The sequence below is a fragment of the Nelumbo nucifera genome, chromosome 1 (assembly GCF_055504915.1).
Source record: "Nelumbo nucifera cultivar China Antique chromosome 1, China Antique-T2T, whole genome shotgun sequence".
NCBI lineage: Eukaryota > Viridiplantae > Streptophyta > Magnoliopsida > Proteales > Nelumbonaceae > Nelumbo > Nelumbo nucifera.
The window spans coordinates 49,998,968-50,071,056 of NC_142649.1; the positions used below are offsets into that span (position 1 = coordinate 49,998,968).

A 72,089-nucleotide genomic window follows, 5' to 3' on the forward strand; every position below is an offset into this window, starting at 1 on the left:
CGGCACTAGAATCACCCGCCTGCAAGAAAAGAAGTGTTAGAAACAATAAGGAAGCAAAAGTTGGTGGATTCCTAATAAATGGACACCACAGAAAACTCTCTTAAAATATTTGCACTAGTTACTTTTACCTTAAACTTGCGGGCACGTCTTGGAAAAACAACTAATTTAGCCTTGTAAGTCTTCAGCCTCTGAACATTAGCTTGTAGACCCTCCAAGGAACGGTTCTTGCGGCGGTGATCAACTGCAATACCAATGGTTGGGGCAAGCTTCTTTGGAATCCCTGCCGCCTGGAAAGTACAAGAAGAGACTAAAAAGATTCAGGAAAAAGGAAAACACAATCAAGAAAGAAATATAAGAAACACAAAGAAGCAACAATCAACACAGCATACACCAAGGTCTACTTCAGACATTTTGCATTCCTTAAGATATTTCAGCAGCATTCATACATTTGATGATTATAAATTTCCTGATACTTCCTAGTACATCCAAGAAGTAAATAATATGTTTGTTTTTTGTCTAGGCAAAAAAAATAAAACTAATTTTTTTCAGTTAATCAAACAAAAGATTCCATTCACCTCCATCCGATAATGTTGAATAAGTTATTATAAACAAACAAACAAATATTGAAATTAGTAATGAGAAAAATAATTTTACCTTAAGCTCTTCAAGAGAAAATCCCCTGCCAGCTCTAACCTTCATATTGTACTTCAGAGTTTGACCATGAACAATAGGACGAAGTGGTCCAGCTGTAGGTCGTGGGAAAATCTTCACAGCCTTTTTCTGCCTAGCTGAAAAGTTTGTCACAGAGCATCCATGTTAATAACCAAAGCTTGGTGTCCAAAGCCTCAGTAGGTATAGAAAAGCATTATGGTACCTAAAAGATCCAAAATGGAATAAGAGAAAGTATACAAGGATGGTTTGGTCATATGAAGAGAAGACCATCTATGACACAAGTGAGAAATGATATATCACAATTTGAAGGGTACGGAAGAGCTAGGCTTATAGTTTGGAAAGAGTACAAATGCATATGAAATAATACAAAATATAAAGTTTTGCACTCTACATATTTGCATTTGTACTCCTTCCAAATTGAGCCCCATAGGGACAGGCCAAAAAGGACATGAATTGAACAACGGCTAATGGCACTGACCATAGAAGAATGACAAAACAGTATCCATACAGCCGATCACATCACCACATATAGTTAGGACAAGGCTTAACTAAGTTAAGTTGAGATAAATGACCCAAGCATGAAGTGAAACACATTGATTGAATAAATAAAATCTTACCAATTCGTCTTCTTGTCTTGCGTGCTGGTTGGTTAAACCATGTTTTGACATAATTCTGCCAATGCTTTTTGAAGTGCCCATTGGGCACAACATTGTTATGCTTAACCATGAATTACCTGAAGAACGACAGTGGCATAAGACTTACATTACTGGTAACAAATCCCTACAGTACTATTCCAAGCATAACTTATTGAATAAAAACATGCAGAATCAAAACAAAAACGTAAAACAAGTCTTAAGAAGTTAATTATTTAAAGAAAAAACAAACAGAATTGGATGGATCCAAATATCAAGCATATGGAAGGCATATCGCCACATACTTGGCTAAATGGTTGCCATGGTTCGTATTATCAATAAGGGCGTGTTGCCTTCATATCATGATCCATTATCTAGAATAATTAATAGTAAATGCTGTGTTTTTCTTTTTATTTGGAGACTATTCGTCAAGGAATGCCCAAAATGAAAAAAAAAAAAAATAGGAAAAATTATCAGCCTATATTAGTGTTTTCTTGACATGGAATCTCGTTTTCTTTTACTAAACTAGATTAGTTTGCAAGTTCTGGTCTCCTCATCTGCATAACGCAGAGAAAGCCAACAGAAATGTTTTAAACCCAACACTGAAATCGAAGAATCCTATTAAACCCAACACAAATGGGTCACATAACTCCGTTTGATAAATCGCAGAATCCTCTAAGAATACCATCAATCGGAAGCCAGCATGAAAATGCGCAGAGAAACATAATATGGAAAAAACAAAACCAAAAAATCCAATAATCGCATGGAGAATGACTTCAGCTGAAAATAATAGAAATCTCACCTGAAACTATCACCGGAACAAAACCTTCGTTGGAGATATCACTTGCGTCACAGTTCTATTTGTTAAAGAATGTAAACCTAACCTTAAAAACCCTAATTTTGATGGCTACGATTTCACCTCTGTCCGGAGACTTAAATCAAGCAAAATTACTTAAAAGGACATGAGTTATGTGTTTATAAGTGCGTGTTTGGTTGAGGGATGGATATGTCATAAAGAATCATTTCCTCTATAATGGTGTGTTTGGTTCGCGGACAGGACCAAAACTCTTTTTTTTTATGGAAACCGAAATGTGCTACACAAGCCGGGGGTAGCACATCCCCACGAGTCTGCAAAACAAATGAGAGACAGATTAGAGGGGTCAAGAGAGAGGGAGTCCCCCTGAGTTCTCTAGCGCTAAGTGAGTTAAAAGATTTGCCGCTTGATTTGCCTTCTGGAAGACATGGTGGTAAGAAATACGTAGGTTGAAAGCATCCATGAGCTCCTTGCAGCTGGAAATTATGCTCCTTAAATGCCACGGGGGGAGGTTGACCCCTGAAGTCAAGAAATGACCAGCTCCGAGTCACCTTCGATTATGACGGGGGTATCTTTAAAGTTAAGAGCAAGATTATGTGCTTCCCATGCAGGCCAAGCCTCAACAACATTGATGGTGGTGCAACCCAATTTATAACATTTAATGTCAAGAACATTTCCGAATAAGTCTCTAGCAGTGCTTGCAATAGAAAAGCTTCCACTAACACTGGAGGCATCGAAATTAATTTTAATGGAGCCCGTCTTGGGGCTCTTCCAAATGATTTACTTCCATGATTTGGTAGATTTATCAACTTGCTTAAAATGAGTACTACTCCAGAAGTCATTTAAATGATCAAGAGCCCTCTTAATGACCAAAGAGGGAGGAGTTGAAATATTAGAGAGTTTTCTGGTTTCTGCATTTCCACAAAGCCCAAAGCATAAAGGCATTTTTTTTCAAGATTAAATTCTCATCTTTGCCTTGACTTTCACACAACCCATTCCACCACTCCCAAATATTGATATTTTGATTGATTGGCCCATTAAGAGAAGGGGGGATAAATGTCAAACCTGATGAGAAAAAGTACATACCCTAAAAACAACAAATGGTATTTATGGTAAATCCCTTTCTTTCTAGATTGAGTTTCAAGGGGAGTCTATTCTTCATTAGGAGATATAAAAGAATTCTTATTTTTGTTGGGCATCTGATTTTCCAAATTAACCTATTTTTTTGGTTTTGATTGTTATTAAACTCTGAGTTGTCAAATTTATAGCCAAATAGGCTCACTTCGTAGAAAAGGTACCCTCTGGATTGAGCCTCCAGATCAACTTATCCCTTGCCGAGCTAGAGGGAATGAAAATGGCTTTGATAAGAGACCAAGCTTGATTAGGGACTAAATTATGAATTACTTTTCAACATCTTATCAATAACCTCAACAACTCTTAAGTTAGGGTTCACCCTACTATTAGGATGGAACCCAAACTTTTTGAGGGTTTCCTCTATATACTTCCACTCCAATCTGTCATCAGCTTTTTCCATATCAACTTTACAAGCCAAGATTCCAGATTTTCTTTTTTCTCATTACATGAAATACCTAATGTGCAATAAGAATATTGTCATTGATCTGCCTATTAGGAACAAATGCATACATGGGGGAGATAAGGCTATCTAAACATTATTTTACTCTACATGCCAAAATCTTTGCAATGATCTTATAAACTACATTGCAAAGACTAATTGGAAAGTAGTTATTCACTACTTCCCAATTTTTGCATTTGAGAACAAGGGTGATGAAAGTTTTGTTTAAGATACCACACATCCTTCCAGTATGAAAGAATGACTTCACCACACCACAGATTTCAGACCCCGCAATATGCCAAATTTTTTTAAAGAAAAGGGCATTAAGACCATCAGGTCCCGGGGCCTTTAAATCCTTAATTGAAGAAAGAGTTTCGAATATTTCCTTATTTGTTACCTCTCTTATGAGAAGATTATTTTACTCCTCATTAACACAATTTTCAATATCCATTAGGAAACTATCAATATCAGTCGTACCCTCTGTTTTGGACCTTCTAATGAATTTCTCTTTGAAGAAACTTGCAATGTCATCCTGATCTCTTAACCAAACACCCTCGTCATTTTTCATCAACATTATCCTATTTCTTGATTTTCTAATAGTAGCAGACATATGGAACAATTTGCTATTTTGATCTCCCAAACTTAACCAGTCGATCCAAGATCTTTGGGCCTAATAAGCCTCCTCATGAAATAAAATATTATTTAACTGCTTGTGAAGCGCATTTTCAAGGTTAATAAGAGTTCTTCAAGTTTGCTTAGTAAGGACTGTTTTTTCTTGAAAATATTATCAAAAACATCTCTGTTCCATTGATTGAGCTTTTGTGCTAGATTATTACTCTTCTTAACAAATTGGACAACTCTAGATCCAGTGGCATTGATATTCCATGCTTGAGAAACCGCCCCCTCAAGAGAAGGGTCCATGCACCACCATAGTTTTCAAAGCGTCTAGGCGATTCTGGGCGACACTGGGGTGCCTAGTCGCCTAGGCGATAAAAATTTTATAATATGAAAAACTGATTTTTGGTTAGCTTCCTAATTTTATATACCATTCAGCATGTATGTTAATTGAAAAATAGCAATTCTTTTTATTAAGAACATTAAATTTCCTCTAAAAATGTGGCAAATCATCACATCTAAAAGATTAAAATCTTATACATATATTAATTTCATTATTTTCAAAAATAATACTACTATAATAAGTATTTAACAGAGCAGTTTCATATTGATTAGCAGCTAAAGAAGGTTATTAACTTTATATGATAAATATTCAAGATGGAAAGTAAAATAGAAAAGAAAAAATGAGGATTGAATTTCTATTTTCTTTAATTAGAGAGAGAATAGAAAAAAAGAACTTTATTATTCTATTGTTACTTTCCCTTTTCTTTTCTTTTTTTTTCTTTTCTTTTTTTTTTCTTTCATTCTTTCTTTTTCTCTTCTCAAAATCCTTTGATCTTTTAAATTTCAATAGTAAAACATTAAAACAAAATATAATTGATATATATATAGTATATAATAAAATGTACTAACACATACATTAATAAGATACAACAATATAAATGATATTATAAAAAGTGCCCGCCCTTGTCATTTTTCTCGCCTAGGTGGGCGCCTAGTTGTCTAGAAGGGCGCCTAGTTGCTAAAAGTTAAGGCGTTCGGGCAAGGCGCCCAGCCAAGGGCGCCTAGTTGCCTAGGCGATGCCCTGACAACTATGTGCACCACATGGGCTCAAATATGAAAGGCTTTTTTCTTCTAATGAATTGGCAATCTGTATTAAGTAACAGATTCGGCACCTGTTTGGTTCTATCAGGAATCAGAATCGAATTCCGATTGTTGCTATTTGGTTCAACTAGAAGCTAAGAATAAAATCAGCTAAAATTTCAAATTCTACCCCTCTTAAAAGAACCTCAAAAATATACCGCTTTATTATATATTTTCAACAAATACACACATTAACAATCCGCTAACAAATGTATATATGGAGAAAACATGAAAAAGCCACATAAACAAACAAAAATCTCTTATTAATAAAATTCCATGTAATATCAGAGACAAATCATTTCCTAGTGAGAAGCTGGAACAATACGGTATACAGTGGTCAAAAAGATATAACAGATTAGCATTGAGAAAATCTCTAGGGGTGATGTCAATATGGGTGTGAGCAAAGGATCACAACCGTCTAATCGTGGTATCAGGGAATACTTAAGCAGTGGTGGGGCCATCTGTAGAAAACTGACATGGGTTTCATTTAACTCATCAAAACAGATGGGTCCAATGTGAATTGAGTGGGTCTCCAAAGGTGTAACTTGGAACCAAAGGACTCAAGCCCAATTTGTGAAAAAGCTAGGATTTACTTGGTCACCTAAGTTGTATCGACCAAATGATGAAGGATATTTTATTGTAAAACATCACTATAGTATAGTGATAATATCCATGTATCATGCTCATACATACTTAGAATCTGTTTGGCTTGTTAAAATAGTGATCTAGAATTGGAATCCAATTTCAACCGTTTAGTTGGATAAAATCAGAATCTGATTCCCATTTTCGGTGGAATGACATTCTTCCATGTGAGAGAATGACTATTCTCTCCCCCTCCCTTGAGAATGAGAATTCATTTTAATTTCAATTCCAATTTTGATTTCCATCCAAACCAAACAGACAGGAGGATAAATCATTCCAATTCAGATTCTGATGGATTTTGATTCCAATTCTAACTGCAAATCAAATGAACACTCAAACAAATCCATCAATGGGTAAGTTTGAAACCTCCTCCAGTCATCGGATTGGGCTAGGCTTGATCTGAACCAGAGCGTACCTTGACCAAGTTATACCCATAATGACTTTTCCCCAGTCATGCACTATTGTAATGACTAAAGATGGAAAACGTATGAAGGAATTGGATTTTACCGTGAATTTACCCTCCACCCCCACCCCCAGCAGACAACCACGCTTGACCATTTCCTACACCAAAATTTGCTCCGCACCACATCTTTACTACGTACTAAGACCATCGAATGCCAAAACATGTCTAACTTCTTTTCTTATTGCCCGATTTCTTCCATATTCAAGAGGGTTTAAAGGGCTCTGGAGAGAGAGAGAGATATGAAGATGGCTAACAATAATAAAGCAGCAGCAGTGCTATTGATATTTGCATTGGTGGTAATGTTTGTGTCTGTGAGAGCGGAGATCAAAGCTATAAAACATTGGCTTGTTGGGAATTCGAACGAGGACAACTGGAATCATTGTATGAAGTATGACTGCATGCCCAAATGCATGGACCTTCCTCATGTGACTGAGGAAGCCTGCAAGAAGAGATGTGATTATGCATGCCAAGCTTAACAAGGAAGAGATGGGTAAACAAGGCCTGACTCACCCTTGCGCCATATATACCTTCGAGTCTAGTTCCTTGTAATTTATATGGGTAATTCCATACACCTTCCATCTGCTCCAGAATGATTGTGCTTGGTTTTTTTTTTTTTGGTTGCCCCATGAATAAAATATTGACTTGGTCAAAATTCTCACATTGTTTATATTTGTTAATATGTTTTGTACATTTCAATATTTATTGTTTCAAGCTTGTTTTAATGTGAAATTACCTCAGGCTGTTTTTGTTTGCAGCTTGGATTTTATTTGCATTGATGTAAATGAATAGGAGTGTAAATGGGTTGAGTGTATAATTAATTCTGGTTTACTTTTTCTTTATATTTGACTTAATTTTATTTGTTTAATGTAAGAAGTAAAATGGTGTGGTCCCCTTTATACCAAAAGAATAAGAATGGAGGTGGGGAGATTGGTTATTTATTTGGGAGGAGTAAGGTAGGGGGCTGATGTGATCCCTACTTTATTTAAGAGAGAATTAAGGTAAGATGAAAGTGGTACAAATTTTGTATCAGTTCTTTTCATGCAAAATTTCACTCTCAATAAATGCAAATCTATACTAAATTGTGAATGATGAGGTACTGGCTTCTGGAATTTTTCTTTACTGAAATACTTTTTCTCTTGAATTTAGTTCATCTCTATTGAAAGGGTAGAAAATGTAATTAAAAGAATACCATTGAGTACATTCAATTACCTCTCATTAAGTTTCACATTTAAGTCATTAAATAAATCACATTCTCTTTCATTGAATCCAACATTTATAATTTTGTTTATCATCATTAAATTCTATTAATAAATCCATACGCAATAATTATTAATAGAATGAAATTGTATATTTTTAAAATAAACATAAAAATGAAATCATATTTTTCATCTAGGTGGTGGGTAAGTAATTCAACCATTTGGGTCAAATGGATAATTCCATGATGTCATAAATAAATAATACAAATTTAGAAATATAAAAAATACTTTTGTTTATCATCATTAAATTCCACTAATAAATCCATACACAAGAATTATTAATAGAATGAAATTTTATGTTTTTAAAATAAGCTTAGAAATGAAATCATACTTTCCATCTAGGTCTTGGGTAAGTACTTCAACCATTTTGGGTCAAATGGATAATTTCATAATGTCATAAATAAATAATACAAATTTAGAAATATAAAAAATATAGAAAAAAAATTTTGAAAAAAATTGGACATGTTTCTATTATTATATAGTTGTCATATTAAAAAATAATTATTATAAAATAAACATAATTTTATTAATGATAGACATCAAATATACAACTTAAAACCGATGGAAAATTAAACCATCTTCCTATCTAGGGGGTGGGGTTAGTGGTTCAACCTTTTGGGTCAAATAGGTTAACCCATGATGTATAATTAAAAATTAATTTTTTAAAATAGAATAGTACAAAAAATATGAAACAATTTTGGGCACATCTATAATATTATATACTAACGATATAAACAAAAACAAGTATGATAAATAATAATTATTTTATTAATGGTATAAATGAAATGAAAAATTTAAAACCAGTTTGAAAAAGAAACCATTTCCATATCTAGATGGTAGGTAGGTCAATGATCTAATGTTTCTGGTCAAATGGGTCAATTTATGATGTCATAACTAAGTAATGAATATTAAATGCATACATGCATACATGCATACATGCATACATACATACATACATACATACATACATACATACATACATACATACATACATACATACATACATACATACATACATACATACATACATACATACATACATACATACATACATACATACATATATGTATATATATATATTTAAAATATAAGCTTTGTATAAAGCATTTTGATACAATTATATTATTATATATTCACCATATTAAAAATAAATAAATGTGAAAATAAGAATTACTTTTATCAATGATGAAAATGGAATACATGATTTAAAAGCAGCCGAAAAAGCAAAGTGGTTTCTCCATCCAAGTGGTGGGTTAGTCGTTAAACTATCCATGTGTCAAATGGATGTTATTATTAAATAATAAAATACATAAAATTCTAGAAAATATAGAAATTTGTTGATAATTTTGCGTACATTCTATAATATTATATATTCATCATATACAAAAGTGTGATTAATGAGAATTATTTTCATTAATGATAGAAATGGGATAAAAACTAGGACAAAAAATAAAGAGCATTAATGTCTAACACATGACCCGACTAACCATGTCAAATGGTTCAATAATTTAATTAGCTAGGTTATCATAGGTAAGTGGTTTGGTAGGGATGGAAAGAGATTAGATCAGATTTGAATTAGGGTATATTCAAATTTGATATGATCAAAAGATTCGACAGATCTCATAAATATTGATTTGAATCTGAATTCGATCAAGATGTCGGATATTCAAATCTGATACGATCTAATTTAATTTTTTTAAAAGTAATAAATTAGTAAAAAAAAAGAAAAAGAAAAATTATATATATATATATATACTATATATAAATAATTGATTTGACCACAATATTAGAAACTAATGTTCAAACTTCAAACAATATATTGGAATCGCATTTTCTCTTAGTAAATAAGTAATTTTTATTATCTCATAAATTAAATAATAAAAAATAAAAATATAGAACTTTTATAAAAAAATTTCAACATACATTAATATTATATATTCTTCATATTAAATAAAAATATGTTTGAAAAAATGAGAATTATTGTTAGTAAGAAAGAAATGGATAAAATACAAAGAAAAAAATGAATTAATGTCTTAATCTTAGTCCACTTTCCTGCTTAAATAACAGTTCAACCAGTAAGGTCCTTTGGTTATTGATTATTATTATCATCATCATTTGATACTGCCACGTGCAAAAATAAGAATTTCTTTTATTGATGATGAAAATGTAATATATGATTTAAAATCAACCGAAAAAGAAAAAAAATGGTTTTTCCATTCAAGTGGTGAGTTAGTGGTTCAATTATCAATGTCAAATAGATCAACACATGATGTTATTATTAAATAATAATATATATAAAATTCTAGAAAATATAAAAATTTATAGATAATTTCGAGTATATTCTATAATATTATATATTCATCATATAAAAAAAGTGTGACTAATGAGAATTATTTTCATTAATGATAGAAATAAGATAAAAAATAAAGAGCATTAATGTCTAACACTTGACCTCACTAACCATGTCAAATGGTTCAATGGTTTAATTAGCTAGGTCATTGTAGGCAAGTGGTTTGGTAGGGATGCAAACAAATCAGACCGGATTTGAATCAAGGTATATTCAAATTCGATTCAATCCAAAGATTTGATTGGATCACATAAATATTAATTCAAATCTGAAGCTGATCAAGATGTTGGATATCCGAATTTGATACGATTCGATTTAGTTAAAAAATAATAAATTATTAAAAGGAAAAGAAAATATAATAGTTGGAATAAGGAAAAAACAAAAAATATAAGTATTTTTTCAACTATTTTCATCATCTAAGAAGTTTATACAAAAAATGCAATATAAATAACATATTTACAAATAAATAATAAATAAGATATATATTATATATATGCGATATATATATAAATAATTGATTTGACCACAATATTAACAACCAATATTCAAACAATATATTGGAATTACATTTCGTCTTGGTAAATAAGTAATTTTTATTATCTCATAATTCAAATAATAAAAAATAAAAATATAGAATTTTTATAAATTTTATAGAAAATTTTGAACATGCATTAATGTTATATATTCTTCATATTAAACAAAAATATGTTTGAGAAATAAGAATTATTGTTAGTAAAGATAGAAATGGCTAAAATATAAAGAAAAAAATGAATTAATATCATAATCATAGTCCATTTTCCTGGTTAAATAAGTTAATGGTTCAACTAGTAAAGTCGTTTAGTTACTTGCTATTATCATCATCATTATTTGATATTGTCACGTACAACCTACATATACTTTTACTAATAAAACAAAAAGTATAAATTTTACATAAGATAAGTGCAAATAATAATGACAAATAAATGAATACAAAACCTAACGGAGTGCAAAATGTCTATCTGATTCAGATTTGCATGGTAGAAAAAGGTAGTTGATCTAGAATCACTTTCAATTTTTTTTTTTAACTTTATTTGGACGAGGCAAACAATTGAATTAGATGGTCCAGTGGCCCAATCTCCAAAATGGTACTCAATAAAATGAAGTCAAAATGACCCACCAAACTTCTACCTACCAAATTCATGTCGCTCTTCTCTTTCCATGGAATAAATTTTCATCTACACCGGCAGTCCTTATTTCTAACAACTGTTTATAATTAAAAGAATTAAATGGATGGATGGCTATTACTCTAGGGAAGAAAACAGTTTCGTCTAACGTGCGACTTGGGTTATTTGGGGTGGGTCTGGGATAAATCAGGCTTGGTTCAGGTTCAGTTCACACGAGGCCTCAATCCAAGCCTAACCTATCTTTGGGTTGGGTCAAGCCCGAGTTCCAGTGGCTATTGAGCTTTCTCTTATTATTTAGGAGTATAATTTGAGTGGGTTCCGGATTGGACTTTTGTCAAAATTTGAATAAATCTGACTTTAAAACCTGAACCAAAGCAGTGTGAAATGTTAACTTGGGCTAAATGTTTTCAACCCATTATTGATTTGGCCTGTTGAACTGTTCAAACTGTCACCAGTCTCTCAATTTTAGTTTGGGCCGGGTTCTCCTAAAATTTGGTATTTTATTGAAATTTATTGATTTGGTAAAAAATCATCCAATCCAAGTGGTTGAACCATCAATCCATTTGATCCAGTCACTAAGCCATAAATTATATACTAAAGCTTTCAGAAACCATAACTTTGGATTCGATTGTTCAATTGGAATGATCTTTATATCTATTTGGGATAACATTTTGAGATCCATGTATCGAACCAATAACTTATGACCAGCTGACAGTAAATATCCAACCCTCAATAATTATTTCAAGTAAGGTGACTAAAAAAATTCTGAAAATACTAGCATTTAATTACTGAATTTCCTCTCCCAAGCATATCTATGCATTTGATTGAAGCCATGTTTCTAAATCGTCATTTAAAAAATAATAAGTGACATTGTGATGATTCAACTAGACAATATCATAATTAGTTATCTTTAATTTTTTATCAAAACTTTTTATCATAATTAATTATTCATAGATGTGATGGAGATAAAATCATGTACATGGGGCTACGTTATCTATCATGAATAAACATAAGTGTTTCCTACACATGGATCCGTGTCAAACACATTCCTTATTTGTACGGATCAATAACGTCCTTCAGTTACATTCAAGGATTTAAATATCGATGTGATACATTTGGTACAGGGCGTATCGTATTGGTATCGATATTTAACAATATGAGATACATTGCATAGAAGTGTATCCTGTCAATCGTTCGTATCAAACAGATATAAATGTGTATTGGCCTGTATCACATTGTATCGGCTGATATGTACTGCGTCCATTCATTAATCTTCATAAAAAAATGCGCATGAGGTGAAATAAAATAAATTTTATTAATGTTTTCTATTCACATGCAATTTAAATGAAAAACACATATTTATATTTAACAGCTCTAACTAAAAATTAAAAAAATAATATTTAAAAATAGTACTTCATAAACTAATAGAATAAATAATGTATCAAATCCACATTTATATAAAAAAATATGATTTTTAATATCAAGAAATTTATACAAATAGAATATTAATAATAGAATAATTATTTTAATACTTCAAATTTATAAATTTGCATATGATATAAATCTTAAAATTTATATATAATTTTATTAGTTGTTGACTGATATTTTAAATTAAATTAATAAGTAATAACAACATATTTATTATTTATAAAAAATAAAATTATTATATACAAAATATTGAAGAATATAATATTAAATTGAATTTATCAAACCCACTAATCTACATTTATTTCAAAAAATGGTTTTTATTTTATAAAATTTATATAAATAAAATATTAATAATGGAATAATTATTTTAGTAATTAAAAACATTGAATTTGTATATGATATGCATCTTAGAAATTTTAACAAATTTGATATACTTTAAGTTAAGATTATATTTTTATAAATTATTAATTGATATTTTAACTTGCACTTGAAAATTTAATATTTAGTTGACTTTTTCTTAAGGTTAAAAAATTAAAATAATAAAATAAAAATAATTGATATAATAATTAAAATATAATAGGTGCATATGTTTAGTGTCTTGGACTCTTGATTGATGCACTATAAATATAATTATGCATCCTGTTTCATTAACTGTAATATATTTCTTCATATATATCCTTAATATTTATATTTTTATGTATACTTATATACTATTTTGTGATCATTTTGATATTAAATTTAGTGTTATTAATATATTTATGAAATTTATACGTATTTCCCTAGCATATCCATGCGTTTTCATCTTTTTTGTCCATATCCATGCGTTTCCAAAGTGTATCAGTATCCAAGTTGTTTGATATGATACTCGATATCGATACTTTGATCCTTAGTTATACTTTAAATTCTTCAACCATCTTATTTAATAGAATATGATCTTACAATTTATACTGCAAGCAATACAATTTTCAAGTCTCCTCAATCTTGGTACCTTATTCACATTTCATTGGAGTTGGAGGAGATTTTTTAATTGGGAGAGCCGAGGGGACCCTGTGTGCATTACCATGGTTATAAAAATTGGACCACAAACGGAATTGCCTTGTTAACCAGTTCCCAGGTCAAATGGTCCGATCGTTTAATGCAAACCCAGGTATGGTTTTAGGGTTGAAAACCAGATCCGAACCTATGACTGATTCCCGGTCAACCGGTCTGACATCCAGTGTAGTCTAGTTTCAAAATCATGTGCATTACATACATAGGTGCTATCAATAACGCTATCAGATATATCAAATATGACTAATTAGCTTATAACTTGGCCATAAATAGACGCTTAGAAATATGACAAGGAATGCTACTAACCTAAGCATTAATTTGTTCCTTTTTATTTTGCGAAAGCTAGATTTGACCTGATTTCACCATTGTTGTTATTATCTAAAATGCTTTGAATCAATGTATTATTTATATTATTATATATGAGAGTCACATGTATATGGGGCTGATCATTAATGAAGGTAGAAAGAGTAATTTCTCTTGATCAGCCAAAATATTTGTGTATATATCTCCCAAACAAATTTGTGTTGATAAATAATCTAAATTCGGTACCATGGTGTTTCAAGACCAACATCGATCGGTTGGGTGTAAGCCCAAAGCAAAATGTGGTTTTATGTCTTTTGAACATTAAAATTGAATCACCTATATGGCACTGATGTAGCAGCATCTCAAGGGGGAAATGAGAATGTTATCAAACAATCTCTTACCGTATCAACTGCCCCGATCAACCCCAAATTAACAAGGTTGCTCATTTGCATTTCGATCCACTAGCAAATATTTGAGTCTCAGGGTTTCTTACATAATTAATTAGCTAACTACTACCACATACCACCTTTATATCTATCTCATAGGATAACCTTGTGTCTTCATATCGATCTGTCATGTCCCAAATTAAAAAAAAAAAACAAGTCCCAAAAGGGTCCGTTTAGTTTGCAGTTGGAATCGGGATTGGAATAGGAATTGTTTATTCCCATATTCTGTTGGTTCAAACAGGAATGGGAATGAGAATTGAAATAAGTAAGAATGAGATTTTATTCAGGAGAAGGGAATAGTCATTCCCTCAAATGGAGGAATGCCATTCCAATAGGAATGGGAATGGGTCGGATTTCAATTCTGCCCAATCAATCAGTTGGAATCAGAATAGCCCATTTCAATTTCGATTTTGGACCCTTATTCCTATGAACCAAACGGGGCCTCAGTGTTCAGCCAGAGTTGCTGGTTTGGTGGTTTAATTAGGCTGAAATCGACCGGATATGCAGTTATATTGGCATTAATTTGATCATTAAACATTTGGATCTGAATATGATGTGAAATCCGATATGTAAGACTCATTGGATTTGGATTACGTATTAAAATATATCTATATCTATATATTGAAGAGATGGGAGATCCATCATATGGATGGCTGAACCACGCAAGGTGGCTGGGCAAAATTTCAAAAATTTATTTCTCCCATCCAGGAATCTTATTCCCTGATTTAGAAAAATTGCATTTTTCAAGGTTCGTTCTTGAAACAAACCAGACCAAATTTGAAACCAAGATTAGGGAGAGGGAGGATCAACAAATGGTTCTTCAGTAAAAACCTTAGATTCTTCAGCAAGAACCGAACAGGGTAGTGAGCACAGCTTCAAGATTGTTTCTTTCACCAATAAACAATATCAAGATCCAATCTTGATTACTCCAAGAGGTGGAGATCGAACAGGGTAGGGCGGCAAGAGCAGAGAGAGAGAGAACTGGAAGTAGAAAGTAGTAGAACTATGTGTCCCTTTTGCAATTTGCCCTCCTCTTTATATATAACCCTTAAAGAGTCAATCTCCTAATCTGATTAGGAGTTTCTTGATCCAAATTTTTATTTGGATCTGAACTCTTTAAGTGATAAGGATAATCCCTTATCTTATCTGCAGATCAAGATCAGCTACTCTAATCAAATTAGAAGTTTCCCTTATCCTTATTTGTTGATCCACACCCAGATTCGCCCCCTATTTAATTAATCCAATTAACCCAGTTCGAAATGGGATTTAGGCCCATTAAGCTTTCATGCTCACTTCCTTTTAATGCCGGTTAGCTTGGCTCTCTTTGTATGGCGTGGGACCCTATCAATGGTCTCCACATAAGCCACATGGGTTTAGCCTAATCTCTGTTACAAGGCCTAACCGAATTCACTACTGAATAAAGTGAGCCCCTGAGTCCATCAAGATGGGATGTTAATGGGCCCAACATTTACACTAAATGGTCCTTGGGTCTAGCTATCTTATGAAGGCCCAAGGACTGTGGGCAGATGTGAGATTAGCCCATCAGGTTTATTATCCCTAAATGGTCTTGCACTTAACCTCTCAGCCCTTAATGATCAAATACTGCTCGACAAGAGAGGACCTCTCCCTTGGCTGCAAGGTACAGTGTTGCACTCTCTACTCATATGGATCCCGGGAATTAAAACCTTTTGCAAACATTTTGTGAAACCGTAATATATATGTATATCTCTATATAAATATATTTTGCAAAAACAAATTTCAACAATTTGAAATCAACTGCCGGTAGTTTAGGTTTCCATCAGAGAGAGTGCATTCCCTGATCATTCACTTTGTCCGACAAAGGAGCTGATCCAGTCACTATGATCGCCCACTCAGGTGAATTCTCAAACTGTCCTAATATAGCCCATTGTTATGGTCATTGGGATTTCTCACCTAAACACTCATTTTGGTTGAGTCAAAATTACAAGGCCCTAGAATCTCTCAACCTCCTTATCACTATCTAACTTTTAAATTTAAAATTCAATTTAGGAGGATAAGGATAATAGATAGTGGGGAGTGGTTAAGCAAAATTAGGGTTGTGGTTGATTGTAATATGTTATTATAGAGGAGGTTCCTTGACGGGGGGAACTACCTACAAAATAGGTGGATAGTGTTCCTCTCTTTTAGCATTTTATTCTAAAAGTAGAGAATCCCTATTCATTCTTACTCTTACACCAAACTTTCTTTGAGAAAGGGAGATTGTGAAAAAGGGGGACTTGGCTCTAGCTTTTGTAGTCTAGTACTAGAGCAAGTGCAAATTCCATTAAGAGAGAATAGAAAACTTGCAAAATATTGCAAGACTATTATCCCTCATAGAAAGAGTCCACAAGTAGAAGGAATAATGTACCAAAGTCAAGAAAAGGAGGATCGTTTGAAAAGCTGATCAATCAACTCTTGGTAAACGTCATACCTATCTTGAAATCTAAAGACAAAAGTTCATGACAATGGGCACTACAGGTATGATCATTGTTTAGTTTATTGTTATTATTTGGTGCAAGTTTTGTTGACATTCAATCAACCAATAGGTTGAGCTTCAAGGAGATGTGTCCCACTTCTTTTATGATCCTCTTGAAATTTAGCAATCATGACTTCTACCACCTTTAAGACTAAGGATGGATTCAAACCTAATTGAGCCAAATATTTGGCTATTCAAGCTCAACTCATAGAAATAATAATGGACTTGAGCTTGATGACTCGGTTCAAAAGCTCGTAAGTTCAAGCTTGGATCGGCTCGAGCTTGACTACAAGCCAAGCTTTTTCTAAAAAATAAAAATTATTATTTTTTATTTTACATACAAAAATGTAAGAATTATACAAATCATTTATTACTATACATACAAAAAATAATTATAAAAATTATTTATTATTATAGATAAAAATAAAAATATTATATATAAAATATATTAGTATATATAATAAGAATTTATTTATTTATTATACTAGGATCGATTAGGCTTACGAGCCTCATGAGTTGAGGTTTAGTGGGCTCGAGCTTGGCTTGATTAGAAAATGAGTCTACATATTGGGCTTGAACTCGAACTGAAGCTCGATATAAACCAAGTCGAGCCGAGCTTTTTACAAGCTGAGCTCGAATAGCTCGTGGCCACCCCCACTTAAGGCATTATTAAGACAGTAAAATCTATATCCTTATGAATTTTCTACATATCCTATGGAGTATCCACTTCTTATTGATCTTGAATCTAGTTTCCCGAATTATGGGTTATAAACCCTTACTTTGGTTTTTCTGCCCCAAATGTGTACATGATTTAAGTTGGGTTTCTTTTCAACCCACAAATCTAAAGGTGTCTTAAGAACTTCCTTTGTTGGAACCCTATTTAGTATTTACACTATAGTTTTAAGGGCTTCACCTTACAAATTTTGTGGTAGAGAGGAGTTAGACATCATACTCTTCACCATGTCCATAAGTGTTCTATTTCTCCTTTCTGCCACACCATTCTAATAAGGAGAACCCGACATGTTCTATTGTGTGACAATACCATGCTCTCAAAGAAACAAAGCGAAGGCCCTTGGATTTTGACCAGTTTCTGTGTACCTACCATAATACTCCCCACCTCTATTAAACCTTACGACTTTAATGGTCTTTCCTGTTTATTTCTCCACCTCTACTTTAAATACTTTAAATGCCTCTAGGGCTTCTAATTTTTCATATAGTCGATAAAGATACATATATCTAGAATGATCATTGATTAAAGTGATGAAGTATCTTTGACCACCCAGGCAGGGAGTAGGTAGGGGTCCACAAATGTCTGTATGGATCAAGTCTAAAATTACACTACTTCTTGTGGCCTTCATTCCACTCTTGGTAGTTTGTTTTTCCTTCATACAACTTACACAAGTGGGGAACTTAGTGAAATCTGTAAGTTACAATATCCCATCACTAACTAACCTTTTGAGCCAATCGATTGATATGTGACCCAACCTTTTGTGCCACAAGGTTAGTGAATCTTCTTCATGAAAGCTCCTTTTAATACCCGTATTGCATCTTAAGACCAATTTGGTCTCGCCCAATGAGTAGTCCAACTTATAAAGGTTGTTAACTAAGAAACCATTTTCAACTAATTTATTGGATTTAAAAGCTCAAATTTTGAACCAATAAAAACTAGTTTAAAACCATCTAAAGTTGAAAACTAAAATCAAATTCCTAGAAAACCCTGGGACAAACACAGTGCTGTTTAAAAATAACTCAAAACCATCGGAAAGAAATAATTTAAATGACTCAAAACCTTGGGACAACCTTCACTTCGAGGTGACTCCATTTCCAAGATAGATATACTACTCACTTGGGCTTAGTGAGTAGTATTTGGTTGAAGAATTTTATCATAGGACTCGATGCCTTAGTGCTCGACTATGTGGATAAACCGATAAAGTTGTTTTGTGACAATTCTGTGGCTATGTTGTTTTTGAAGAACAACAAGAGTATTAGTCAAAGTAAATATATTGACTTAAAGTACTTAGTAGTGAGGGACGGAGTGTAAGAACGGAAAATAATCATGGAGCATATAAGACGTAAACTCATGATTGCGGATTCAATGACTAAGGGGTTGCCACCTAATGTGTTTATAGGCCATGCTAAAAACATGGGAGTTGCCAGTTCTTTTACAAACTCAATATGGTGACATGTGTCAATAATTAATTTTTCCATTCTTGTAGTCCTGTAACTATCTACTGCATGTACATTATAATAATAGGAAGGCGCAAGAGCACAACTAGGACTGATGTATATAATCCACTACATTGAGGGTTACAAGTGTAAATGTCATGATGCATGGATGGAAACTCCACTTTTAGGAGAGATTGCCATGATCTAAGTTATATAAGTAATTAGCTAAGTGAATTTTGAGAATCACCATGAGCTCTTATCAAGCTACATCCTTCCATTGTTGACCACACTTGGGCCAAGTGGGAGATTGTTAGAGTTTAGGACTCATAAGGTCATGGCTCATTGTTGTGTTCATTGGGGTTTCTTACCTAAAAACTCTCATTTTGGTTGAGTTAAAACTACAAGGCCCTAGAATCTCTCAACTTTCTTATCATTTGGGAGTGTTTGAGCAAAATAGGGGATGTGGTTGATTCTAATAAGCTATTGTAGAGGAGGTTCCTTGATGGGGGTGAGGGAAATTACCTAGAAAATAGGTGGATAGGGTCCCTCCCTTTTAGCATTTTATTCTAAGAGTAGAGAATCCCTGCTCATTCTTACTCTTACCACCGAACTTTCTTTGAGAAAGAGAGATTATGGAAAAGGGACATTAGGCTCTAGCCTCTCTAGGTACTAGAGCAAGTACAAACTCTATTAAGAGAGAATAGAAAACTTGCAAAATATTGCAAGACTATTAGTCCACATAGAAAAAGTTCACAAATAGGAGTAATTTACCAAAGTCAGAAAAGGAGGACCGTTTGAATAGCTGATCAATCAACTCTTGGGAAACGTTCTACCTAGCTAGAAATCTAAAGACAGATTTATGGTGATGGAATTGTAGGTATGACCATTGTTTAGTTTATTGTTATTATTTGGTGCAAGTTTTGTTAACATTCAGTCAACCAATAATATATACATAAAATAATAATTTTAATCGGACTTAGATTTTTATCGAATTAGATAGGGTTAAATCTACATCCAATCTGATTTTTAATGAGATGCAATTTTTAATATCTGAATTCAGGACAATCGGGTTTGGTGTCCAATTGGGTTTAGGATTTTTGGAGTCACTTGACAGGCATAGGTTTAATGGAAAGATTGGCCCATAAATCTATACTACTATTAAAAGTATGAATTAGATCTAGATTTTGGATTTTTTTAGTAAAAAACACTTAATTATTTATTAAACTTAGTCTCTCATGACAAAAAATATAATTAAAACTACTACTATATTTAAGGTATTAACTCCCATTTTTTAGTAAAATAACTCCGCTTAATTATTTCTTGTCATTAAGTCCTATATTTAAGGTATTAACTCCCATTTCATTTCATTAAATTCTATATTTAAGTCACATTAAATAAATGAGCTTTGTAGACTTTATTGACTGAAACACCCCTACTTATTATGAATTTAGTCACTCTTTAACTGTGGCCAATAAATGTAATTGAAAGTATTATTACTTTCTACTTCATTAAATTCCCTCTCATTAAAGTATTAGATCTCATTCTCTCTCCTTAAAAACTTTATTTGAAGTATTTTTGTTCTCACTAATAAACTTTACAAATTAAATCTATATCTAATAATTTTAATAATGTAAAACCTATTGATGTAACCGTTTTTGGTCACGTACCATTTTTAGTGATGTATAAATTTTTTGGCTAAGTACCTCGTTGTTTGACCCGGTGGTGATGTGCCTTGGTGATGAGCTACTTGGTGACGAACTGTCTGGTGGTGCTCCCTGGTGACGAACTGCCTTGGTGATGAGCTACTTGGTGGCGAACTCCCTGGGGGAGAACTGCTTGGTGACGAACTGCTTGGTGGCGAACTGCCCGGTGGCGAGCTCCCTGGTGGAGAGCTACTTGGTGACGAACTGCCTGGTGGTGCTCCCTGGTGGTGAACTGCTTGGGGGCGAACTGCCTAGTGGCGAACTCCTTGGTGGCGAACTCCCTGGTGGTGAACTCCTTGGTGGCGAACTGCCTGATGGCGAACTGCCTGGTGGCGAGCTGCCTGGTGGCGAACTGCCTGGTGGCGAACTGCCTGGTGGTGAATTGCCTGGGGGCGAACTACTTCGGGGCGAACTGCCTGGTGGCGAACTCCCTGGTGGCGAACTGCCTGGGGGCGAACTGCCTGGGGGCGAACTGCCTGGTGGCGAACTCCCTGGTGGCGAACTGCCTGGGGGCGAACTGCCTGGTGGCGAACTGCCTGGTGGCGAACTGCCTGGTGACGAAATGTCTGGTGGCGAACTACCTGGTGGTGAACTCCCTGGTGGCGAACTGCCTGGGGGACTCGTCACTTGACTTGCTCCTAGGCGGCCTGCAACTCAGAGGATGGTGGAGCTCCCTGGTGCAGCGCAACCCGACTACCCTCCGCATGAGGTGATTTTCTCTCCTTTGTAGGCGGCGGGAGCTGAGGGACCTGCGAGAATTGAATCAGAGGACCCGGGGGTATTTTCTCGGCGGGGACCCTCCGATGCCTAAGTTAGCATTCTGATTACAGAGGGCTTGGAGAGAAATGAGAGAGCTAAAGAGCGGGGTTTACCATCATTTTTCCTCCCCTTTGGCTTTGGGGGTCAGAGTCATTATATAGTGGTGCCCTCGCGGGTTAGGTGGGTGAAAAGCCTTCAAACGGTAAGACGTCATATCCCGTCATAACCGGGGTACGGTGATGAACTCCTCGAGGTTGTCAGGCTGGCGCTTGTGTCAGGCGGCCAGGTCGGCGCCTGGGCCAGGTTGTCAGGTCGGCGCCTGTGTCAGTCGGCGGGTCGATGTCCGGGCCAGGTTGCCAGGCCGGCGCCTGTGTCTGTCGGCAGGTCGGTGTCCGAGCCAGGTTGCCAGGTCGGCGCCTGTGTCCGGGCTAGGTTGTTAGGTCGACGCCTGTGTCAGTCGGCGGGTCGGTGTCCGGGCCAGGTTGCCAGGCTGGCGCCTGTGTTTGTCGATGGGTCGGTGTCCGGGCCAAGTTGCCAGGTCAGCACCTGTGTCTGGGCCAGGTTGTCAGGTCGGCGCCTGTGTCTGGGCCAGGTTGCCAGGTCGGTGCCTGTGTCCGGGCCAGGTTGCCAAGTCGGCGCCTGTGGCAGGCTGATCCGGCCAGGTCGCGCAGGTCGCGCGTAGGCCGCGCCAGGTCGCGCACAGGCCGCGCGGGCCGCGCCAGGCCGCGTGCAGGCCGCTCGTAGGCCTAATGCAGGTCGCTCCAGGCCAGCCAGACCGATGCCCGGGGGGGACACCAACTTGGTAAGTTGTTGCCTAGGTGTTTGCCTAGTTGTCACGAGGTGCCACGTGTCGCAATTTCATTGGAGGGCCAAATCTGCCTTCATCAACTATGTTCAAAACCGACTTGAAAATTAATTAAATAAACCACCCTTTTGTTTGAGTGGCAAGTAAATAGTTGAGCCATCTGTGTCAAATGGGTCAACCAATGTCCTCAAAGTTAAATAATAAAAATTTAAAAATAAATATAACATTACAAAAATTATAAAAGTTGTGAAAAATTTTAGTCACATCCTCTAATACTATCTATTTATCATATCAAACAACAATAAGCATGTTAAATAAAAGTGCTTTTATTTAATGGAAATGAAATACAATATTTAAAACTGACCAAAAATCGAAACCGTTTTCCTATTTAAGTGGTGGGTCAGTGGTTTAACCTTTTAGGTCAGATGGATTAACCCATGATATAAAAAATAAATAATAAAAATTTAAAAAATATATAAAGAGACACAACAATTATTAAAAACATAGAAATTTTGTAAAAAACATTCGGTGCATCGTGTGCATTCGACCAGAAGTTGGCTAGGGCCTGGGCTTTGATGGTGGGTTGAGGTGCATAGTCAATGTCAAACTTGCTCAACTCCACGCTCCACTTGATCAGGTTCCCTAATGTCTCCAGCCTCTGCAGCACTTGCTTCAATGGCTAGTCAGTTAGTATCCAGACGTAATGTGCTTGAAAATAGGGCCAGAGCTTTCTTGCCAAGGTGACAAGGGCCAGGGTGACTTTTTCAATGTTCAAGTACCGCATCTTAAAATCCATGAGGACCTTGTTGGTGTAGTAGATTGGCCTTTGGGTTTTGCCCTCCTCCTTTACTAGAACCGAACTGATCACTTCGTCTAGTAGGGGTGTACATAGAGCGAATTCAAATCGAATCAGACTTGCTTGAATTTGAAACCGATTAAATATATAGATATTCAAATTCGATTCGATATCCGATGGTTTTTTGAAACAATACACCTTATTCGAATTCATCGAGAAATTCGAATATTCGATTTCGATTTGAATTCGAAAAAAAAATCTCTCCAACTTCACCAAAGGAGGAAGGAGAAGAAACTTGATTAGAAGATTATCGTTCTCTATTCATCCAACTTCCAAAAAACAAAGAAAAAACAGATTAAAAAAATGAACCATAACCATCTATTTAGTGTTGCTACGTTGATATGCCCTACAACAAACGTCGTCGGTGGTGTAATCTACAACAAAGAAATCGGCGACTGCCATGTTAATGCCTTCTGCTACATACATGAGAAAGAGGGATAAAGGAAAAACAAGAAAGCGATTGAGAAATGAAAATTCAAAAAAAAAACTTAAATACACAAAATAAAAGTAAAACAAGAAACGTTGAGCAGATGCAGAGAAAAATGCTGAGAGAACGAACGAAGAAGAAGAAAGAAAGTTGAAGTTATCTAAATCGGTAAAAGTACAAGCTAATTAATGAAACCCACACTTTTGATAAAAATATTAAAATATTATTTAAAAATCATCATAAAAGTTGTCTTAATTCAATCTTTTATTATTAAAATAATATAAAAGAAAAAGTAGTCAAAAGTCATCATTCGTTGTGACGACTAATACTAACATCGATGTACATTTATATATATATATAATTTATATTTTATAATATAATCGAATCAAATATTTATTGAATCGAATTGATTTCTATTCAAATTCGATTCGAAAAGTTTATCGGTAAAGAAGTGTTATTCATAGGGTTAGGCTTCATAAGTAGGGGTGGCGAGCTCAAGTAACGCTTTAACTCTTGGAAGGACCATTCACACTCCTTGGTTCACTATGTCTTTAACCTTTTTGAGTGCCTTGAAGAATGGCAAGCAATGGTCCACAGACTTCGACATAAATCTACTCAGTTCAGCTATCCGTCTAGTGAGGTGCTACATTTCTTTGTGTGTCCGTAGTGACTATATGTCCAAGTCGGCTTGAATCTTCTCCTGATTTGCTTCAATCCCCCTCTAGGTTAGTATGAAGCCTAAGAACTTGTCAGAGCCAATGCCAAAGGCGCACTTCATCGGATTCAGCTTTATTTGGTATTTCTTAAGGAGGCCAAAGACCTCCTTTAGATCGGCCAGGTGCTACTCTTATTTCTTTCTCTTCACCAACATGTCATCTACATAGGCTTCCACATTACAACCAGGCTGTTATTTGAAGATGTGGTTCACCAACCTTTGATAAGTGGCACCAACATTCTTCATTCCGAAGGGCATCACCTTGTAACAGTATAGTCCTTCGTCCATGATGAAAGTGGTCTTCTCCTAGTTGTCTAGGTGAATTTAGATTTGGTTTTAATCGGAGAAGGCATCCATGAAGCTTAGGAGCTCGTGCTCCACTATTGTGTCAATCGACAAGCCGGTTGATCCTTGGTAGGGGGAAGTTGTCTTTCGTGCAGACTCTGCTCAGGTCGATGAAATCAATGCAAATTCTCCACTTCTCATTGGCCTTCTTGACCATCACCACGTTAACTAGCCATTCTGGGTAAGTTACTTCTCGAGCAAAGCTAGCATCAAGTAGCTTTTGCACTTCTTTGTTGATTACTTGCCACCATTCAGAGGTGAAACTCCTCTTCTTCTACCTCATGGGTCGGTAGCGCAGGTTAGTATTAAGCTGGTGTGTGATGACCTCGGGGTCGATTCCCAACATGTCTGTTGTTGACCATGCAAACATGTCGGCATTGGCTCTCAGAAACTGCACGGTGTCGTCTTTGAGGCTGCCTTCTAGCAGGGATCTTATCTAACGGTTTTCTCCAAGTTGTCAAAAAGAGGCACCTGGACGAGGTCTTCCACAAGCTAGTCGTACTGTGTCTGCAACTCGTCTCTTAGGTCTATACTATCAGTGGTGAGTGCCTCACTGGTGTGGGGTCTTCCTCTGAAAGCCGTCAGGTAACATTGTCTCACGGCTCTTTGATTTCATAGAGCAACACCTACTCTGTAAGGGGTTGGAAATTTCATGGCAAAGTGGTACATAGAAACTAAGGCTCGTAATGCATTCAATGTTGGTCAGTCAATAATGGCATTGTATGGTGACAAGATGCAGACCACGATAAAATCTACCATTGTTGTGGTAGTGATGAGGCCATCACCTATTAGCAACAACATGGTGATTTTCCCTTGAGATATTAGTGAGTCTCCAACGATCCTACCAAAGGGGTGTTAACTGGCATCAGACAGTCTTTCCCCAATGCCGAGTTGTTCAAAGGCCTCCTTAAAGAGGATGTCGACTGAGCTCCCTATGACTACCAGTATCCTTTGGACTTCGAAGTTCATGATTTTAGTGGTTATTACTAGAATGTCATCATGCGGTGTCTACACCCCCTGAGGTCATTGCCGGTGACGGTGATGAGGGTGTCCTGCCTCGTTCTCTTCGGTTCCCTGTCTTCGACCTGATGCAACCTAGCATAGGCCTTGCAGAGTGAGTTGCTCTCTCCTCTAGAGACCATCCTGCTTGAGATTATGGCGATGACCCCAACAAGGGGAGCTTGGACTGGGGGCGCATCAGTGTGGTGCAGTTCTTATTTGGGTTTGTGCTATTTGATGTCTACGAACCCGATGAGGTATCCACGCTGGACAAGGCCTTCCAAGTGGTGGCGCAGATTGTGGCAACTCTCGATTTCATGGCCATGGTCTTAGTGAAAGTTATAGTACTTGTCTTGATTCCTCTTGTTGTTTTGGGACTTCATCTTCTTAGGCCACCTGACACGTTTAGTGGGGTGAAGTTACGGTACATCGGCGGTGGGGTTCTTGGTCTACGGTTAGGGCGTCGGTCTTGCCTCTTATTCTCCTAATCTAATCTCTGCTTGTTGTGGTCTTTCCGCTTCCGGTCATGTTGGTCCTCTTCACTCATGCGTAGAGCCTGGGCTTCTTCAACATTCATGTACTTTTGCGTGTGCCTCATAAGCGCAATCAGGTTGGACGGAGGATTCTTTTGTAATGAGAAGTTGAACATTGATGAGTGCAACCCTTTCATGATGGTGGCTATGGCGACTGACTGGTGCAGAGCTCGGACTTGAAGGGCTTCAACATTGAATTTCGCCAAGTAATCTCTCAAGGTCTCTCCTTTTCTATGATGCACTTGCATGAGGCTGGCCGAGGTCTTCCAATGTCTTTGGATGGTGGTGAACTATGCCAGGAATTGCGCTTCCAACTATTCCCAGGAGGCTATGGACCATGGTTGGAGTGAGGCCTAATAGGATCTAGCGACTCCTTGAAGGGTTACAACGGAGGCCTTGCACATGAGGCCCTCGGATGATTCGTGCAACATCATTATCACCTTGAATCCTTTGAGATGATCATTAGGATATGAGGCTCCATCATAGTTGTCGAACTAAGGGGGTCACCTTTTGGCTGGGGGGACCTCGTCAACAATTTCCTACACCAAGATGGGCTCTTTTGTGAGGTGCTGGTCGTGGTGTGGTTTTGCTGGTCAGGCCATCGAAGGAGCTACGTTGTGGTTTGCTTGGCTGCTTTCCAGTTCGGCCAACCTTTTTCGTAGGTCTCTGATCTCGGCGTCCCGATTTGCTAGCACCGTGTTTATGGACTTCTCCGCATTTGGAGCTGCTTTCCGGTCTCGGACCAAGTTGGATTCGGCTATCGAGACTGGAGGCTATTGCAAATGCTGGCCAAGTCATTCTCTCACCGGAATTCTGTTGCTAGAGTGGTGGGATTTACTATGGGCGTCGTGTGCACGAGGCCATGATGGAGAATCGGACTTCCGGGATGGCTGGGGCACCCACGATTAGATTGAGCCCTTTTCCTAGTCTGCGTGGTGCCTTTTGAGGTCCTCAGCGTAACGATCAACCATTGTAGGCGCCTGCGTGGCATGGCAAGCGGCTGGGGTAGCCTGTGTCAGCTGCCCAAATGTTTCCATCATGGCAAGGATGCGGTTGACCTTCTACTACATTGTATGGAACTATGCAGGGTCGACTGTTGTCTGAGGTTGGGCCTCTCGAGATGGAGAGCTACAGAATGAGTGGGATTCTTGAGATGGGGAATGAGCTCTAAAGTGATTGAATGTGTTCTTTGGCATGATTGTTTTCGATGTATGGTAAGAGGTTTGGGAACTGGCCATTTGTATGTTTCCCACAAATGGCACCAATCTGATGTTGTCCGATCCGAGGTGTTTCGAACCGAAGATGTAGTTAGATAGTCTTGCCAATCGGATGAGGCTGAGGTGGAAGGACGAAGCCGTACACCAAGATCTACAACCACAGGAAGAGTCAAAGGCCCGAGGAATTATTCCCCGAATAGGCACTCTGACACTCAAGTCAATAAGGTAATAGGGTTGGCCAAGACAAGTAGATTAGAGTGATGCTAGTTTTGAGTTGAAGAGAGGGTGTGAAGGGGTGCTAAGTGAATAGAGAGCTAAAAATTCCTTTACCTCGAGTGGGGAATTCCCATTTATAGCTGAACATCCGTGCTCTGGTAGAATAAGGCTTTCAGGGTTGTAGGAATGAAGTTATCCGCTAAGGTCTTCACAGAGTTTCTTTTTCCCTGGTGGAGTCTACTTCCTTGTTTATGTGGGACACTCCTTAATCACACTCTTCCGTTACACGGTTTTGGGTGACGATACTGACGTGGTCCAAAGAGGGCGGCCATGAAATTCACCACTTGGCACCCTTGGCCAGCTAGGCAACCACCCAAACAAGTTATATGAAATTAGTAGCTCTATTTTGTTTTAGTTACTAAAAAAAATGCCATTATATATATATATATCTTGCCATTTAATAACAAGCGAAGTGCCTAAACTGAAAACTTTATTGCTCTATCTTTTAGTAAATAAGATTTTAAGTAGCTTGAGACTCCACTAAAAAACAAAGCATCAAATCATTCAAATGGCCCCTAAATGACAATTAACAAAAGACAAAGTAAGTAATAATTCTATCGGTGTGAGCTTGTCCTATACTGGGAGTTCAAATCTGCGCCCCATGAGGGGGCGCCCCACAATGTCCCACAGTGCATCCCCGCCTTGTATTGGGTTGGGAACATCTCCTGATAGCATTGGTCCCAAATCCAAATAAAAGAGGTTTGTGTTCAGTTGGTAGCGGGTATGACACCCATAATTTAATAATGAATAGGAAAATTCTCGATTAGTATCCTGTACTTGAGCCTAGTTAGTGTTATTTTGGTCCCTGAACTTTAAAACACAACAATTTAGTACCTGAACTTTTAAAATGTATCAATCTAGTATCAGCCGTTAACCAACTATTAAGTGGCATTTGAAAAGATACAAATTTCCTTCAAGTGTCGTCTAACTCTCTTTATCAATCATCTAAACGTTGACAAAAAATAAATAGTCCCAAATCTTTGTCTGTTCTATTCAAAAAAATTAGAATCACGCCTTAATAAACATTCTTATAACCCTAACTATCTTAAATAAAAAAGACAATGATTTTCATTTTTTATCAACCTTTAAATAATTGATAAAGAAAATTAAACATTTGACCGTAAATCAAGAGAATGGATTGGCGAAATAAGATTTATGTAAACAAGTCATATATATGGGACAAGATGATGAAAAAACAAAACGAGTCATTGAATTTAACCACTTGAGTCGTTATCAAGCAACCATTTTAGCCCCCAACTCAGTGGCTCAAATGGTCGTCCCGTGACAAGGAGTGCATTAGATGTCGCACCGTTCGGCTTCAGTCAGTGCAAATTCATGCTCACACTGTTCCAACACTCTTTTGCAGTCTTGCACGGGAATATCTCAATGCTCATTAATATGTAGGTATTCCCGATGTAAGGCCGTAAAAGCTGTTGGAACAGACAATGCACTGATTGGAACTGATCTGGATGTTGCAACTGAAACAACATTTCAGTCAGTGCAAGCCCGCCTTACACTCATGCACCGGGAATATCTCCGTACCTATGCACCCTTATTACATGTAGAGAGAAAGATATTCTCAATGCAAATTCCTAAAAGCCTGTTTGAACAGGCCTCGCACTGACTAAGCCAGCCAAATTCGATGGGAGATATTCCCACCACTGGTGGTTGAGACATTCTTAAGTACGGTAGTTGAAATTTGAAATGGCTAGCATGTTATCAAGTACATGTTCACTTTTCACATTTTCTGGCTTCCAAGGATAAGATTGGATAGGGATTCCCGATTCCAGGCTTCCAGCTGCCTAGCAAATTTAAGGCACCAGTGCATTCCCTTAACCACCAAAAATACATACACATAAGAGAGCAAAAGGACAAATCGAACAGTTGCAAGAAATTGGCCACCCATACTTCCTCATTTTGCCAACTCACATGGTCACTTTTCCACATGGCAGTGATGTGCACTGAGTAATGACTCGGGTGGACTCGTCCATATATTGTGTGTCAGTTCCAGCTCCCAAGCGAGGTACCCTGCCATGATTTGATTACTGGACTGCTTTTTCAATTGGGCTTGTAAAGAGGCATTCAATGTAAACCTAACTTGTTCAGCAGAAATTCATTTTGAAAGATCAGTACCACCTACCCAACTCCTGTCTTCCTATAAAAGGAGAAGCTTTACTATACCATGCACATTTATTCTTCATCTCTGTCTCTCTCTGTCTACCATGGTTTCACCGGACGTCGTCGAAAGCCTCATCTCTGGCGTGAGATTGTCGTCGGTTGGACCGGCGGCAGTAACCCCACCTGACCTGATATATGAACCCAGTAACATGGACTTGGCCATGAAGCTTCACTACCTAAGAGGGGTTTATTTCTTCAGTAGCAGCTCGGTGGAGGGGTTCACCATCCCCAAGATCAAGGAGACCATGTTTCAGTGGCTGGAGCTTTACTACCACGCCTCAGGAAGGTTCAGGAGATCAGAGTCAGGGCGGCCATTCATCAAATGCAACGACTGTGGTGTCAGATTCATCGAGGCCAAGTGCAGCCAGACTCTTGATGAGTGGTTGGAAATCAAGGATTTCTCTACCCACTGCCGTTTTGTCTCCAATCAAGTCATCGGTCCTGAGTTACCTTTCTCTCCATTGGTTCTATTGCAGGTACAGACAGCTCTCCACAGACTATATACACTAATTATTATAAGTAAAGTTTTCTATCTCCACAGACTATATATACTAATCAAGGATTTACATTGTTTGAAGTTCATGAACCGGGTAAATAGTGATCAGTCATCATCTCATCATCAACTCTCCGAGTTTGTTAGACTAAGTTGCTAGTTTGCAATCTAGAACAAGTTTTCATGGAAAATGGTGGTTCTGTCGATGTAGTGTTTGGTTCAAATAAAATAAAGAGCAATGCTAGCCATGCTTTAACAACCATATATTACCAGAAATTTGGTCAGGCTAAAATTAATTGGGCCCATTCCCATTTTAGGGTCCTTTGGTTCTACCACCTAAGGCCGTCCCGTCCTCTCTTGCTTAAATCCACTGAATTGACATCTTTTAGGTTGTGTTTGGTTGTAGTGCAAATCATGACTGGGTGCAAAATTTGTACTTACTAACCCTTGCAAATTTTGCATGGCAAAAATTGATAAAAGATTTGCACCGTGTTCATATCCTACCTCAATTCTTTCTTAGATCTGTAATGTGGGCCGTGTCAGCACAACAAACCCACTTTTTTCGGGCCAACCACATTGTAGTGGCCCATGCCTGCTTGACACAAAATTTTCAAGAGGGGATCCCAGCACAGCCTAAAGCCTAAACTAGGGCTCTTCATAAGAAGGCCCAAACCGATCAACTTAGACCGACCCAACCCAAGTTGGCCGGGTTTTCATCAGCACCGGTCGGTTTCGGGTTGGGAAAATTCATAAACCGATACATCGGGTCGGTTTCGGTTTTCTTGTGTGAAAATCGAAACTGACCCGACTTGAATCGAACCAATTAGTCTTCTAGCTAGTTCCTACTTAACTAGTCTTCTAGAGTTCTAGAATATAAATATTTCAGCCTTCTTTCTATAAAACAATTTGACTTTCTATTTTATTGATAACTTTTGTCTTACTTATATGATTTTATTCTTTACCCGAATTGAATTCAGATTTATCTTTGACTCTTGAACAACAACTAATTCAGATTTATATGAAGATTTATCTTGGACTCTGAATTGAATTCAGATGGCTGAAATGATGGTCAAATAAATTTCCTTCTAGTTCTAGGCTTCTCTGTCCTTTTTGTACAGGAGCAAAACCGAAACCGACCCAACCCGACTCAAACCGACCAGGTTGGTTTTGCCTATCAGTGGGTCGGTTTCGGTTTCCACCTCAGGTAACCCGACCAGGTCGGGTCGGTTGGGAAAACCCCAGTAAACCGACCCAACCCGACCCATGAACAGCCCTAGCCTAAACCAGATTGCGGACTGATATGATTTTTTTAAGAAAAATTAAAATAAATTAATATGATAGACAATAAAATAAAAAAAAAATCTTAAAATTTTATTTTATATGAATTTTGATGTATACAATTATTTATATATGAAATAATAAAATAAAATTGAAAAAAATTACAGTAAAATCAGAATAAAATAATATAATAAGGCTCGGGTCATGCCAGCTATGGGCCTGGACCCCCTAAGCCCAATAGGGTCTAAGGTTTCAAACGGTGCCTGGCATGGCCCGATTTTTGGACTAGGTGGGCTGTGCTTTGGCACAACCCGAGTCTTGTTGGATCATGTTGGTTGTGGGCAGTTTGGTCGAAGCTTGCGTTACCTACGACCATGGTTGCAAAATAATTGTCACCCAGTGAAATACAAACATGCCGGTGTTTACAATAAATTCAATGCATCACATCATTTGATTTTTTATTTCAAACATTGGTGTATTCATATTATAGCTCTCTTCTTTCTCATATAAAGTGGGCACTACATCATGTTGCATCTTACCTTGTTCCTACAAAATAACCCTCTTCTGCTACCATAATATTGAATTTTCAGTCTAAAGCATTATCAAACTTATGACCATAATACTGAATTGGAACTTTTCATCTCATGCATTATTTCACAGGATCAACTATAATACCAGAAAGGCATGACGGTATCTAAAAAATTTGTGACCTATCAACTGGTATCATAAACATATTAATTAATCAGGTGGAATTTATCAAAATTTACAGATGGATTTTGATTGGTCAAAACTCTTCCGCTACCATGTCTTATGGGCATCATAGATTTTCCCTTTAAACACCTAAGGTCTCATCATCATCATCATCTATGCCTTATCACAAATGTATAGGGTCAACTACATGAATCCTATTTCACAATTCTATCCTATTCAATGCCATATCCATCGTCCCATTAAACTAAGATCTCTATGAGATTTCCATTTGGTTTGTACGAATAGGGGGTCTGGAAACTGTTTGGTTGGGCAGAATCAGAATCCCATTCCCATTTCTAATGGAATGACATTCCCCCCTTTGAGGGAATAACTATTTCCTCCCCCTCCATTGGAAATAAAATCCCATTCCAACTGATTTTAATTCCCATACTAATTCATGTCAGAACCAAACAGATTATGGAAATAGACCATTCCGATTCCAGTTTTGAGGATTGCGGTTGTGATTCCAGATTCCAACTATGCACCAAATAGACCCAAGTTAGTCTTGTTTTTCATTTTTAATAACTTCATATCTATATTACTATTAAAAGTGTGAATGAGGTCAAGATTCTGGATTTTTTTATTAAAATATCTTTATTTTTTAAGCTTTGTCTCCCTATGTTATGAGGGCAAAAAATATAATTAAAACTACTACTTTTATTAAGTTATTATATTCCTTGTCATTAAGTTCTATATTTAAGGTATAACTCTCATTTCCTTTTATTAAATCTTATATTTAAAGCAAATTAAATAAATGAGCTTTATATACTTTTCTTGACTAAAACACCCCTATTTATGAATTTAGTCCCTCTTTAGTTGTGTTGGCAAAAAATGTAACTTAAAGTACTATTACTTTCCACTTCATTAAATTCCCTCTCATTAAGGTATTAACTCTCACCCTCTCTCATTAAAAACTTTATTTGAAGCATTTTTTTTCTCACCAATAAACTCTACAAATTAAATCTTTATCCAATATTTTTAATAATGTAAAACCTATGTTCATAACTAACATGAAAAATAGTTAAATAAACCACCCTTTTGTATGAGTGACAAGTAGTTCAACCATCCATGCCAAATGAGTTTAGGCACATCTCTAAGTAGTGCAATTAGGTATTATGATTTCTTAGTAGGAGTTTCAGCAATTTAGTCAAGAAACTTATCTACAACTATAGAATTCATTGGCAAATACAAGAGTTCTAATTTAATTAAGATTACTCAAACAGAGTTGTAATTCAATTAAAATTCATTATCAAATGTGCTAACTCGATTAAAATTCCTTGGTTTCAAAACTTTCCTTTTGTTTAAAACTATAGATTTCTTACTGAATATTTCTAGAGCTTTAGAACCATTCCTAATCATCCAATGTACACAGCAATTTTAGAACTGACATATTTCAATTTTGTTCCCAGGCAGACCAGAAACAATTTGAAAAGTTAGAGAATTTTCCTTTCATTTGATTATATGAATCTTGGTCTTCACTATCTTGACAAGTGGCAGCTTAGGTGGACACCTCATTATTGTTATGATGATGGTGCCTTATTGTACACATCAATGAGAGGGGTAGGGGAGGTGGGCAACATATTGGCTTCCTTTTCAAAATAATCCAAAAGAAATAAATAATTTCCATACCTGGATTCCTTTTCCCTTTTCTAATATCTTTGTTGCTAAGGCCCCATAGTATAGAGTAAACGATCATGTTCTTTCATATATATAAATTCTAGGAGCATGACTTATATTACATGTCATCAAGGATGGAATAATTGCCATGTATAAGTACTTTGTGTCAGACAATTACTTATATCTTAATAAATTTAGGGGAGAAAGAAGGGTAAGAATTTTTAGGCCCAAATTACATTTGGGGTGGGTGTTAATTTGGAATTGATGTCAATGCAGGTATTAGTGTAGAGTGGGGTTTCAGAAATCTGCATTGGGCCTGTCCGTACTCTGTAAATTTAGGCGGTCTTCTGAGCTTCAACAAATTCTGAAGACTGATTTAGGGTAGGGTCTGGAATTGGACCCACTCCGATTCCAATTGCTTGGTTGAACAGAATTAGAATTCCATTTTCATTTTTGCTGGACTAGCATTTTCTCATTTGAGGGAATGGCCATTCCCTATCCCTTGGGAATCCCATTCAGGCTTATTTCAATTTTATTTCTGAGTCCTATCAGAACCAAATAGACTATGAGAGTTGATCATTCTAATTCTGATTCCAAGGGTTTTTAATTTCAATTCCGATTCTGATTCCATCTGCAAACCAAGGCGGTGTTCTACAATGTGAATTGTTTTTCTTGTTGTTAATAGTTACACAAATAAATCAGAACCATCTGGTTTGATAGCAGATTGTTCATCAAAACAAAAACATTGAAAACATGTTCTTTGGTTGTGTGTATGTTTTTTTGTTTTCAAAACAAAAACACAAAAATATGTTCTTGAATTTCTAGTTTCAAAAACATGTTTCCATCCGGTTATGTAGTATCATGTTCTATAAATCATATAATTTTTACACTACAAAAGCTGTTTTTCTTAAAACCATTATTTTGATGGTTCCAAAACCATGACTTGATTTTTGAAACAAAACCAATTCGTTTTTCTCTTTGAAAACAAAAACAGAGTTCAAGAAATTGATTTTTTCTGTTTTTCTGTTTAGTAATAGAAAGTCAAAGAGATTGAAAGATGTATGCTCAAAAAAACCCCAAAAGAATGAATTGCCGAATTTTAGGAAGCTTCTAAACAAATCTTTTGAGTCCTGCCCAGTATATAGTCTTTAAATGCATTTTTAAAAGTTTGTTAAACCAAACCACTTACCAACCGGCCTTGATCTTGAAATACAAGACCCCAAAAGTTCAGTACATCTTTTCGTTATTTGGACTATCACAATATATTCCTAAAAAACCTTACCAAAGCACCTTATGCCATGTTTGGTTTTGCTTAGGGCTTCATTTTTTTAATTCTTGCTCATTGTAGATGAATGACATTATTGTGTTTCGTTACAAAATTCTTGTCATCAGCCTCATTCATTTTAGAATGAAAAATCAGCCCATAGCACAAAAATTGAGGTAGCCCACAACATGAAAAATAATCATTCCCTATCTTATCCATTTTCATTCTTTAAAGAAACTCTATGCTGGCGATTAGAACTTAGAAACCACCAATATAAAAACACTTTTATGAAAACACTTTTACGAATGCACTTTATGAAAGAACTTTTACGAGAGCACTTTAAAAAAGTAATAGTATGGAAATAACTTTTACGAAAGTAAAGTACTTTTACGAAAGCACTTTTATTAAAGTAATTTTATGAGAGCACTTTTATAGAAGTAATTTTATGAAAATTACTTTTACGAAAGCATTTTTATAAATGTACTTTTACATGAAAGCAATTTTATGGAAGCACTTTTATGAAAAGTACTTTTATAAAAGAACTTTTGTGAAATTTCTTTTACAAAAGCACTTTTATGAAGTATCTTTATCAAAGTACTTTTATGAAACTATGATAGTGTTTATTCATTCACTTTGGATTGGATTGGACCCATTCCGGTCCATTTGCATTTTAATTGGACTGGATTGGATTGTAGCAGGTGTTGTAGTTTTTTTATATATAAATCTCATTATTTTTGTGTTTGATTCAATTTGGATTGGATTGGACCCAATACGGTCTATTTCCATTTTATTTAGAGTAGATTGAACTTGGTTTGTATGGATTTGGTCTAGTCCATTTGTAAATGGACCAATATTGGATTGGACCAAATCCAATCCAATTGACAGACCTACCAGTAATCATCTATGTTGATGATTTTGGAGACCTAGGCTGGTGGTTTATGACTACTAATACATTTTTTTTTAAGAATGAAAATGCACAACATAAGGCACTTGTCAGTTTAAAAAGAATTCATTTTTCAGGAGAAAAGTGTTTGGCTCATAGCAATATTTTTTCATTTTATCCATTTTTACCCATTCTTTTTCATCCTAGAATTTGATATTGGATAAAAATGAAAAAAAATGAGAGTTGAACCAAACATGACCTTAATAAAGCAATGGCTTGCTGAATTAGGAATGACATGATTTGACCCAAATCATTGGATTTTGATTTTCTTTCGTTAATTCATTGGTTCATTTTTTCTTTGTTGAGAAAACAAGGTTTTCCAAGGTAATAAGGGCGGAAAAAAGTTTCTATCTGAAATAATACTACAACATTTCTTTTCTTCCACCACTTTTTTTTTGGTGACTGCCAACACTATGGCACAAACAAATTTATTCCCCCTCCTCCACACACACACAAAAACACCAAATGTAGCAACCTTGTCAATAAATGCACTGGGGCTTTACAACCAGAATATATGTCCTCTATTTGGGTAAGTTTGGATCCTATTATAATTACACAAACCTATAAATACAAACCCAAAATCTATATACAGTGACTTGTGGGCCTTTCTAATGTAATGGGCTTTATTGGTATCCAATTCAGTGACCCAATTAGGATTACAATCATGGTAGAGTTGAAGGGATGAGAGATCTATCATATGGATTGCCGAACCCTGCAGGAAGGTTGGGAGAAATTTCAAAATTTTTTTTCAATGATAAATCTTGAACCTAAACAGGACAAGATCTGAAACAAAAAAAGGGAGTGGAGGAATATACCTGATACGAAGTAGTAATAACCTCCAATGAAGGTTTTCACGCCCAAGGAAATATTCAAAGACTGCTTTCACCAAAGATGACACGGTACAGGATGAAGCAGAATCAGTAGGACGACTCTTTAGCAAAAACCAAATTCTTCAGCAAGAATCTGATGGAGGGCTAGTGAGCACGACTTCAGATTACCTTTTCTACCGAAAGGTAATATCAAGAACCCTTCTTGATCACTCCCACAGGTGGAGATCGAACTGGTATGGCAGCAAGAGCAGGAGAGAAGGAGACAGTGCAGTCAAACTTTGTTGCCTCTCTCTGGAATTCAGTAGTCAGTCAGATGATATCTGATGTGTGTACTGAGGGTTCGCCCTATTCTCCTATTTATAGCCTTAAAGAGAGGTTCTCCTAAACCCGTTAGGAGTTTCATAATCCAAATCTTGTATTTGTATCTGGACTCTCTTTAAGAGATAAGGACAATCCCTTATCTTATCTACAGATAAAGATCAGCCCTCCTAATCTAATTAGAAGTTTCCTGATCCAAATATCTATTTGGATCTGAACTCTTTGAGTGGATAAGGATAATCCCTTATCCTATCTGTTGATCTAAATCCCAGAACCGCCCTCTTTTAATTAATCTCATTAAGTCAGTTCGAATTGGGCTTTAGGTCCATTAAGTCCATCTGCTCACTTACCCTCCAAACTACTGTCTAGTTGGATATTCTTGTATAGCGTGAGACCCAAACATTGATCTACACATCAACCACATGGGTTCAGCTGAATTCACCGTAGGAGACAGTGAACCCCTGAGTCCATCACCATGGGCTCTTAATGGGCCCAACATTTACACTAAATGGTCATTGGGTCAAGCACCTTACAAAAACCCAAGGACTGTGGGCAGATGCAAGATTAGCCCATCAGGTATTACCTTCAATGGTCTTACATTTAACCTCTCAGCCCATAATGATCAAACACTGCCCCGACAAGAGAGAACCTCTCCCTCAGCAGCAAAGTACAGTGTTGCACTCTCTACTCACATGGATCCCGGGAATTAAAATCATTTGCAAACAATTTGAAACCATAATATATAAATATCTTTTGCAATACAAATTTCAACGCTTGAAATTGATTGTCGGTAGTTTAGGTTTCCATTATAGAAAATGCATCCCCGATCCTTTACTTTGACCGACAAAGGGGCTGATCCTGTCACTATGATCACCCACTCAGATGAATTTTCGGACTGTCCCAACATACCCAGGTTTTGACCCCCTCTAAGGATCTCACGATTGACATATCAAAGACAGTCCAATCCGACACCTAGTGTAGTATCATAATCGAGTCTAGGGGTCAGGTGTAACATTCCAGTTTTGCTCATCTATTTCCAAGGTCTAGGGAAATAATGGAATTCTGGTCTGGTTCAGGATTTCAAGAAATCCACACTGCATGTACCTCAGGTCTCACCCTAGCAGTTGAGACAAGTTACCCCAACCAACTTAGCGGCACATCAGAGTCAGCCTTGGTAGGATAAATCTCCCAGATCTATCCAACGGATGTGAAGATTCTAAACTAACACGAGTCTCATATATGTCTAATTTATGGGTATTACATAGAAACACACCATAATAACATGAATCAAATATGTACTTTATTCATTTACATTAAATGTTATAATGTACATTATTATGATTGGAGCTAAGGGCATACACTGTCTAACAGCTCCCACTTGCACTTAGGTCCAATCTGGTGTAAGTCGAAGTCCCATGCTTTTCACATGTTTCTCACACTTTATGTGTCAGTAGAAAGCATGTTTCTCACATGTTTCTTACACTTTCTAGTGTAGTATCATAATCGAGTCTAGGGGTCAGTTGTAACATTACAGTTTTGCCCATTTATCTTCAAGGTTCAGGGCAATACTGGAATTCTGGTCCGGTTCAAGATTTCAAGAAAACCCACACCGCATCAGTATACCCCTGGAGCTGTAGTGAACTACCATTGAATGCTAGTCAAAACTCTTTTGTCATTCGAATGTACTTTAGTATGTTTTTCACAGCAGTCCAATGCTCATGCCCTGGGTTTGACTGAAATCTGCTTACCACACTCACTGCTTGAGAGATGTCAGGACAAGTGCACAGCATGGCATACATGATGCTTCCTACGGCTGAGGCATAGGGAACGTCCTTCATGCCCTCAATCTTTTTGGGAGTCTTGGGAAACATACCCTTGGAGAGAGTGACTCCATGCCTGAAATGAACATTTTCTTTCTTGGAGTTCTCCATGCTGTATCTCTTGACTATTTTGTCAATGTAAGCAGATTGGGATAATCCTATTATCCTCTTTGATCTATCTCTATAGAGTCAAATACCTAGTATGTAGGAGGCTTCTCTAAGATCTTTCATGGAGAATTGCTGTGAAAGCCATACTTTCACCGTAGTTAACATTCCTACATCATTCCCAATGAGTAGAATGTCATCTACATACAGAACTAGGAACGTAACCTTTTCTCCACTGGATTTCCTATAAACACATGGCTCATTTGGGTTTTGTTCAAAGTCAAACTGTTTGATGGTTGAGTCGAACCGGATGTTTCAATTCCTAGAAGTTTGCTTAAGTTCATATATGAATCGGTTTAGTTTACATACCATGTGTTCCTGACCCCAAGCTATGAAACCTTGCGGTTGCATATATCCATTCAGGAACGCAGTTTTGACATCCATTTGCCAAATCTCGTAATCATGGCACACTGCTACAGATAGCAGGATTCTAATGCATTTAAGCATGGCCACCAGCGAAAATGTTTCCTCATAATCGATTCTTTCTTTCTGAGTGTATCATTTCGCCACAAGACGAGCCTTGTAGGTCTTAACCTTACCATTTGGGCCTTCTTCCTCTTATAAATCCATTTGCAACCAATTGCTTTTACCCCAGGGGGCAGATCCACTAGAGTTCAGACTTTATTGGTCTCCATTGAGTCCATCTCAACTCTCATGGCATCTACCCATTTCAAGGAATCTATATCCAACATAGCTTCCATATAAGTCACAGGATCCTCCTCACTGGTCGTGGCTTCCACTAAGTACTTTCTTAGTCATAGCCGAAACGGACCAAAGGCCTGGAAACCCGGGTAAATCTCATAGGTAGGTTGTTAATTGGAGCTTGTGGGACATCTCCCACTACCCCTGAGCTCTCCTCATCAAGAACACCTTGACGATGATTGTTTAGGATGTAATCATCTTCCAAGAAATGTGCATTTCGACTATAGAACACATTCTGTTCTCTTGGGTCATAGAATAAGTAACCCACAGAGCCTTTGGGATAGCCTATGAATAGGTAACGACTGGTCTTGGATTCCAATTTGTCCACACTCATTCTTTTAACATGCGGACAACCCCAAATCTTCAAGTGTTTTATAGTTGGCTTCTTACTAGTCCAAAGCTCATAGGGAGTCTTTGGAACTTATTTGGTTGAAACCCGGTTCAACACATATATCACAGCCTCTAATGCATAACCCTCAAAGGATGTGGGTAATTTTGAATGTACGAGAAATGATCGGACCATATCCAATAAAGTCTAGTTCCTCATCTCTGACACACCGTTTAGCTGTGGTGTAGCAGGATGAGCTAATTGTGATACTATCCCATTGACCTTTAAATAGTCCCTGAATTCGTCAGAGAGATACTCGCTACTTCGATCTGATCGAAGGGTCTTAATTTCTCTCCCTAACTGTTTCTCGACCTCTTGTCTAAATTCTTTGAACTTTTCAAAAGATTCAGACTTATGTCTCATTAGGTACACATAACCATACTGTGAGTAATCATTGGTAAATGTTATGAAGTAAACGTGCTGATTACATGTCCTAACATTCATGGGACCACATACATCAGTATGTATAAGGTCAAGTGTGCATGTTGATCTTTCTGGCTTACCATTAAATGGCCGTTTTGTCATCTTACTCTGAAGGCAAGGTTCACAGGTTTGAAGATCTTCTACAGTTAGAAAATCCAACGAACCATTCTTTGCCAAACTTGTAATACGATCTATGTTAATATGGCCAAGTCAGTAATGCCACAGGCACGTGGGATTGACTGTATCACGGGTACTTTTCTTGGGGATATCATCCGACGTAGTTTCAGTTATGTTTGTTTTCAGAGAAGGATAGAGAACATAAAAACCATTCTCAAGTTCTTCGTATACGAGGAATTTGTTATTTCTTTTAATAACAATCATATTAGTAAAGAGAACATAATATCCATCCGCACATAGTTTTGAAACAGAAATCAAATTTCTTCTCAAATTCGGTACATAAAGACAATCTTTTAATGTAATTGATCATTCTCTGAAATACAATTCTACAGTTCCTATGGTTGTAGCTGCAACAGTTGCAGAAATCCCCAAGTAAAGAATAACCTCTCCGTCACTCAATCTTTTGGTTGTCCTGAACCCCTGCAGTGAGTTACACGCATGAGTTGAAGCCCTAGAGTCAATACACCAGGAAGCAGAAATTACCAACATATTAGTTTCTATGACAAAGGATTCGAAATTACATTGTTTCTTGGTCTCCAGGTACCGATGACAGTTCCTCTTCCAGTGGTCGGCCTGCTTGCAGAATTGACAAGCATCTGATGCTTTGTCCTTCCTCTGCCTTTTGGTCTTGCTAACTTTCTTCTGAGGCTTCTTCTTTGCCTTCCTCTTCTTCTTGCTCGATTTGCCACATTCAACAAGCATAGCAATGGGCTCATCCTTCTTTATCAGTTCTTTGGCCCTCTACAATATATTGTTGAGTTCCTAGATGCTAACATTTAGCTTATTCATGTTATACTTCATGATGAATTGATTGAATGAAGGGGGCAAAGAATTTAGGATGACATCAACCTTGGTGACATGATCAAAGCCTGGATTGAAGAGCGTCAAGTTCATTGATGTATCCCATCGTCTTAAGACTATGGTCATGAACTTGCTGGTTCTTGGACATTTGCGCATTCATGAACTGTTTCAAGAACTTCTGACGAGTAGAACGATTCTGCTCCTCATACATCGCCCTTAGACTATCCAAGATATCATTGGACAATTCGATCTGATCGAACTGTCGCTGTATCGGATTATCCAAGGATGCTACGATGTAGCACCGGGCAAGAGAATTTTTCTCTTCCCATTCTTGATAGTCCCTCCTACGGGCCCCAGAAGCCCTATCACCCGGACGTTCCGGGGCAGGGTTTTTAGCTACCTTGTCCAATTTCTTGGACGTCAGGACTAGCATAAGGTTACGATACCAGTCAGCGTAGTTTGGGCCCTTAAGTTTGTTGTCGTCCAATAATTTAGCGCAAATTGGGTAGAATGCCTTTTGCCCATTTGCGCAGATCTAGATCTGGTTAATTTTGGATCAAGATTTGAACCTGGCTCTGATACCACTGAAGGGATGAGAGATCTATCATATGGATGGCCGAACCTTGCAGGATGGTTGGGCGAAATTTCAAAAAATTTCTCTTTTCCATGTGGGAATCACATTCCCTATTTTAGAAAACTGCATTTTCAAGGATCAATCTTGAACGTAAACCGGACCAAATCTGAAACCAAAAAGGGAGTTGAGGGATATACTTGATATGAAAGTAGTAAAAACCTCCAATGAAAGTGTTCACGCCCAAGGAAAGATCCAAAGACTGCTTCCACCAAAGATGACACGGTGCAGGATGAAGCAGAATCAGCAGGACGACTCTTCAGCAAGAACCGAATTCTTCAGCAAGAATCTGATGGAGGGCTAGTGAGCACGACTTCAGATTACCTTTTATGCCAAAAGGTAATATCAAGAACCCTTGATCTTTCCCACAGGTAGAGATCGAACTGGTATGGCGGCAAGAGCAGGAGAGAAGGAGACAGTGCAGTCAAACTGTGTTGCCCCTCTCTGGAATTCAGCAGTCAGTCAGATGATCTCTGATGTTTGTAGTGAGGGTTTTCCCTACTCTCCTATTTATAGCCTTAAAGAGAGGTTCTCCTAATCCCATTAGGAGTTTCCTAATCCAAATCTTGTATTTGGATCTGGACTCTCTTTAAGAGATAAGGATAACCCATTATCTTATCTACAGATAAAGATCAGCCCTCCTAATCTAATTAGAAGTTTCCTGATCCAAATATCTATTTGGATCTGGACTCTTTGAGTGGATATGGACAATCTCTTATCCTATTTGTTGATCTAAATCTTAGAACCACCCTCTTTCAATTAATCTCATTAAGCCAGTTCGATTTGGGCTTTAGGCCCATTAAGTCCATTTGTTCACTTACCCTCCAAACTGCTACCCAGTTAGATATCCTTGTATGCTGTGGGACCCAAACATTGATCTACACCTCAGTCACATGGGTTCAGCCCAGCCTCTGTTACAAAGCCTGGCCGAATTCATTGCTAAATACAATGAACCCCTGAGTCCATCACCATGGGCTCTTAATGGACCCAACATTTACACTAAATGGTCCTTGGGTCAAGCCACCTTATAAAAACCCAAGGACTGTGGGCAGATGCAAGATTAGCCCATCAGGTATTACCTTTCAGTGGTCTTACACTTAACCTCTCAGCCCATAATGATCAAACACTGCCCGACAAGAGATGACCTCTCCCTCGGCTGTAAGGTACAGTGATGCACTCTCTACTCACATGGATCCCAGGAATTAAAACATTTTGCAAACACTTTGAAACCATAATATATATATATATATATATATATATATATATATATATATATATATGTATATCTCTATATAAATATATTTTGTAAAACAAATTTCAACGGTTGAAATCAACTGTCAGCAGTTTAGGTTTCCATCAGAGAGTGCATCCCTGATCATTCACTTTGTCTGACAAAGGGGCTGATCCTGTCACTATGATCAGCCACTCAGATGAATTCTCGGACTGTCCCAACATACCAAAGTTTTGACCCCCCTCTAAGGATCTCACTAATTGGCATATCAAAGACAGCCCAATCCGACAACTAGTGTAGTATCATAATCGAGGGTAGGGGTCAGGTGTAATATTCTAGTTTTGCTCATCTATCTCCAAGGACCAGGGCAATACTGGAATTTTGGTCCAGTTCAGGGTTTCAAGAAACCCACACTACATGTACCTCCGGTCTCACCTTGGCAGGTAAGACAATTCACCCCAACCAACTTGGCGGCACATCAATGTCAGCCTTGGCAGGATAAATCTCCCCAGATCTATCCAAAGGCTGTGAAAATTCTAAATTAACACGAGTCTCATATGTGTACAATTTAAGGATATTATACAGAAATACACCATAATAACATGAATCAAATATGTATTTTATTCATTTACATTAAATGTCATAATATACATAATTTTTATTGGAGCTAAGGGCATAAACTGTCTACAAGAGTTTTACTTGGCACTGGATCCACATGTTTATTAGAGTATTGCCTCGAGATCCTTGGCTGGGCCTGTTCTGTTGTATCAAAAGCCTAATTGAAATGTCTGTAGACTTCACTCAATTTTCTAAATTTCTATCTACTTGCTTTTTGCTTGTACACAGATTACATGGTTCAAATGTGGAGGAATGGCAGTTGGGGTCAGTTGGGCCCATGTCCTCGGGGATGCATTCTCAGCTTCAAATTTCATCAATATGTGGGGCCAAGTCCTGGCGGGTAACAAGCCCGAGCTTCCACCCTATGTATCCAGATTAGAAAAATCCGAAAAGCCACCATCACTTGCCCAAGAGCCACTTTCAGTGAAACGGGTCGACCCGGTCGGAGACAATTGGGTAGTTCCTGGAAACTGCAAAATGGAGATGCTATCTTTCCGCCTAGCTGCCACACAGTTAGATGGTTTACAGTCAAGGGTGTCGGGTCAAAAGCAGAAGAATGATCAAGCTCCACTGTTTGAATGCATCTGTGCTGTAATCTGGCAATCTTTAGCGAAGATTAGAGAAGGACCCGAACCCAGAATTGTGACCATTTGCAGAAAGGAGCCTCATAATAGAGGGCGCCTGACTCTGAGCAATAACCAGATGATAAGCGTGGCCAAGGCTGATTTCTCTGTTGTGGAAGCCAAGCCCAAGGACTTGGTGGAATTGATTGCAAAACCATCTGTCAATGAGAACACCCAGATTGAAAAATTGGTGAAGAAAGATCAAGGGCTGATGGATTTTGTGTTCTATGGCGCCAACCTGACGTTTGTGGATCTGGGAGGGAGTGATCTTTACGGGTTGGAGTTGAATAAAACAAAACCCGTTTTTGTGAATTATACTGTGGATGGAGTGGGAGACGAAGGGGTCATTTTTGTGCTTCCAGAGGCAAAAGTTGCCGGAGAAGATGGTCGCGGAGGCCAGACTGTGACGTTGATTTTGCCGGAGAATCAGCTCATGAAGCTGAAGGATGAGCTCAAAAGAGAATGGTCCATTAAATGATAAAGATGGAAGAATTGCTTGTATTAGGAACTAGACTTTCAGATCCTTGTTTGCTTATGTATGTCTGCTTATATATGTTGATCTTTTAGGCATAATTTGCTAAATGGTCCACTGCTTTTGAAGCTTAACATTTTAAAATGAAGTGCCCAACATGATGTCTTAATGTGTTATTGATGGGGTTTGACAAAATTTAAAACTAAACTCTAGTATCTGAAAAGCAGAATAAAAAAAAAATTCTTTATACAACTCTAATGTTTGAAAATAATAAATATATATGCTTCTGCCACTTCTTACCAAATCAAACCTGTTATCATTTTTCAGAAATATAGTTTGAACATAAACACAAACAAAATGTAAACTCTAAACTATCACACCTTGTTTCAGTATTCTACCTTTACGATAGATAATGTGGATTATTGTGTTTTACCCAAACAGAGAATGGATATATGGTGGGGTTACGGGGCTGCATTTATTCCTTTAAAGCCTAAGCCTGGTTGCTTTATTAGGTAATTCCATTTGCATTAGTGCAAAAGTATGGGAGTGCAAATGATGGAGTATAAGTTCAAATAAATTTTTGTTTCAACTTTTACCTCAATTTATTTGATTGCAGTGCAGTGCAGATAAAGTAAAATAAAACCCATAGCAGATATGAAGCATCGAAAGTTTCATTCTTCGTATTTGTACAGCCATACATTTGTACTAGCACAAATGAAATTGCAATACAAACAAGAAACCCCGGAAGGAATACCTTGATCCCAATAAAAAGAATATCAAGACACAGTTCTGACCCAAACCTTATAAAATAGGTTCAAACCCCATTTTTAATGAACTTTCGTGTGAGGGGGCATGCTAGAAAATATCAACCTATTCAAGGACCTCATCACCTAACAGCTTAAGCTTTTAGGTTGAATGGTTCTTTGAGATGGTATCAGAGCCATTTTAATAAGTTTCAGCACAAGGTATGAGTGGGTCTGTGCTTGTTCACTCTTCAAGCCCATTTTCAATGAGCTTTCGTGTGAGGGGGCATGCTAGAAAATATCAACCTATTCAAGGACCTCATCATCTAACAGCTTAAGCTTTTAGGTTGAATGGTTAGTTAAGACAATCTTATGTCAAACATGAGTACATTTCAAAAATCAAAGACATTAGAGAGAGACTAACCAAGCAAAATGACCAAAGAGAATGCCATGAAGGATGGATTGAACCAAGCCATCTTCATACTTTCCTCCTGTGGGTGTGGGCTGTAGATTGTGATTTGTGATCTCTAGCCTCTAGCTAATGGTTTTCGTTTCTATGTGGTGGAGTTGATGGATGGGGTAGGAGCATCGTTTATATATAAAGAAGTCCATATAAAAAATGGTAGTGTTTTATATGAAAAATATTATTGAATTTTGTAGAAAAAATTATATATCTTATCATTTATGATGTCAATAAATTCGAATTAGATATCATATCAACATGGACTCTAATGTTTCCTTTTTTTTTTTTAATTTTTTAAATCCAATTCATTTTAGAAATAAGCCATAAGAACAAACGTCTCCCACCGTTACTGCTGCAGATGTGCTCATCCCGCATTACATTATAAATGCCCTTGAGTCTCTTCAAGAGAGACGTTTAGTATACTTGTAAAAGAAAAATCCACTCCCCACACAACAACTAATCTCTTGCTCCATTTCTATTCTAATTTTCTCAACTTTCTCAATTTTGATTGTTTATTCCACCTAATATTGATGAAAAGCTTGAACTTCCAAAACCTCTCCCGTCCAGGTAGTAGGGGTTTTGGAGAATGAATTGACCAAGTCAATTGTAGACCTAGGTTCTTATTTCATATTAAAGAATGAATTTACATAAGTGGAAAGTTACAAGAAACAAAGAGGAAAGAAAGTAAAAGGAAACAAATCTTATTGTACAATATTTACAAAGCAGTTCTTTGAGGAAACTTTGAATGAATAGTAACTTCCTTAACTAGTGCGGTTCACTACAATAAAAATAGCCTAATCCGGCAGTTTAGAACCGGCGGTCTTAACGAATGCGGCTACAGTGACGCATTCCTCCAAAGACTGCCGCCTACAAAACTACTACAAATAAGAATCGGGTGGCAGTCTTTGGAAAGTCGTACAACAGTTATTTATTTTTTTTAATTTATTTATTTATTTATTTTGAACCGGACTTGAGCTGGTCTATTCATTTGAGAGAGAGAGAGAGAAATTTGAAGCCAAAAACTCTCAAAACTGCCACGCTTTCTTACTCCCCACGTTCGAAAGCAGAAAAATTTTGCGGAGAACTCCATCGAGAAGAAGGGAAAGCTCCCACTCATACCATCTTATTGATTGACTGAGGACGCAAAATCGACTGACCAAGAAATCAATGGAATACCAGCGCTGTATGACTCAAAAAAGCTCAATTCTAGCATTATTCGTTTGAGTAGGCTCCATGCATGGAGCCGTGAATCAGTCAATTAAGGGATGGTATGATTTGTCTCCAATGAAAGCTCCCATACCAGCATCGATCCTGCAAGGAAAGGGGATAAAGGAGAACAGAAGACTCACACACTAAGGAAACATGTTTTTTATTGTCCTGTTCTTTGTTGTCATTTCACTAGGTCATTTGCCAAGTGTTTTAGATCATCGTCCTGCTCTTTATTCCTTCTTTGTGCTTGATGGTTCTAGTTTTCCATGGTGGCTGGTGGCTATGTGGCACTTGTCAATGTGGATGGATCTGTGAAGGGATGGGAGATTCATCATATGAATGACCAAATCCTGCAAGAAAGTTAGTTGAAATTCCAAAAATTTCTTTACTCCCATTCGGGAATCCTATTCTCAATTTAGAAAACTGCATTTTCAAGGTTTGTTTTTGTAATAAAACCATACCAAATCTAAAACCAAATTAAGGGAGAGATATACCTGATACGGAATCCACACAAGAATGCTCCTTCCAACGTATGTGTTCACGCCCAAAGAGAGTACCAAATCCTCCCTCCACTGAAGATGACACAACTTAGGGTGAGGCAGGATCAACAGTTAGTTCTTCACCAAGAACTAGTGATTTTTCAGCAAGAATCGAATATGATAGTGAGCACAACTTCTAGATTGTTTCTTTTTGCAAGAAACAATATCAAGATCCAATCTTGATCTAATCCAAGAACTGGAGATCGAACAGGGTGGGGCGGAAAGAGCAGAAGGCAAGAGCAGTCTAACTGTGTTGTCTTCTCTCTGTATTCAACAAATGTGTCTTTGGAGGTTCGCCCTACTCTCTTATTTATAGCTTTAAAGAGAAAATTTCCTAATCCCATTAGGAGTTTCCTAATCCAAATATTTTATTTGGATTTGGACTCTTTAAGTGATGAGGATAATCCCTTATTTTATCTACAGATAAAGATCGGCCTTCCTAATCAAATTAGGAGTTCCTTTGATCCAAATTTTTATTTGATCTGGACTCTTTAAGTAGATAAGGATAATCCCTTATCTTATCTTCTGATCCAAATCCTAGATCCGCTCCTATTTAATTAGTTTAATTAACCTAGTTCGAAATAGGCTTTTAGGTCCATTAAGCTTTCAGGCTCACTTCCACTTTAATGCTGGCTGGCTTGGCTCTCTTTGTATGGCGTGAGACCCTATCATTGATCTACACATCAGCCACATGGGTTCAACCTAGCCTCTATTACAAGGCTTGGCCGAATTCACTACTGAATACAGTGAACTCCTGAGTCCATCACTATGCGCTCTTAATGGGCCCAACATTTACACTAAATGGTTATTCGGTCTAACCATCTTATGAAGGCCCAAGGACTGTGGGCAGATGCAAGATTAGCCCATCAGGTATAACCCTCAATGGTCTTACACTTAACCTCTTAGCTGATAATGATCAAACATTGCCCAACAACAGAGGACCTCTCCCTCGGCTGCAAAGTGCAGTGCTGCACTCTCTATTCACATGGATCCCGGGAATTAAAACCTTTTTGCAAACATTTTGAAACTATAAATTGCTGACAGTTTAGGTTTCCATCAGAGAGAGTGCATCCTCGATCATTCACTTTGTCCGACAAAGGGGCTGATCCTGTCACTATGATCACCCACTCAGATGAATTCTCGGACTGTCCCAAGATACCTAGGTTTTGACCCCTTCTAAAGATCTCACCCTGGTAGATGAGACAAGCCACCCCAACTAACTTTGCGGTACATCAGTGTCATTCTTGGCAGGATAAATCTCCCTAGATCTATCCAATGGCTGTGAAGATTCTGAACTAACACGAGTCTCATATGTGTTTAGTTTAAGGGTATTACACAGAAACACACCATAATAACATGAATCAAATATGTATTTTATTCATTTACAATAAATGTCATAATGTACATCATGCTGATTGGAGCTAAGGGCAAACATTGTCTAACAGCTCCCACTTGCACTTAGGTCCAATCCGCTATAAGTTGAAGTCCCATACTTTCCACGTATTTCTCAAACACTTTCTATGTCAGTGGCTTAGTCAATGGTTCTGCTACATTTTTCGCTGATGCTACCGTCTGAATCAGAACGTCCCCTCTTCCAATTATCTCCCGTAGTACATGGTACTTCCTCTCGATGTGCTTTGACTTCGAGTGGGCGCGTGGCTCCTTAGCCTGAGCAATGGCTCTAGTGTTGTCATACAATGATGGAATGTGTGATGTGCTGGATGGAACTACTCCTAACTTCTGAATGAACTTCTTCATCCATATGATTTCTTTGGCAGCGTCACTTGCGGCAATGTATTCGGCCTTGGTTATGGAATCTGTAGTGGACCCTTGTTTGATGCTTTTCCAGCTAATTGCACAGGACTCCACCGTAAAGATGTATCTAGATGTAGACTTTCTATCATCTGGATCTGACTGGAAATCAACATCGATATACCCAAGGATCTGTAGTGAATTACCATCGAATACCAGACAAAAGTCTTTTATCTTTCGAAGGTATTTCAGTATGTTTTTCATAGCAGAGGCATAGGGTACTTCCTTCATCCCTTCAATCTCCTCAGGTGTCTTGGGAGACATACCCTTGGAGAGAGTGACTCCATGCCTGAAAGGAACATTTCCTTTCTTGGAGTTCTCCATACTGTATCTTTTGACTATCTTGTCAATGTAAGTAGATTGGGATAATCCTATTATCCTCTTCGATTTGTCTCTATAGAGTCGAAGTCTCAAGATATAAGAGGATTCTCCAAGATCTTTCATGGAGAATTACTGCGAAAGCCATACTTTCACCGTAGTCAACATTCCTACATCATTCCCAATGAGTAGAATGTCATCTACATACAGAACCAAGAAGGTAACCTTATCTCCACTGTATTTCCTACAGACACAGGGTTCATCCGGATTCTGCTCGAAGTCAAACGATTTGACAGCAGAGTCAAAACGGATGTTCCAACTTCTAGAAGCTCGCTTAAGTCCATAAATGGATCTGTTAAGTTTACATACTATGTTTTCCTGACCTGCAACAATGAAGCCTTGCGACTGCTGCATATAGATATCTTCAGTAAGATCTCCATTCAGGAATGTAGTTTTGACATCCATTTGCCAAATCTTATAATCATGGTATGCTGCTACAGCTAGCAGGATCCTAATGGATTTAAGCATGGCCACAGGCGAAAAGGTTTCCTCATAATCGATGCCCTCTTTCTGAGTGTACCCTTTCACCACCAGACAAGCTTTGAAGGTCTCAACCTTACCATCGGGTCCCTTCTTCCTCTTGAAAATCCATTTGCAACTGGTTGCTTTTACCCCGAAGGGCGGATCTACTAGAGTCCAGACTCCATTGGTCTCCATTGAGTCCATCTCTGTTCTCATGGCCTCCACCCACTTCTGGGAATCTATGTCCAACATAGCTTCCGCGTAAGTCACGGGATCCTCCTCACTTGTCAAGGTTTCCACCAGGTAACTATCCTGGTCATAACCATAACGGACTGGTGGCCTGGATACCCAAGTGGATCTTCTAGGTTGGTCACTACCTAGAACTTGTGGGACATCTCCCACTGCTCCTGAGCTCTCCTCATGAAGAACAACTTCCTGACGATGGGTGTCCAGGATATAGTCGGTTTCCAAGAATTGTGCATTTCGACTGCAGAACACTTTCTGCTCATTTGGGTCATAAAATAGGTAACCTACAGAGCCTTTTGGGTAGCCTACAAATAGGCAACGGCTGGTCTTGGATTCCAACTTGTCTGCACTCGTTCTTTTAACGTGTGCTGGACAACCCCAAATCTTCAAGTGTCTGACACTTGGTTTCTTTCCGGTCCAAAGTTCATATGGAGTATTCGGAACCGATTTGGTTGGAACCCGATTCAGCACATAGATCGCAGTCTCTAATGCGTAACCCCAAAAGGATGTGGGTAACTCTGAGTGTATGAGAAGCGACCGGACCATATCCAATAAGGTCCTATTCCTCCTCTCTAAAACACCGTTAAGTTGTGGTGTAGCAGGAGGAGCTAACTGTGATACTATCCCATTGTCCTTTAAGTAGTCCCTTAATTCGTCAGAGAGATATTCGCCACGTCGATCTGATCGAAGGGCTTTAATTTCTCTGCCTAACTGTTTCTCGACCTCTTGTCTAATTTCTTTGAACTTTTCAAAGGATTCAGACTTGTGTCTCATTAGATACACGTAACCATATCGTGAAAAATCATCTGTATGATGAAATACACGTGTTGATTCCGTGTCCTAACACTCAGGGGACCACATACATCAGTATGTATTAGGTCAAGTGTGCGTGTACATCTTTCAGGCTTACCGTTAAATGGCCGCTTCGTCATCTTGCCTTGTAGGCAAGGCTCACAGGTAGGAAGATCTTCTACAGTTAGAAAATCCAAAGGACCATCCTTTACCAACCTTGTGATTCGGTCAACACCGATGTGGCCAAGTCGGTAATGCCACAGACACGTGGGATTAACTGTATCACGGGCTCTCTTCTTGGGGATTTCAGCCGTCGTAGTTTCGGTTATGTTAGTTTCTAGAGAAGGATGTAGAACATAGAGACCGTTCTCCAGTTCCCCGTATGCGATGAATCTGTTATTTCTTTTAATAGTAATCGTATTACTAAAGAAGACAGAATAACCATCTGCACACAGTTTTGAGACAGAAATCAAATTTCTCCTTAAATTTTGCATATAAAGACAATCTTTCAGTACAATTGTTCATTCTCTAAAAAGTAACTCCATGGTTCCTATGGCCGCGGCTGCAACAGTTGCATTAGTCCCCAAGTAGAGTGTGACTTCTCCTTCACTCAGCCTTCTGTTTACCTTGAACCCTGCAGTGAGTTACATGCATGAGTTGAAGCCCCGAAGTCAATACACCAGGACGCAGAAGCTACCAATAAATTGGTTTCTATAACACAAGTTTCGAAATTACCTTTCTTCGATTCTAGGTAGGCAGGACAGTTCTTTTTCCAGTGGCCGATCTTATTGCAAAAATGACAGGCATCTGATGCCTTGTCCTTCCTCTGTTTCTTGGGTTTGGCAGCCTTCTTCTGGGGCTTTCTCTTTGCCTTCCTCTTCTTGCCCGATTTGCTAGTTTCAACAAGCATGGCAATGGGCTCATCCTTTTTAATCAATTCTTCGGCCCTCTACAACATATTGCTGAGTTCCTGCAAGCTGACGTTCAGCTTGTTCATGTTGTAGTTCAAGATGAATGGATTAAATGATGGAGGCAGAGAGTTGAGAATAGCATCGATCTGTATTACCAGATCCAGCTCGGATCCAAGAGCCTCCAGTTTGTTGAGCCCATCATCCGAAGACAATGGTCGTGAACCTGTTGGCCCTTGGACATTTATGCGGTCATGAACTGTTTCAAGACCTTTTGTCGAGTAGAACGATTCTGCTCTTCGTGCATTGTCTTTAGACTGTCCAGTACATCCTTAGATAGTTCGATCTGATCGAACTACCTCTGAATAGGATTGTCAAAAGAGGCAATAATATAGCAGCGGGCAAGGGAGTTTTTCTCCTCCATTCTTGGTATTCTCTTCTTCGGGCCTTGGAAGCCCTATCTCCCGGATGATTCGGGGCAGGATTCTTGGCTACCTTATCCAACTTTTTAGAGGTTAAGACCAACATAAGGTTCCTGTACCAGTCGGCATAGTTTGGGCCCTTCAACTTGTTGTCATCAAGCAATTTTGCAAATGATCCGTTTGCCATTTTCTGACAAAAGAGCAAACATCAGTCCACAACCTATTTGATTCATGTCCTTTTCATAGATATGGATTTTAATCTACGTTCCATCTCCATTTATTCATCTCTGAGATTTCCCTCCTTTCTCAGTGACGGAGACTGTGGGTCATCTCTGGAAATGTGGGAAATCACATAGGGTGCGTGGAGCCAATTGTTTCAGCTGCAAAACCCTACCACCTTTCTATGAAGGATCATATCCACTCATCATATGAGTTTTCCCTTTGGCCTCTGTCAGACAAGGTTCAGAGCCGTTTTTAGGTAAACCTTTCTGTCCAGTGAGTGCTTACCCATCATATTCGTGAACGCCAAGGTACCGTGAGAGAGTTCCCATTTTCTGGTGAAGCCCCTACCACATCGGTCTATGACGCCCCTATCATCTTATGAAACATTTAGACAAGCCCAATAGCAAATGGATAACCCATTTTCTGGTGCGTTTCCTCATTACTGAAGGACCCATCCTCATGGTAATGATGGAAGGCCTTTAGAGAGTTCATCATATGAATTTCCCTATCACATGCACTCATATTAGCTGGAGGGAACAGTTAATTATGCCATAGTTCTAATTTTAGGTCAAACCAAAGTGGCTCCCACTGACTTTCATAAAGCCAGATTTCAATGGGCCTAAAACGGCTAGGGTTCCGCACGTAACCTCTCGATGAGGTGTGGGGCCCATCACTGAGGGAGGTCATCCAATGACCAAAAGGGACACCATGGCAATGATGTGCATTCAGCCATGGTGTGCGTAAGAGCCACTGTCGATTGAGCATGGGCCAAGTACTTTTGGCCCATGTACGTAGCACATCACACATCCATACATCACATGCAGGGATAAATTGATCCAATCAATTAACCATCTGTAAGGCCCATTTGAAGCCCATTTTAAATTCATAATATTAACCATTAATATTATCTAGGTTCATGGGCCGAATGGTTCAGCTCATATAGCTTTAAATGTTAAGTGGGCTTTTAGCAGTTTTAACCTTTTAAAACTGGGCCTTTACAGGTTGGGCCGAATAAACCATTTAATTAAACATCAATCCTTAGGCCCAATAGTGGGAAAATTAGGGCTGACTTTCAGCCTTGATTAAACCCTAGATTTGGTCCAAACAATTTGAACCAATCTTGGTTCGAATGGGTCTAAGGTTTGATCTTTAATTAAATCTTTAGTTCAAAAAATTATCTGAAATTAAATACTGATAAAAGAAAAACAAGAATCAGTCAATCAGGGCTGTTCGCACAATCCATCCTGCAAAATAGAGGTTAGATCACAGTTTGCAGTTTCATAAACTGCAAATCGCAGATTGCAGTTCTCCCATCTGCGAAATCTCCCTTTCTGCGAAATCTTCTTTTCTGCGCTGCCATCTTCGATCCAAAATAAAATAAATAGAAATCCTATTTCTATTAATAATTACATCAGATCGAATACCTATACATTGAGTCTAGAAAATAAAAAGAAATTATTTACAGACCCAGAATAATTCAAGAATTGTAAAAAAACGCAGGTTCCCTATGCAAATCAAGATTTCGAACTCCCTTTGTATGAACAACCCATAAATCAAGAAAATCATAAAGAACAATTCTAAATAATAATCAGATTTATGTAAAATTAATTTCAGATTATTTGCCCATTAATTTTGGGAACATATTTCCCAAAACCCATATCTGCGTAAATCGGGTAGAACACCTTCTGCCCATTTGCGTAGGTTCAGATCAGAAACAAATTGGTTCAAGATTTGAACCATTGCTCTGATACCACTGAAGGGATGAGAGATCCATCCCATGGACGCCCAAAGATTGCGGAATAAGGGGCGAATTTCAAAAAAAATTTCTCTCCCTTCAACTGGGAATCACATTCCCTATTTAGAAAATCATATTTTCAAGGATCATTCTTGAACCTTAAACTGAACGAGATCGGAACCAAAAGGAGTAGGAGAGAATTATACCTGATACGGAGAAGTAGTATCTCCCAATGGAGGTGTTCATGCCCAAGGAAGGATCCAAAGACTGCTCCCACTGAAGATGGCGCAGTGCAGGATGGAGCAGAATCAGCAGTGTTCTTCTCCAAGAACTCTGTCCTTCGCATGAATCAGCAGGATGGCACGTGAGCACAGCTTCCTCTCAATTCTTTCTCAAAGAACTGATGTCAAGATCGAATCTTGACTTCTCCCACAACTGGAGATCAAACTGGCAAACAGGGTGACAAGAACAGGGAGGCGGCAAGAGAGTATTCGCAGGGAGCAGAATTCTCTCTTCTTGATTTCAGCACTAAAGAAAATCTGATGTGTCTCCTAAAGGCTGCCGCCCCCTTCTTCTTTTGTTAACCTAAAAAGATCAGCTCCTAATCTAATTAGGAGCTGCTTATCCAAATCATATTTGGATCAGCCTTCTCTTCAGGTGATAAGAATAAACCCTTATCTTATCTGCAGATTAGATTAGCTTTCTCCTAATCTCATTAGGAGGTTTCTAGATCTGAATCACATTTAGATCTGGACTCTCTGAGTGGATAGGGTCAAGACCCTATCCTATCTGCTAATCCATCTCAGAATTCACACCATTATTAACTAAATAAATAGCCCAGTTCGAAATGGGCTTTAGTCCCATTAAGCTTATGTACTCACTTAACCTTCCTAACTGCTGCTGCCCAGTTGGGCTTCCTTGTATGGCGTGGGACCCAAGCATTGATCTACACATCAGCCACATGGGTTCGGCCCAGCCTTTGTTGCAAGGCCTGGCCGAATACACTGTTAAGGACAGTGCACCCCCTGAAACCCATCAAATGGGCTCTATGGGCCCAACAGTTACCTTAAGTGGTCCCTGGGCCAAGCCACCTTGTAACACCCAGGGACTGTGGGCAAATGCAAGATTAGCCCATCAAGTATTATCCTCAATGGTCTTAGACTTAACCTCTCAGCCCTTAATGATCATACACTGCCCGACAAGAGAGGACCTCTCCCTCGGCTACAAGGAACAGTGTTGCACTCTCTACTTATATGGATCCTGGGAATTAAAACCTTTTGCAAACATTTTAGAAACCATACTATATACTTTTATATCTCGTATAAAATACTTTGCAAAACAAATCTCAACGGTTGAAATCGGCTGCCGGCAGTCTTGGTTTCCATCAGTGAGAGTGCAGCCCCGATCATTACCTTTGTCCGACAAAGGGGCTGATCCTGTCACTATGATCACCCACTCGGATGGATTCTCGGACTGTCCCGACATACCCAGGTTTTGACCCTCGTTAAGGATCTCACTGATTGGTACATCAAAGACAGCCTAATCCGACACCTAGTGCAGTATCATAATCGAGTCTAGGGGTCGGGTGTAACTTTTCAGTTTTGCCCATCAATCTCCAAGGTCCAGGGCAATACTGGAAATCTGGTCCAGTTCGTAGATTCAATTAATCCTACACTGTATGTGCCTAGGGTCTCACCCTGGTAGTTGAGACATGCCACCCCAACCGACTTGGTGGCACTACAGTGTCAGTCTTGTCAAGATAGGTCTCCCTAGACCGAACCACTGGCTGTGAACATTCTAAACTAACATGAGTCTCATTAAGTGTCCAATTTAAGGGTATTACACAGAAACATACCAAGGGAACATGAATAAAATATGCACTTTTATTCGTTTACAATAAACTCATAAAGTACATCATTTTGATTGAAGTTAAGGGCATACAAAACTGTCTAACAGTTTTGGTGTCCAGTTCAAGATTTTTTTCAAGAATAATTATCTGAAAATAAATTAATTCAAGATAATCAAATTATCAAGAAACTAATATCAGGGGGCTGCACTATGATTTTCTTGGATATCCTGCAAACTTGCAAAGAACAGTTAATTGCATATTGCAGAATCGATATCTGCAAAATCGCAGATCGTAGAACTTGTTTTTGCGAAAATTTCTTCTCCTCTATTGCATGCTCTAGCGATCTCTAGATGGAAATAAAATAGAAAAACCTAATTTTTCTATTATTACATCACATCAAATTCATATACAATTTGTGTAAAAAAAATTATTTACATACCAAAATTGTATAGAATAGAAATCGCAGGGTGTGCCAACCTTGGCACCATAAAGATTCGTTCTCCATCACATGTGCAGCCCAAAAATTCAAGAAAAATTCATAGAACAACTCTATAAATTTTAGAGAATAATAAAGATTTATTTTCCAGATCATCTGCCCATAATCTCGGAATAAATTCCTAGAAAAAGCACTAGCTGTGCAAATCGGGTAGAACGCCTTCTACCCATTTGCGCAGGTTCAGATCTATTATATTTTGGTTCAAGGCTTGAACCTGGCTCTGATATCACTGAAGAGATGCGAGATCCATCATATGGATGGCCAAACCCTGCAAGAAAGTTGGGCGAAATTTCAAAAATTTCTTTACTCCCATCCGGGAATCCTATTCCCAATTTAGAAAACTACATTTTCAAGGTTCGTTCTTGTAACCAAACCAGACCAAATCTGAAACCAAATTAAGGGAGGGATATACCTAATATGGAATCCATGCAAGAATGCTCCTCCCAACGTAGGTGTTCACCTCCCAAAGAGAGTACCAAATCCTCCCTCCACTGAAGATGACACAACTTAGGGTGAGGTAGGATCAACAGGTAGTTCTTCACCAAGAACTAGTGATTCTTCAACAAGAATCGAATAGGACAATGAGCACAACTTCTACATTTTTTCTTTTCGCAAGAAACAATATCAAGATCCAATCTTGATCCAATCCAAGAACAGGAGATCAAACAGGGTGGGGCGGAAAGAGCTGGAAGAAAAAGAGCAGATGGCAAGTGCAGTCTAACTGTGTTGTCTTCTCTCTGTATTCAGCGAATGTGTCTTTGGAGGTTCACCCTGCTCTCTTTTTTATAGCCTTAAAGTGAAAATTTCCTAATCCCATTAGGAGTTTCCTAATCAAATCTTTTATTTGGATCTGGACTCTTTAAGTGATAAGGATAATCCCTTATCTTATCTGTAGATAAAGATCAGCCTTCCTAATCAAATTAGGAGTTCCTTTGATTTAAATCTTTATTTGGATCTGGACTCTTTAAGTGGATAAGGATAATCCCTTATCTTATCTGCTGATCCCAATCTAGATCTGCCCCTATTTAATTAATCTAATTAACCCAATTCGAAATGGGCTTTTAAGCCCATTAAGCTTTCGGGCTCACTTCCACTTTAATGCTGGCTAGCTTGGCTCTCTTTGTATGGCGTGAGACCCTATCATTGATCTCCACATCAGTCACATGGGTTCAACCGGGCTCCGTTATAAGGCCTGGCCGAATTCACTGCTGAATACAGTGAACCCCTGAGTCCATCACTATGGGATTTTAATGGGCCCAACATTTACACTAAAAGGTCCTTGGGTCCAGCCATCTTATGAAGGCCCAAGGACTGTGGGCAGATGCAAGATTAGCCCATCAGGTATAACCCTTAATGGTCTTATACTTAACCTCTCAGCCCATAATGATCAAATACTACCCGACAAGGGAGGACCTCTACCTCGGTTGCAAGGTACAGTGCTGCACTCTCTACTCACATGGATCCAGGGAATTAAAATCTTTTTGCAAACATTTTAAAACCATAATATATATATATATATATATATATATATTAATATATTTTGCAAAAACAAATTTCAATGGTTGAAATCAACTGCCAACAGTTTAGGTTTCCATCAGAGTGAGTGCATCCCCGATCATTCCCTTTGTCCGACAAAGGAGTTGATCCTGTCACTATGATCACCCACTCAGATGAATTCTCAGACTTTCCCAACATACCTAGGTTTTGACCCCTTATAAGGATCTCATTGATTGGCATATCAAAGACAGCCCAATCCGAAATCTAGTGCAGTATCATAATCGAGTATAGGGGTCATGTGTAACATTCTAGTTTTGCCCATCTATCTCCAAGGTCCAGGGCAATACTGGAATTTTGGTCTAGTTCAGGGTTTCAAGAAAACCCACACTGCATGTAACTCAGGTCTCACCATAGCAACTGAGACAAGCCACCCCAACCAACTTGGCGGTACATTAGTGTCTGCCTTGGTAGGATAAATCTCCCTAGATTTATCCAACGACTGTGAAGATTCTACACTAACACGAGTCTCATTTGTGTTTAGTTTAATGTTATTACATAGAAATACAGTATAATAACATGAATCAAATATGTACTTTATTCATTTACAATAAATGTCATAATGTACATCATGCTGATTGGAGCTAAGGGCTCACACTGGCTAACAGTGTGTTCTTCATAAAGCATTATCTCTCTCTCTCTCTCTCTCTTGTTAGATAGTGTATGCCCTTAGCTCCAATCAGATTGATGTACTGGTGCATTTATTGTAAATGACTAATAGTACATAATTGATTTGTGTTATTTTGGTGTGTTTCTGTGTAATACCCTTAAACCGGACACTTATCAGACTCGTGATAGTTTTGCAAATGACTAATAGTACATAATTGATTTGTGTTATTTTGGTGTGTTTCTGTGTAATACCCTTTAACTGGACACTTATGAGACTCGTGATAGTTTAGAATCTTCATAGCTCTTGGATAGATTTGGGGAGATTTATCATGCCAATGCTAACACTGATGTGTCACCAAGTTGGTTGGGGTGGCTTATCTCAGTTGCTAGGGTGAGACCTGAGGTATATGCAGTGTGGGTTTTCTTGAAACCCCGAACTGAACCAAATTCTAGTATTGCCCTAAACCTTGGAGATAGATGGGCAAAAGTAGAATGTTACACCTAACCCCTAGACTCGACTATGGTACTACACTAGGTGTTGGATTGGGCTGTCTTTGATATGCCAATCAATGAGATCCTTAGAGGGGGTCAAAACTTGGGTATGTTGGGACAGTCCAATAATTCACCTAAGTGGGTGATCATAGTGACAGGATCAGCCCATTTGTTAGACAAAGTGAATGATCGGGGATTGCACTCTCTCTGATGGAAACCTAAACTGCCGACAGTTAATTCCTGGGATCCATGTGAGTAAAGAGTGCAGCACTATACCTTGCAGTCGAGGGAGAGGTCCTCTCTTGTCGGGTAGTGTATGATCAGTAAGGGCTGAGAGGTTAAGTGTAAGACCATTTAGGGTAATACCTGATGGGCTAATCTTGCATCTGCCCATAGTTCTTGGGCCTTTACAAGATGGCTTGACCCAAGGACCATTTAGTATAAATGTTGGGCCCATTAAGAGTCCATGGTGATGGACTCAAGGGTTTGTAACAAAGGCTGGGTTGAACCCATGTGGATGATTTGTAGATCGATTCTTAGGTCCCACTACATACAAAGAGAACCAAATTAGCTAGCATATAATGGGTTAAGTGAGCAATATGACTTAATGGGCCTAAGGCCCTTTTCGAACTGGGCTTAAGTGATTTAATTAAAATGGGCCATTTTGGGTTATAATTTGACTAGGATTAGCAGTTGGATAAGATAGGTCTTATCAACTTGAGACTCCAGATATAAATACAAGATTTAGATTAGGAAATCTCATTCCTAATCAGATTAGGAAGCTGATCCTGAAAGTAATATAAATAGGTGGCGAATTCCACAAAGAGAACACAATTCTTTTCTGTAGTCTTTTCTCTCCCTCAGCTCTTGGCGCCATTCCAGTTCGATCTCCACCTCATGGAGTGATCAAGAACCACTTTTGATATTGTTTCTTGGTGAAGAAACAATATGAAGTCATGCTCACACCACCCTGCTCGATTCTTGTTGAAGAATCAGAGGTTTTTGCTGAAGAACCCTTCTTGCTGATCCTGCCTCAACATCGCTGTGTCATCTTCAGTGGAGGCAGATTTGGCATTCTCTTTGGGCGTGAACACCTACGTAGGGAGTTCCTTTTGATTCCGTATCAGGTATATCCCTCTCTCTCTTTTGGTTTCAGATCTGGTTCGGTTTTATTTCAAGAACAAATCTTGAAAATGCAATTTTCTAAATCAGGGAATACGATTCCCAAATGGGAGAAAAAGAAAATTTTTGAAAATTTGCCCAACCTCCCTGCAAGGTTTGGTCGTCCATATGATGGATCTCCCATCCCTTCATCTCTCTCTCTCTCTCTCTCTCTCTCTCTTTTATATTATTTGCTCAGTTGGTAGATCAAAGGATTGTGATTGGGTTTGTTGCTGCTTCGAATCTAGTAGATTTGGTTTATTGGTTTGTTATTTTAGTTTCATAATTGATTTCCTTCTCTCTATTTTATTTTTATAATTCATGCAATCATACCATGAGATCTAGGGCTTCCATGCTAAAAATTTTCTCACAAGTTGCCTATACCCTCTATTGTTGTAGTTTACTTGCATTGATCTAAACAGTCTATGTATGTGTATGTGGATTCCCTAATACATACATCCATTTTATTTGATTTTCTTGCTTTTCTTCTCTCACTTGGGTGGATATTTCATGCATGTACAATGAGGTCTATGATGTACTTGTAGGTATGCATCATTTTAATTTGCAATTACAGATATTGGTTGTAAAGTTAGAATCTAGGTCTAGATCATTTTTTCTATCTCTATTTGGCAGCAAAATATTAACTATATATGCTGGATCTTTACTGTTTAATTTGGATTTTGGAATATGAAATACTGACTTATTCTTATTGGGGAACCAAGTGCTGTTGTTTGTTTGGGGAGATGAATATTCAAAACTGGAGTTAATCATGATTAGAGTTCGGTTAGGATTGATTCACTCTTGCACATGCTGGAAACAAATAAACAATTCGATGCCACCCTCATTTGGGCAAGGGTTTTGGTTGACACATTAGAAGTTCTATCTGGTTAATTGGTTGAGTTGGATCTTTTCATGGTAAAATAAAAAAAAATATTAAAAAGAAAATGAAACAGAAGAGAAATAGATGAGGTGATGTGTAATCACCCAAACTGCCAAAAGACCCCCTCATGCATGCCAACATAGACCCAATAGACTTATGTATTTGATAACAATATCCAATCAGACATCAAAACCTTTTGCGTTGGATAGCTCTAATGATATCAAACTAATGTGATTACTGACAGGTTAACCTAGCAATCTAAGATGCAACAAACGAACAACCCATAGGAGTGGTAATTGTTTGGGGAAAAAGAAAGACAATTTTCAATTTTTAGAAATCTTGTATTAAAAGATAAAAAAAGTTGATGTTATAAATTATGTCTGGATTTTTCTTTTTTGATTTGTTTTGTTTGTAGGGGTATTTGATTCACACTTTTGGTTTTCAATCTTCCAAGTCAAGGTGCAATTCCTCCCTTTATGCTTGATTTGTGCATCACCCTGCTATAGCTCTTTGTTGTTCTTTGTATTGTATGGTATGGATGTAGAATTATTTTCTTGAGTTGCCCTGTTTGTAATTTCCTCATGTTTCTTTTCACAGGCTCTTTTCATGAACTCTTGTTTTCTCTACACCCTTGGGTTGGTAATTTGCTTGGTAAATGTCTTTGTCTTTTTCTTTTCTCTCTCTCTCTCTTTTTGATGTGGTTGTTTTGTGACTTTTCTTTGTTTGTTATGTTAGTCATTTCAAATTGTCATTATGCTACTATCATTCCTGTTTGGTTTTTCCTAATCTTGTATTTGCATGTGTTTGGATAGGGTTTTGTTGTAAGAATAGTTAATGATGCTAAAATGGCATAGTTGGTTAATAAATAAAAGCTATAAAATAGTGGCTTGCTTTGCTGCATATGGCCACTGATATTGCCATTAAATTGACTTGAGACATGTGTTTTTAGCCTCTATAACAACCGCTGAAATACCCATGGGTTTGGTTGTTGGTTTATGAATAGTAATTGGTGAAGCAATATTTATTGTCCTTTTTTGTATTTATTTATTTATTTTAATTTTTCGTTTCAGTGTATGGTTTCAAACTTTGGAAGTTTCAAATAAGCAATATCCCCTATTTGATCTTATAAGCTGGCTGTAACAAACTATACATTAAAATAAACAGTATTGATGCAAAATGTAAATGGATCATATTATGATCTGCAAATTACAAACAAGTGTAATGATAACTTTAAATTAAAGCAATAAAGTTCTAAGGAAAAAAATTAGTTGCAGATCTTCTGATACTCACATATTGTGGGATTGTCATGTTGTTAGACAGTTTGTATACCGTTAGTTTCAATCAGTTCTGATGTACTTTAGACATTTAGTGTAAATGAAAAAAGTGCATGTTTGATTCATGTTGTGTGGTATGTTTTTGTGTAAGACCCTTAAACTGAACACTTAATGAGACTCGTGTTAGTTTAAAATAATCACAGTTAGTGGGTCGGTCTGGGGAGACCTATCCTGATAAGGCTGACACTGATGTGCCACCAAGTTGGTTGGGGAGGCTTGTCTCAGCCGCCAAGGTGAGACCCAAGGTACATGCAGTGAGGGTTCAACTTGAAACCTTGAACCAGACCAGATTTCCAGTATTGCCCTGGACCTTGGTGATGAGTGGGCAAAACTAGAAAGTTACACCTGACCCCTAGACTCGATTATGATACTACACTAGGTGGTGGATTTGGCTGTCTTTGATATGTCAATCAGTGAGATCCTTAGAGGGGGTCAAAACTTGGGTATGTTGAGATGGTTCATGAACCCATTTGAGTGGGTGATCATAGTGACAGGATCAGCCCCTTTGTCGGACAAAGGTAATGATCAGGGATGCACTCTCTCTAATGGAAACCAAAAACTGTCGGTAGTCGATTTCAACCGTTGGAATTTTGTTTTGCAAAATATATTTATAATGATATAATATATATGTACGGTTTCAACTCGTTTGCAAAATGGTTTTAATCCCCGGGGTCCATCCTGGAGGAGCTGTGCCTTGCAGTCGAGCAAGAGGTCCTCTCTTGTCGGGCAGTGTTTTGGATCATTATGGGCTGAGAGGTTAAGTGTAAGGCCATTTAGGGTTATACTTGATGGGCTAATCTTGCATCTGCCCACAGTCCCTGGGTTTTTATAAGATGTCTTGGCCCAGGGACCACTTAGTGTAAGTGTTAGGCCCATAGAGTCCATGTGATGGGCTCATGGGGTTCACAGGGCTTTCCAGTGAATTCGGCTAGGACTTGTAACAGAGGGTAGGCCGAACCCATGTGGCTGATGTGTAGATCAATGCTTGGGTCCCACGCCATACAAAGATGCCCAATTGGATAGCAGTTTGGAAGCCTATTGAGCACTTGATGCATATTGGGCCTAAAGCCCATTTCGAACTAGGCTGATTTGATCAGTCACTTAAAGGGGCGGATCTGAGGTTAGATCAAGCCAAAAGGATTTGGTCTTAACCCTATCCACTCATGGAGACCAAATTCAAATTAGGATTTGACTTTGGTAACCTCCTGATAAGATCAGGAGTGGGCTGATATAATCTGCATATAGGATTAAGAAGACTCCTTATCCAAATAAAAATTTGGATTAGTATGTCCTAATGAGATTATGAGGTTTCTTAATCACTAAGAAAAGAGGAGAACACCCTAATTTTTGAATTAAAAGAATTCGAACCTTAAGGGTATTCACAGAACACACTGCAAATTGAGATAGGATCTCAGAGAAAACCCTAGAAGGAAGAAAGCTATTCGCCACCTTCTGCTCTAGCTCTCTCCTCCAGCAGCCACCGCCATCTACTGCCAGTTCATTTTCTCTATAAGGGAAAGATCAAGAAAGGTTCTTGATATCAATCTTTGCTGAAAGGTTGATCGTGTGTGGTGCTCATTGCTTCCATCTAGTTCTTTAGAAGGACCTGGTTTGGGCGTGAACACCGACATTGGGAGATACTGTTTCTCCGGATTAGGTATATCCCTTCCCTTCTCTTTTGGTTCAGATCTGGTTTGGTTTTGGTTCAAGTCAGATCCTTGAATACTATATTCTAAATTTTAGGGAATATGATTCTCAATTGGAGGAAAGGTAAGAAATTTTTGAAATTCACCCACCAATTCTGCACCCTTTTGCGATGCTTGTTGAAACTGGCAAATCTGGCAAGAAGAGGAGGGCAAAGAGAAAGCCCTAGAAAAAGGCCACAAAATCTAAGAAACAAAAGAAAGACAAGGCATCCGATGCCTGTCACTTCTACAAGCAGGTCGGCCACTGGAAGAGGAACTATCCCGCCTACCTAGAATCTAAGAGAGGTAATCTCGAAACTTGTGTCATGGAGACTAATCTGTTAGTTACTTCAGTGTCCTGGTGTGTTAACTCCGAGGCTTCAACTCATGCGTGTAATTCACTGCAGGGGTTCAAAGTAAGTAGAAGGCTGAGTGAAGGGGAAGTGACGCTTTACTTGGGGACTTCTGCAAGTGTTGCGGCTACAGCGATAGGAACCGTAGAATTAGTCTTTAGAGAAGGAATTCTTGTACTTAAGGGTTGTCTTTATGTACAAAACTTAAGAAGAAATTTGATTTCTTTTTCCAAACTGTGTGCTGATGGATATACTGTCTATTTCAGTGATATGATTACTATTAAAAGGAACAATAAATTCATCGCATGCGGGGAACTGGAGAATGGTCTCTATGTTCTATGTCCTTCTCTAGAAAATAACTTAGTCGAAACTACGTCTGTTGAAATCCCCAAGAAAAGAACCCGTGATATAGTTAGTCCCACGTGCCTGTGGCATTACTGACTTGGCCATATCGATATTGACCGAATCACAAGGCTAGTAAAGGATGGTCCTTTGGATTTTCTAACCGTAGAAGATCTTCCCACTTGTGAGCCTTGCCTCTGAGGTAAAATGACAAAACGGCCATTTAACGGTAAGCCTGAAAGATGTACAGGCATGCTTGACCTTATACATACTGATGTATGTGGTCCCCTGAGTGTTAGGACTCATAACCAACACGTGTATTTCATCACCTTCACCGATGATACTCGCGGTATGGTTATGTGTACCTAATGAGATAGAAGTCCGAATCCTTTGAAAAGTTCAAGGAGTTCAGACAAGAAGTCGAGAAACAGTTAGGGAGAGAAATTAAGGCCCTTCAATCAGATCGAGGTGGCGAGTATCTCTCTGACGAATTCAAGGACTACTTGAAGGCCAATGGGATAATATCACAGTTAGCTCCTCTTGCTACACCACAATATAACGGTGTTTCAGAGATGAGGAATAGGACCTTGTTAGACATGGTCCGGTCACTTCTCACACGCTCAGAATTACCCACATCCTTTTGGGGAAATGCATTAGATACTGTTATCTACGTGCTGAATCGGGTTCCAACCAAATCGGTTCCGAAAACTCCATATGAACTTTGGACCGGAAAGAAACCAAGTGTCAGACACTTGAAGATTTGGGGTTGTCCTGCACACGTTAAAAGAACGAGTGCGGACAAGTTGGAATCCAAGACCAGTCGGTGCCTATTTGTAGGCTACCCAAAGGATTCAGTGGGTTTTCTATTCTATGACCCAAGTGAGCAGAAAGTGTTGTGCAGTCGAAATGCCCAATTCTTAGAGACCGATTACATCCTGGACACCCATCATTAGGAAATAGTTCTTGATGAGGAGAGCTTAGGAGCAGGTAGTGACCAACCTAGAAGATCCACCCGGGTATCCAGGCCACCAGTCCGTTATGGTTATGACTAGGATAGTTACCTGGTGGAAGCCTTGACTAGTGAGGAGGATCCCGTGACTTATGCGGAAGCTATGTTGGACATAGATTCCCAGAAGTGGGTGGAGGCCATGAGAGCCGAGATGGACTCGATGAAGGCTAGTGGAGTTTGGAATCAAGTAGATCCGCCCTCCGGGTTAAAAGCAATTGGTTGCAAATGGATCTATAAGAGGAAGAAGGGCCCCGATGGCAATATTGAGACCTACAAAGCTTGTTTGGTGGCGAAAGGGTATACTCAAAAGGAGGGCATCGACTATGAGGAAACCTTTTCGCCCGTGGCCATGCTTAAATCCATTAGGATCCTACTAGCTGTAGCAGCATACCATGACTACGAGATTTGGCAGATGGATGTCAAAATCGCGTTCTTGAATGGAGATCTTAGTGAAGATATCTACATGCAGCAACCGAAAGGCTTCATTGCTGCTGGTCAGAAACACATGGTATGTAAACTTAATAGATCCATATATGGACTTAAGCAAGCTTCTTGGAGTTGGAACATCCATTTTGACTCTGCCGTCAAATTGTTTGACTTTGAGCAGAACCTGGATGAGCCCTGTGTTTATAGGAAGTCCAGTGGGGATAAGGTTACCTTCTTGGTGTTGTATGTGGACGATATCCTACTCATTGGAAATGATGTAGGAATGTTGATTTCGTTCAAGGTGTGGATTTCGCAGCAATTCTCCATGAAAGATCTTGGAGAAGCCACCTATATACTGGGTCTTCAACTCTATAGAGATAGATCAAAGCAGATAATAGGATTATCCCATTCTGCTTACATTGACAAAATTGTCAAAAGGTATAGCATGGACAACTCCAAGAAGGAAAACGTTCATTTCAGGCACGGAGTCACTCTCTCCAAGAAGATGTCTCCCAAGACTTCTGAGGAGATTGAGGGCATGAAAGACGTTCCCTATGCCTCAGTTGTAGGGAGCATCAAGTATGCCATGCTGTGCACTCGCCCTGACATTGCTCAAGCGGTGAGTGTGGTAAGCAGGTTATTAGCCAACCCAGGGTAGGAGCATTGGACTGCTGTGAAAAACATACTCAAATACCTTCGAAGGATAAAAGTGTTTTGTCTAGTATTCAATGGTTGTTCACTACAAACCCAATGGTATATTGATGCCGATTTCCAGTCGGACCCAAATGATAGAAAATCTACATCTAGGTATGTTTTCACGATATGATCGTGTGCTGTTTGTTGGGAAAGCAGCAAACAGGGGTCCACGGCAGACTCCACGACCAAAGCCGAGTACATTGCCGCAAGTGAAGATGCGAAAGAAGCCGTATGGATGAAAATGTTCATTCACGAATTAGGAGTGGTTCCGTCCACCACATTACCCATCCCGTTGTTGTGTGACAACAATGGAGCGATCGCCCAGGCTAAGGAGCCTCGAGCCCACTCGAAGTAAAAGCACATCGAGAGGAAGTACCATGTACTGTGGGAGATTGTTGGCAGAGGGGACATTCTGATTCAGAGGGTAGCATCAACGGATAATGTGGCAGATCCATTGATTAAGCCACTCACACAGAAAGTGTTTGAGAAACACATGGAAAGCATGGGACTCCGGCGTGTACCAGATTGGACCTAAGTGCAAGTGGGAGCTGTTAGATAGTTTGCATTCCCTTAGCTCCAATCAGTTTTTATGTACTTTAGACATTTAGTGTAAATGAATAAAGTGCGTGTTTGATTCATGTTGTGTGGTATGTTTCTGTGTAAGACCCTTAAACTGGACACTTAATGAGACTCGTGCTAGTTTAAAATGTTCATAGCCAGTGGGTCGGTCTAGGGAGACCTATATTGATAAGGCTGACACTGATGGGCTACCAAGTTGGTTGGGGAGGCTTGTCTCAGCCGCCAGGGTGAGACCCGAGGTACATGCAGTGAGGGTTCAACTTGAAACCTTGAACCGGACCAGATTTTCAATATTGCCCTGGACCTTGGTAATGAGTGGGCAAAACTGGAAAGTTACACCTGACCCCTAGACTCGATTATGATACTGTACTAAGTGGCAGATTGGGCTGTCTTTGATATGCCAATAAGTGAAATCCTTAGAGGGGGTCAAAACCTGGGTATGTTGGGATGGTTCATGAACCCATTTGAGTGGGTGATCATAGTGACAGGATCAGCCCCTTTGTCGGACAAAGGTAATGATCGGGGATGCACTCTCTCTGATGGAAACCAAAAACTGTCGGAAGCCGATTTCAACCGTTGGAATTTTGTTTTGCAAAATATATTTATAATGATATAATATATATGTACGGTTTCAACTCGTTTGCAAAAAGGTTTTAATCCTCAGGGTCCATCCTGGAGGAGTGTGCAGCAATGTGCCTTGCGGTCGAGGGAGAGGTCTTCTCTTGTCGGACAGTGTTTTGGATCATTATGGGCTGAGAGGTTAAGTGTAAGGCCATTTAGGGTTATACCTGATGGGATAATTTTACATCTGTCCACAGTCCCTAGGCTTTTATAAGATGGTTTGGCTGAGGGACCACTTAGTGCAAGTGTTGGGCCCATAGAGTCCATGTGATGGGCTCAAGGGGTTCACTGGGCTTTCCAGTGAATTCGGCTAGGCCTTGTAACAGAGGCTGCACCGAGCCCATGTGGCTAATGTGTAGATCAATGCTTGGGTCCGACGCCATACAAAGAAGCTCAACTCGGCAGCAGTTTGGTAGACTATTGAGCACTTGATGCATATTGGGCCTAAAGCCCATTTCGAACTAGGCTGATTTGATCAGTCACTTAAAGGGGCAGATCTGAGGTTAGGTCAAGCCAAAAGGATTGGGTCTTAACCTTATTCACTCATGAGACCAAATTCAAATTAGGATTTGAATCTGGTAACCTCATGATAAGATCAGGAGTGGGCTGATATAATCTACAGATAGGATTAAGAAGACTCTTTATCCAAATACAGATTTGGATTAGGATAAGTCCTAATGATATTAGGAGGTTTCTTAATCACTAAGAAAAGAGGAGAAAACCCTAATTTTTGAATTACAATAATTCAAACCTTAAGGGTATTCGCAGAACACACTACAACTTGAGATAGGATCTCAGAGAAAAACCTAGAGAGAAGAAAGCTATTTGCCACCTTCTACTCTAGCTCTCTCCTCCAGCAGCTGCCACCATCTACTGCCAGTTTGTTTTCTCTGTAAGGGAAAGATCAAGAAAGGTTCTTGATTTCAATCTTTGCTGAAAGGTTGATCGTGTGTAGTGCTCATTGCTTCCATCGAGTTCTTCAGAAGGACCTGGTTCGTGGGACGAACACTGCTGGTTCTGCTTCATTATCACTGTGTCATCTTTAGTGGGAGCGGTTCTTGGGAGTTTCTTTGGGCGTGAACACCGACATTGGGAGATACTGTTTCTCTGGATCATGTATATCACTTCCCTTCTCTTTTGATTCAGATGTGGTTCGGCTTTGGTTCAAATCAGATCCTTGAATAATGTATTCTAAATTTTAGGGAATATGATTCCTAGTTGGAAGAAATGTAAGAAATTTTTGAAATTCGCCCACCAATTCCACACCCTTTTGACGTCCATATGATGGATCTTACCATTATTTCACATGTCCTTCCCTCCATTTGAAGGAAAGTTTCAAAGAAGCCTTTCTCCTTGTACTTGGTGGTCTAGGACTTATGAATTTATTTTTTAGCTTATATTTTCCCCATGCAAAGATTTAGAAAAATGCATTTGCTTCACATTAATCATTTCCCATTGATGGAACCTAAGTCACCAAACCCTTCTACCTCAAAAGAGTGCTTATGGCTATTAGCAAACCAGTTAAACATGTCCTCAATATAACCTTTGTAGTACGATCTCTATAAACTTGTAAAAGGTTACATTGAAACCAAAGTAATCCCCTAGAACTAGAAGGCAAAGCTACTTCTCTCTCCCATATGGACCTATATATACATGTTGAGTAAATAACTCAGAATTGCCACAGTAAGATAATAGTAAATACATTATTTATTATATTCAATACCCATGAACATTCACATTTTAGGTAATAAAACAAGTATTAATCCTGGTCATCTCACTTTAAAAACATCCAGGTGACCAAATCAATCATGAAGTTTCTAAAAATCAATTTCATCAATAGTGCTACACCTAATCATTGAAGCAAATGATATATATATATAAATAATAGAGTGAAGACTTTTAAGCCTTTTTAGATCGTTCTCCACTGATGAGATTATTAGGAATTGGGGGCTCATAGCAACCTCTTCCATTACCAAAGTTCCCGCCCCACCCCACCCCCCACATAAACAGATTAAGCTCATAGTTGTAGTAGAGGCAACCTCAGGAGGAGTTTTTAGAATTGTTGATGAGAGAATCCTTGGAATGGGTTTGGAAAGCAGAGAGGAGTCCATGGCAGTACAAATAAATCCTGAGAGAGATTGTTGAGGTCAAACGAAAAAGAGTGGAAGTTGTTCAATGGGTTTATAGATCTCCAAATAGGTTGGTAGATGGCTTAAGTAGACAAGGGGTGGAAAGAGAAAATCTATTCCGGGATGGAGTGTTTCCTGAAATGTAATGCCGCCTCCTACTATAAGGTGCGACTTGTAATTATTGCTATTGCTTGGAAGGATAAGCTTTCTTTGTTTCTTTCCAGTTCTTTTGGACTATGGTCATCTAAATCTTTGGGTGACTAATATCTTGTAATCTTTTCATTTACTTAATAAATTACATCATTCTTCATAAAAAATAATTGCATTACAATGTAGATCAATGTATATAAAAGAGAGAGAATACAAAAGCATGTAAAAG

At 38.3% G+C, this 72,089-nt stretch overlaps 2 protein-coding genes across 2 annotated transcripts in view; one reads left to right on the plus strand and one right to left on the minus strand.

Annotated features, from left to right (window-relative positions):
- The window catches only part of LOC104587521 (large ribosomal subunit protein eL13z), a 2,630-nt gene extending 387 nt beyond the window's left edge, over positions 1 to 2,243 (minus strand). Inside the window, exons 1-5 of the mRNA XM_010245166.2 lie at positions 2,107 to 2,243; positions 1,290 to 1,405; positions 655 to 788; positions 129 to 287; positions 1 to 19 (exon numbers count right to left, since the gene is read on the minus strand). The exon at positions 1 to 19 is cut by the window's left edge and continues 387 nt beyond it. Of these exons, the coding sequence (XP_010243468.1) occupies positions 1 to 19; positions 129 to 287; positions 655 to 788; positions 1,290 to 1,398 (421 nt within the window). The 5' untranslated portion in view covers positions 1,399 to 1,405; positions 2,107 to 2,243. The remainder of the gene's footprint in view (positions 20 to 128; positions 288 to 654; positions 789 to 1,289; positions 1,406 to 2,106) is intronic.
- A 27,782-nt stretch (positions 2,244 to 30,025) lies between these two features.
- On the plus strand, positions 30,026 to 45,740 carry LOC104587522 (protein ECERIFERUM 26-like). Its single transcript, XM_010245167.3, has 2 exons — positions 30,026 to 30,496; positions 44,698 to 45,740. The coding sequence occupies exons 1-2, from the start codon at positions 30,065 to 30,067 to the stop codon at positions 45,568 to 45,570; spliced, it is 1,305 nt and encodes a 434-aa protein (XP_010243469.1). The 5' UTR covers positions 30,026 to 30,064; the 3' UTR covers positions 45,571 to 45,740.
- The last annotated feature ends 26,349 nt before the right edge of the window (positions 45,741 to 72,089 follow it).

Excerpts from the sequence above, each read along its gene's own strand:
- LOC104587522 (XM_010245167.3), top strand. The coding sequence starts at position 30,065 with ATGGTTTCACCGGACGTCGTCGAAAGCCTCATCTCTGGCGTGAGATTG. Across the intron at positions 30,497-44,697 it reads CTCCATTGGTTCTATTGCAG|ATTACATGGTTCAAATGTGG; the intron begins GTACAGACAGCT and ends GCTTGTACACAG.